Source organism: Botryllus schlosseri, chromosome 1, assembly GCF_051294905.1.
Source record: "Botryllus schlosseri isolate E-star chromosome 1, Bs_hap1, whole genome shotgun sequence".
Classification (NCBI taxonomy): Eukaryota; Metazoa; Chordata; class Ascidiacea; order Stolidobranchia; family Styelidae; genus Botryllus; species Botryllus schlosseri.
The window spans coordinates 41,768,609-41,837,452 of record NC_137236.1 but is presented as its reverse complement, the minus strand read 5'-3'; the positions used below and the strand labels follow the sequence as shown (position 1 = coordinate 41,837,452).

The 68,844-nt window shown below is 40.9% G+C and overlaps 1 protein-coding gene and 2 long non-coding RNA genes across 10 annotated transcripts; 1 reads left to right on the top strand and 2 right to left on the bottom strand.

Annotated features, from left to right (window-relative positions):
* Window positions 1–13,907: 13,907 nt before the first annotated feature.
* LOC145450163 (uncharacterized) lies at window positions 13,908–14,988 on the bottom strand. The gene is made up of 2 exons (XR_013918443.1): window positions 14,246–14,988; window positions 13,908–14,082 (listed from the first exon to the last, which is right to left on the bottom strand). It is a non-coding gene; the product is annotated as an uncharacterized LOC145450163 (long non-coding RNA).
* An 8,412-nt stretch (window positions 14,989–23,400) lies between these two features.
* LOC145450112 (myb/SANT-like DNA-binding domain-containing protein 3) lies at window positions 23,401–41,584 on the top strand. Of its 8 annotated transcripts, none has more exons than XM_080328641.1 (6): window positions 23,401–31,013; window positions 34,131–34,450; window positions 35,764–35,912; window positions 37,110–39,589; window positions 39,661–39,842; window positions 40,375–41,584. In XM_080328641.1, the coding sequence occupies exon 1, from the start codon at window positions 25,241–25,243 to the stop codon at window positions 25,652–25,654; it is 414 nt and encodes a 137-aa protein (XP_080184767.1). In that variant the 5' UTR covers window positions 23,401–25,240; the 3' UTR covers window positions 25,655–31,013; window positions 34,131–34,450; window positions 35,764–35,912; window positions 37,110–39,589; window positions 39,661–39,842; window positions 40,375–41,584. The 8 variants fall into 8 exon arrangements, with proteins under 8 accessions (XP_080184767.1, XP_080184745.1, XP_080184758.1 ...); XM_080328619.1 differs by having other exon boundaries at window positions 23,401–32,583; XM_080328632.1 differs by having other exon boundaries at window positions 23,401–34,267; window positions 34,345–34,450.
* LOC145450158 (uncharacterized) lies at window positions 41,534–42,493 on the bottom strand. Its single transcript, XR_013918436.1, has 2 exons — window positions 41,763–42,493; window positions 41,534–41,706 (listed from the first exon to the last, which is right to left on the bottom strand). It is a non-coding gene; the product is annotated as an uncharacterized LOC145450158 (long non-coding RNA).
* Between the last annotated feature and the right edge of the window lie 26,351 nt (window positions 42,494–68,844).

Sequence of the window (68,844 nt, the reverse complement as noted above, 5' to 3'; positions counted from 1 at the left end):
CTAATATCCCCCTCCCGCAACCCTAATATCCCACTTCCCTAACCCTAATATCCCCTCCCGCAACCCTAATATCCCCCTCCCCAACCCTAATATCCCCTAACTCAAACCCTAATATTCCCCTTCCCCAACCCTAATATCCCCCCTCTCACAACCCTAATATCCCCCTCCCGCAACCCTAATATCCCCCCTCTCACAACCCTAATATCCCCTAACCCCAACCCTAATATTCCCCACCCCCAACCCTAATATCCCCCCTCTCACAACCCTAATATCCCACTTCCCTAACCCTTATATCCTCCCTCCCGCAACCCTAATATCCCCTAACTCCAACCCTAATATTCCCCTTCTCCAACCCTAATATCCCCCCTCTCACAACCCTAATATCACCCTCCCCCACCCTAATACGCCAACCCAAATATTGGGATACCCACAACCCAACTTTGACCCTAACCCTCTCCAAACGCAAAAACAATATATTTTGACGTTTATAAATTTTTATTCGTGTTCATGGAAAACATTCATTGGTAATCATGGTTAACACTTTTCGATCTCTGACTGCCATCGAAGAAGTGCCCAATTTTTAGCATCAATTTCATCATAACACTCCGACACTAATTTGAGTTGCATAACCATTATGTATAGCCCAGGGGTTCTCAGCCCTTTCTTGGCCGTAGCCCATTTTCCGGTTTGAAAATATGCTGTGGCCCACCTCTTATCTTGGAGGATTAGTCCAATGCGTGGTAATCAACGTCCCCGATAGGCCTATTCCTCCCAAATTTTCGTATTTTTCTCTTAACCTACTCTCGGCCCATGAAATCGCGAAATGCGCGACGAAAATTTTCATGTCTAATAAATATCCGCTAACAAACAAACAACGAAATAATCTTTGGCCCTATAGAGCTCCCGCAATTGGGGGTTTGTGTGCAGCAGTTAGGGCCCTGGTAGATCATAGGCTAAAATTCTGTGTATATTATGATCGTCCGCTGCTCCATTCACGAAACAATTCAAATAATTCATTGATGAATGGGGTACTACAGAGAAGCGGAGAAAGATTCATTTAATATGCATGCTGTACCATGCACGTCGTATGTCTTGTAACAAACCAACTGAAGTTGCAATTTCAAAATATTCAATCCAATGATACAATCAATTCATGGGACTCTTGCATTACGTACAATGATTTCCAGGGCGGACATTTTAAACCGACTTAAAAGATGAATGCGCTCCGCTAAATCCTCATAATACATAATGATTCGTTGCAGTGGTGCAGCATATACCTCCACCAGAAGTTGCTAATAATTTGCAATTATGACTATATTTATCTTACAATAATGTGATGACTTGCTTAACTACAGTAAATCTATACTTCAATTAGGCCTACACTTCATTCCGAGTTTATTGCACGCCCCTCTCAACGACATACGACATATGACGCTGCCGGAATAATTGGTTACTTCAGCAATACCTTCAAATTATTATATACTCGAAATTATTTTAGTTGCTGTTAGCCGTAGGTTGTCATAGCCAGTGGAAAATGCTGCCGATTCTCCCTCCCTCCTGCCTACGTATAATTAGATAATTAATATATTTTTAGGGATTAACATAACAAATATAACTAAACTTACATAATCCGCCGAATCCAAACCACCATTATCAGATGTTGAAGGCGATGAAAGCTCCAATCGTGTTCAAAAGATTTCTTCGATTATTCAGTTCAGGAACCACTGGTTCTTTTCTACCATGGTTTCATCTTTTCCTATGCCGAATGACTTCGTAGTGTATGTCTTTGTCCTAATCATCAATTAAGCTATCAACAATATACCAATATACCTACGCTCATAATATCAACGGCTTTCAGCTCTTCCCAGGTTAGCGATCGCCGATCGGCAACTAGGCTGCTGGCCAGCTGAATGTTTTGAAACTCACGCCTCATCGATTAGACCAAGGGTCGGCAACCTACGGCCCGCGGGCCGGATCCGGCCCGCCAAGCGAAATCGTCCGGCCCGCGACATGATAATTAGTTATCACAAGAATACGGCCCGCTGCTTCATAATGAGTTTCAATCTGCAGTGCAGCGCTGCATGAAAAAAATGCGGCATTGCTACGATATAATAGTAGCCTACATCGTATTAGTCTATTGTTACGCCATAAAACGAAGGTGGTTGAAGTAGGAGACGGAGATAGACTAGACTGGATCAGTGCTTATCAATCGGGTGTATCTCGCAACCGAAGGTGTTCCATGCTTTTTGAAGGGCTGATCACTCTAACGGGGTGTGACAATAAAGGTGTTCTTCCTTAGCTTCAAAAGCGCTTGGAGCATCTCAGACGCAATGACGGAATCTCAAACTATTCAATTATAGATACCTAGCCTCCGTATCAAGGGCGTAGCCAGAAAAAATATTTGGGGGGGGCCAAAAATTCGATGACGTAAATGAACCTCCCCCCCCTTAAAGATAAGGGAAAAAATAGGTACAATCGATGGACTTGGGCGCTTATTGGATGATTAACACAACATGTGGGGCGATCGTTATATATATTCCACTCACAGACGGATGTGATCAAATGATGATTGTGGAAAACCAGGACGACAATACTTTCGCGCGAAGCGCGAAAATTTTTTATGGTTAATGAATGAAATTGGTTCATTATATTGGTCTTAGCATATTGTGAATACGTTTTTATTATCAGATTTGCCGGCAGGGCTGATAGAAGTGGTGTCATCAAACATTCAGGGGGTAATTAATTATACGTCTTGAGCTATATGTTCATACCACACGGCAAGACTATTTAGAGTTTCTAGAGCAGGGTGGCCAAAGGGCCACACGAGACTTACGAACCATTGCGCGGGCCACTTGAATGTTCATGACCTTTTTTAGTCTTCCGAGAAGCGCACCGGATAATAGGTAACGTTGAAAACAATACTTATATTAATACGCATCAAAATCAATGGCAATTAAGACATGAAGACTTGGTGTGGATCCCCAACCTCGCCGATTCTTAGACGCACACATACACGTACTCTACGGAAGCGTCCAGTTGCCAACTAAAGCTTATTAGGCGGTCGTTGTACGGATGAGCCCAAATCGCTGACATAAAGTGATGAACATTCAGTGTGAATTTCGGCCCTAGTCGCGCGGAGCGGAATTTTTCTTTAATAAATCAAAGGATTTGATCAATAATATTAGTACGTCTATATGAGCAAGTGATGTCCATTCTTATTACTTCGTTGAAGCACGGTTTGTTCGTAACCTCTGGTAGAGATTGACGCTACTTTAAAGATTGAAATCGCTGATACATACCAGACCAAATTAAAAAACTCCTTTGATATCAGACTCGTTCAATTTCAAATTAGCAATTTTTACCGAGAGGTGGTGATATTTTACTGTGCCAGTTGCGTTTATGTTGGAGGGGTCTGATTGCAGGGACAGGATCATTCGGCGCCAGCCATTTAAGCACCCGAAAATCTATATCGATGGCTTCGGAATACATGGGTCGGTTTTATGGTGGTCAATCATTTTGGGAGCGCACTTTGCAGAGTAGCATGTAGCATACTTTATATATCTTCGTGTGTCCCGGAACGGAAGTTGCCGGAGCTAATAGTCCCCAACCCCCATACTGAACTGACACTCCTGCAGACTCAATCAACCCAATTCGACCTCGGGCTACTCTAGTGTATCAACTGGTACTGTTGTATTCTTATAATTGAGAATGCAGCTAAATTCAATAATGGGTATTTGCGTAATAAATTTTTTTCGTGGTACCGATAACAAAATCAAGACATGAACGGACACTAAATCGCGCGAAGCGCGAAGAAAAATTTTAGGTTGCATACATTTGCCCCAAAATACTCTAATATTTATTGATTTTACGAAAATTTTCGAAAAATTTGGGGGGGGGGCGACCGCCCCTTTCGCCCCCCCTGGCTACGCCAGTGCTCCGTATGTTAGTTAGCCTGTCTATAGTATGATTTTCCAGAAGGCATTGTGTGCCAAGACGAAAAACCTGAATAGTGTTTTGGCCACAATGGTGAAAACTGTTAATATGATTTTTGTCTCATCAACTGTATCAGTTACGCCATATATCACCAGATGCAGAGAATCAATATGGCGATGTCATGTAGGCCTATATCTGTCATGTTTGCTCAATGAGCAATGCTCATTGAGTCGAGCACCTATGCTTACACGTGTGTATGATCTGCGAAATAAAATAGCAACTTTCCTTGAAAATACAAATATCGCCGACTCATAATCTTGTAATCGAAAATGGGTATCTCATCTTGCTTTCCTGGTACATTTAACGTCACATCTGAACAAATTGAACTTGCAACTTCAGGGGGAAAACAACTACATACATGAGATGTTGGGGCGCATTCAAAACAAATCTGTGACTCTGGAAATGTCAACCGTACAACGAAAATTATGCTCACTTTCCTATACTGGAGGAGAGAAAACCTAGTACTAACACTACATTTGTAAGTGTGATACGAAATTTAACTGCTGAATATTCACCCGCTTTTCCGACATTCCTTGTCTACAAAATGAATTCTGACTATTCAGTACTCTGTTTAATATGGACGCCAATACCATTGCCTGAAAATTTCAAATGGGCCTTTCTGAAATGCGATGCAGTTGAATTGAATGACAAATTTCATACAAAGAGCATATCGCTGCATGATTTTGACATAGAGTACGTTCTTGAAATTGGTCTTTATCCCAGCTTGACCAGCAATGCAAAAAAATTGCAGCGATTTTTGAAAGCACGTACGCATGTCAACAATAGTTTTGAACAATGAAATTCACGAAAAGCAAGCTGAGATCACGTATTTCGGACGTCCATTTTGAATAGGGTCTGATTCTTGTTTCATCTGACTTGTTACCAGAAGTTGAAAACCTTTCACAAAGCAAGCTGCGTCCATTGTCACAATTATTCTGTGTCGTTGAAGTGTAAATACATGTGTCTTCGGATTGGTATGATTGAGATTGCAGCAATGTAGGATAATATACCGAAGTGAGCGTAAAATATAGTACTAAGAAAAAATCCGGCCCGCCGAAAGGTTGTACACCCGAAATTTGGCCCGCGACTAGCAAAAGGTTGCCGACCCCTGGATTAGACATATGGCTCTTCTATTTATTGTGTAAAATCAGCATGGCAGAGTGCTTACTGCTTATAGACAATTTTGAGCGAGTTTGAATGAATGAAAGTGTATGGGGGTGACTTTCTCCGAAAATGGGATATCAACAGCAATTCATTTTTGAAAAGAACTAGTTTCATACTTTAAGATTCTGCAATAGAAAAAATTTGGAAAATTTTGTGATTTCAGCTGCACCTTAGGGCCTTAAAGGTCAACTGCATCTTCAAAATGACTTCACCTTATTTCGTACATTATGTGGTTAGGAATATGAATAAAATAATGAAAATTGAAATTACCTGATAGTTTTCAAGTAATTTGAATTACAAATCGAAATTCCGGAAAACGGAAACGAAATCACCCAGCCGTGAAATGACGTCAAGTAGTTGACACAACAAAAGACTGCTGTCATCTGGGCCGAATACTTGTATGAAATTTCCAAAGCGGAAAAAAGATATGACCTACCATTACCATTTTTAACGAATTACCTGCGGGAGGATGAGTTAATACCTTTTCTGGATTCAATAGTGGTATAAATTACATACCAATATGAGATAGCTTATTTCCAGCTGCATAAGTACCAGTAAATGTCCACCAAAATGTCTGTGATGTGATCGCATTCGCAACAATACACCATTGCTTCGATCAATTTGACCCTGTCAATATATCTTATCGGTAGGGTAACTTATACTTTGTTCCGGAAGATAAGTTATACCTTTTCGGAATCTAATAGTCATCTATTTTACACCCACACTAGAGACAACTCATTTCAAGGTACACAAGTTACTCTAAAATCCACCTAAATATGTCGTATTATCGCTACAAAGGCCAATTAACATTCGTTTCACGCAACTCGACCATGCCAATATATGTTATCGGTAGGGCAACTTAAACTTTGTTCCGGGAGATGAATTATAACTTTTCTGAATCTAATAGTCATCTATGTTACACCCAGACTAGAGACAACTCATTTCGAGGTACACAAGTTACTCTAAAATCCACCTAAATATGTCGTATTATCGCTAGAGAGGCCAATTCACATTCATTTCATGCAATTTGTCCATGCCAATATATGTTATCGGTAGGGTAACTTAAACTTTGTTCCGGGAGATGAATTATACCTTTTCTGAATCTAATAGTCATCTATTTTACACCCAGACCAGAGACAACTCATTTCGAGGTACACGAGTTACTCTAAAATCCACCTGAATATGTCGTATTATCGCTACAGAGGCCAATTCACATTCATTTCACGCAATTTGTCCATGCCAATATATGTTATCGGTAGGGTAACTTAAACTTTGTTCCGGGAGATGAATTATACCTTTTCTGAATCTAATAGTCATCTATTTTACACCCAGACTAGAGACAACTCATTTCGAGGTACACAAGTTAATCTAAAATCCACCTAAATATGTCGTATTATCGCTACAAAGGTCAATTAACATTCGTTTCACGCAACTCGATCATGCCAATATATGTTATCGGTAGGGTAACTTATACTTTGTTCCGGAAGATGAGTTATACCTTTTCTGAATCTCAAAGTCGTCTACTTTACACCCAAAATGGACAGAACGTATTTTGAGGTACACCAGTAACCCTAAAATCCAACTGAATACGTCGGATCTGATCGCTACAAAGGGCAATGCACAATCGCTTCACGCAATTTGACTATGTGAATATATCCTATCGGTAGGGTGACTTATACTTTATTCCGAAAGATAAGTTATACCTATTCTGAATTTAGTACCCATATATTTTACGCCCAGACTGCGGACAAGTCATTTCGAGGTACACAACCCTTTGCAAAATTCAACTAAATAAGTGTGATATGATCGCATTTTGCGACAAACCACAATTGCTTCACACGATTTGACCATGTCAATATATCCTACCGGTAGGGTAACTTAAACTTTGTTCCGGGAGATGACTTATACCTTTTCTGAATCTAATAGTCATATATGTTACACCCAAACTAGAGACAGCTTATTTCGAGGTACACAAGTTACTCCAAAATCCACCTGAATATGTCGTATTATCGCTACAAAGGCCAATTAACATTCGTTTCACGCAACTCGACCATGCCAATATATGTTATCGGTAGGGTAACTTATACTTTGTTCCGGAAGATGAGTTATACCTTTTCTGAATCTCAAAGTCGTCTACTTTACACCCAAAATGGACAGAACGTATTTTGAGGTACACAAGTAACCCTAAAATCCAACTGAATACGTCGGATCTGATCGCTACAAAGGGCAATGCACAATCGCTTCACGCAATTTGACTATGTGAATATATCCTATCGGTAGGGTGACTTATACTTTATTCCGAAAGATAAGTTATACCTATTCTGAATCTAGTACCCATATATCTTACGCCCAGACTGCGGACAAGTCATTTCGAGGTACACAACCCTTTGCAAAATTCAACTAAATAAGTGTGATATTATCGCATTTTGCGACAAACCACAATTGCTTCACACGATTTGACCATGTCAATATATGTTATCGGTAGGGTAACTTATACTTTACACCCAAACGGGAGAGAACTTATTTTAAGGTACACAAATAACCCTAAAATCTACCTAAATATGTCGGATCTGATCGCCACAGAGGGCAATTCACAGCGTTTCATGCAATTTGACCATATCTACATATCTTATCGGTAGGGTAAGTTTAACTTTGTTCCGGAATATGATTTATAGCTTTTCTGAATCTAATAGTCATCTATGTTACAACCAGACTCGAGATAACTTATATCGAGGTACACAAGTAACCCCAAAACCCACCTAAATATGTCGGATCTGATCGCCACAGAGGGCAATTCACAGCGTTTCATGCAATTTGACCATATCTACATATCTTATCGGTAGGGTAAGTTTAACTTTGTTCCGGAATATGATTCATGGCTTTTCTGAATCTAATAGTCATCTATGTTACAACCTGACTGGAGATAACTCATATCGAGGTGCACAAGTAACTGTAAAATCCACCTAAATACGTCAGATCTGATCGCTACAAAGGGCAATGCACAATAGGGCTCTTCAAAAATGACTTTTTTTCTCAAATCGTACTGGCTACTTGATAAAATTGTCAGGTTACCTAATTTAAGCCTACACACAAAATTTGGTTCAATTCCAGCCAGTAACCGCTTTGCTACAGGAGAAGAAAGTTTCTATTTATTGTATAAAAATAAATAATAAATAATTTGAAAATTTTCTGTTCACCCCATGAAAGTGTTAGGCTGTCTATAGAAACGATCCTCACAAAATTTGGTTCAATTCCAACCAATGGAAGCGGAGTTATTGCCGTCGAAAAATTTTGATTTGAGTAAAATAGTATTTACGGTGAGCACAAAGAATCGGTCACCGTAAATACTATTTTATTAAAATCCGACCGGCCAATCTGATATTTACAAAAGCGCCACCGATCGATATACAGAGACCTTGTGTGACGGGAAACGTACCATGTACACGGATAAAAATACACAAGGAGTGATTGAACAGCATTTTAAAACCCTAAAACATGACTTTTTGAAAGGAAGGATCAATCGCCTGGACAAATTTGTGGAAATTTATGAAAAAGAAATTTGTCGATCAGAAAAGATATTCGCCGACCACGTATATCACCTTGGATATTCATCAAAGAAAGCAAAACGATGCGACAATGGCAAAGTTGATGCTAAACATGCCAAGCGCCGTCCGCAAATTTTTATCACCGGAAAATTCAAAAAGAGGTTGCAAAATAAGAAATCGATTTACGGCAGCCCCGGAATGAAGCAAAAAATCAAATATCGCTGTGTAGCAATTACCAAGAAAGAACACAAACCCAATATTGACGAAGAACTCGATGGATTTCAAAATATTAAATTATTTTGTGAGTCATTGTGGTATTCAATACCACACACCGTTGCATCGTTGGGAACAATTGCATTTCGCGTGGGGGACGGGCATCGAGGCAATTGGCAAGACATAAACTCAGTGTGTGCTGACCCGTTACCCAACACCCTGCAGTGTATGGAAAAACTTTCATCGAGGCGAGTCCCGAAAGGCTGGCTTTCGAAAAGTATAGTCGATTCATATTTGAATGCCATGGTCAACAGCACAAATTTGTGTGCTGGACGAAAAAAAATTGCGCAGTACCGTGTGATGTCACCAGGAGTATTATTGACGGAAGAGATTTTAAAAAATTTCATCGTCGACTCGAAAATGATGACGGCGAAGTGTGCGACCTGTTGCTGTTTCCACTGATATGGGAAGATCACTTTGTACTCATTTCATTTTCAAAGGCAAATAGCCAAATTGCGATTATAAACTCTCTGGCTGATCACAAATTATCAAGTTGTTTGGTATCGAAGTTGAAAATCAATTTCAAGGGTTTTTTTCTCCGGAAATTCAAAATTGACGGACTCCAATTCGAAATGAAATGTTTGGTAAAGCAGACTGACGGAATGAGCTGCGGCGTTTGCGTTTGCTTGGCTGCCAACGCTCTGTGCAACGGGATATTGCCACCGAGATTACCAGATATGATGCGTAGTAGGATCGAAATCATCTTTTTCGTCTTTGCTAATTCAACACAGTCTCCACTACTTTTGATGAAGGCTGATAAGCATGGAGTCCTAACTAAAGCATATCCGGCATTGAAAAACACCCGAAATACATGCTGGTTTAATGCTGTGACACAGTCACTATGTCACATTTTGAAGGAGACGAATTCGTTGATGTCGTTCAAACCAGGCAATAAATATGCCGAATTATTGAAGCTGGTAATGACAAGACAGGAGATTGCTGATGATTTTTATGACTTATCGGTTAAAGAAGCATGCGATTTCTGCGATTTTGTGTATGGCGATCAGTTGGATTCTGAAGAGTTTATATCATCTCCTTACGTATCAACTGCCTTGGAATGTTTCAACTGCGTACCATTCGTGAGCGTCGAACGTGAATCTCAATGCTGCAGCTGTGGTAATTCAATTTATAAGCAGAATAATCGAAGAATAGATCTGATGCTCCCAGTACCTAGTTCTTGCACAAGCATACAAACTTGTTTGGACCATTTCAAAAACGAAATCGATTTCAGACATTGCAGCGTTTGCAACTCCGCCAATAACTTGGTCAGAATTAGTTTGACGTCGATCTCTAATGTTCTAATCATTTCGTTGGCAAGACAATCACCTGCTGGCACCTCAACAGCCGCTACGCCAATTCAAATTGACGAAAAGATCAAAGTATTGCTTCAAGATGGTAGTACCCGTACATATACTTTGAAATCCGCAATAACTCATAAAAGTTACAATGATGCTGGTGGTCACTGGATGTCGTACTCGTTCAATTGCCTTGGGGGGGGGGCTATATGTTTCAACGACTATCAGGTACATTTCGTGGACGTCAAAGAAGCCTTCGATTTCATCAGAGCAAATGGGCAAATATTGTTCTACGCAGCTTCATTGTAAAAAAATCAATCGCCCATTCTTTCATTTTCGTTGATAATAAAAATTATTGTTTTCACACCTGAACATCGGTCATCACTCATAACTATTGTTTTTATTGAAAGTAAATGACGATTGCAATCAGAAAAGGTATAACTCATCTTCCGGAACAAAGTTAAACTTACCCTACCGATAAGATATGTAGATATGGTCAAATTCCATGAAACGCTGTGAATTGCCTTCTGTGGCGATCACATCCGACATATTTAGGTAGATTTTAGGGTTACTTGTGTACCTCAAAATAAGTTCTCTCCCGTTTGGGTGTAAAGTAGACGACTATGAGATTCAGAAAAGGTATAACTCATCTTCCGGAACAAAGTATAAGTTACCCTACCGATAACATATATTGGCATGGTCGAGTTGCGTGAAACGAATGTTAATTGGCCTTTGCAGCGATAATACGACATTTTTAGGTGGATTTTAGAGTAGCTTGTGTACCTCGAAATGAGTTGTCTCTAGTCTGGGTGTAAAATAGATGACTATTAGATTCAGAAAAGGTATAATTCATCTCCCGGAACAAAGTTTAAGTTACCCTACCGATAACATATATTGGCATGGACAAATTGCGTGAAATGAATGTGAATTGGCCTCTGTAGCGATAATACGACACATTCAGGTGGATTTTAGAGTAACTTATGTACCTCGAAAGGAGTTGTCTCTAGTCTGGGTATAAAATAGATGACTATTAGATTCAGAAAAGGTATAATTCATCTCCCGGAACAAAGTTTAAGTTACCCTACCGGTAGGATATATTGACATGGTCAAATCGTGTGAAGCAATTGTGGTTTGTCGCAAAATGCGATCATATCACACTTATTTAGTTGAATTTTGCAAAGGGTTGTGTACCTCGAAATGACTTGTCCGCAGTCTGGGCGTAAAATATATGGGTACTAGATTCAGAATAGGTATAACTTATCTTTCGGAATAAAGTATAAGTCACCCTACTGATAGGATATATTCATATAGTCAAATTGCGTGAAGCGATTGTGCATTGCCCTTTGTAGCGATCAGATCCGACGTATTCAGTTGGATTTTAGGGTTACTTGTGTACCTCAAAATACGTTCTGTCCAGTTTGGGTGTAAAGTAGACGACTATGAGATTCAGAAAAGGTATAACTCATCTTCCGGAACAAAGTATAAGTTACCCTACCGATAACATATATTGGCATGGTCGAGTTGCGTGAAACGAATGTTAATTGGCCTTTGCAGCGATAATACGACATTTTTAGGTGGATTTTAGAGTAGCTTGTGTACCTCGAAATGAGTTGTCTCTAGTCTGGGTGTAAAATAGATGACTATTAGATTCAGAAAAGGTATAATTCATCTCCCGGAACAAAGTTTAAGTTACCCTACCGATAACATATATTGGCATGGACAAATTGCGTGAAATGAATGTGAATTGGCCTCTGTAGCGATAATACGACATATTTATGTGGATTTCAGAGTAACTTGTGTACCTCGAAATGAGTTGTCTCTAGTCTGGGTGTAACATAGATGACTATTAGATTCAGAAAAGTTATAATTCATCTCCCGGAACAAAGTTTAAGTTGCCCTACCGATAACATATATTGGCATGGTCGAGTTGCGTGAAACGAATGGTAATTGGCCTTTGTAGCGATAATACGACATATTTAGGTGGATTTTAGAGTAACTTGTGTACCTTGAAATGAGTTGTCTCTAGTGTGGGTGTAAAATAGATGACTATTAGATTCAGAAAAGGTATAACTTATCTTCCGGAACAAAGTATAAGTTACCCTACCGATAAGATATATTGACAGGGTCAAATTGATCGAAGCAATGGTGTATTGTTGCGAATGCGATCACATCACAGAAATTTTGGTGGACATTTACTGGTACTTATGCAGCTGGAAATAAGCTATCTCATATTGGTATGTAATTTATACCACTATTGAATCCAGAAGAGGTATTAACTCATCCTCCCGGAGGTAATTCGTTAAAAATGATAATGGTAGGTCATATCTTTTTTCCGCTTTGGAAATTTCATACAAGTATTCGGCCCAGATGACAGCAGTAACAAAAGTCCTTGTTATTTCTGTTGGCTGTTAGATGGGATTATTGCTTAGATTTGCTGTGGATTTGGGTCTTTGAGTGGGATCATGAAAGCTGTGAAGGAGATAATTCATAGAGTCAGATGTTATGTCGCGTATGGTTGGTCCAATACGCAATATGCCGTACCTACAATGCATTGACATCGCTGCCAAAACCCATCCATATACCGACAGGCGACCGGACGCCATTAAGACCAAAAGTGCGGACTTATAGACAACCAAAGGCAGAGTCATTTTCAAATGCGAATCACTAACAAGTATCTTGCTTCAATGAAGTATCCGAGATACGCAACGCGCAAGAAAACTGACTACTGAACACGGGCAACTCTTGCCGACGTACTGCAGTAGTGCCGTTCATACTTTATTTCCACGCACCAGTGAAATTGTGGTAATGTCAGAGGAACGCACTTCTATATAAAGCTATACAAAGTGTCCGAAATCGGTAAGTGAAAATGTACTGTGTCAGCTATAGTTTTGTAAGAGTGTAACTAACCGCTTATAGTAGTATTGACTGAGGTATGGTAGTCATCGAAGTATTATTATTGTTTACACTCACGTGCATGTGCAAATAACTGAAATATGTATGCCTTGAAAAACTTGTAAGTAGAAGTGTACGTAGTCTGAAATAAAAACACTTGAAAATCAATTAAGAAAAAAAGATCTATAAATGCATTAGTTACTATAAAGGGAGTTCATAACCTGCTGACTTCATGACGTATAATGGTTATATATCGCTGACCTCCTAATGGGAGAGTTGCTATTACTTTTGAAAATACACTTCTTTTTGTGTACTGTACATGTGCGGTCATGTAATCATATTAGTTACTTCAGTTATTGAATGAGGAGTGTCAGATATCTGTGACTGAACCTATCAATATTGACCGCTCAGTAAAAGGTGAAAACTTATCACTATCATCATAATAGTCGTAAAGTTAGGTAGGATGCAGTTGGCAATCCTTCATTTTTATGATACTTCCGAACAGCATTTGGTATAGGCCTACTGCCTTCGATTCGACTTTGTTATAAAACTCAGTGATATTTTTACTCCTGCAATGATGAAGTTGACGCATGCATTAAAGCAAGACCAGAAACGGCCAAGTCGACCAAGTCTATTGTGATGATTCATCCTCATTCGACTAACGGCATCGTCAAAATTAGTTGAATGAAGCTATTGCTGGACACAAAACTCTATATTTCTCTCCCTGACACAGTAGTACTGTTGATGGATTGGTTATGTTGCATTTATTATTTTCAATACAACTATTCCTTCACGAAGCAATGTAAAATTGAAATCCTTTGGATTTGATTGAATGCGCAGACCGGATTTTTCGTTGGCTTTTGTTGCAGAATCCCAGTGGCCAGCAAACAAAATTTCCGTGTACAATTTTTCTCAGCTTCCTGAAAAGCGTAATTGTTGTGTTACTGACGGGTAATTATTTGGCACCCGACTCAACATTTCATGTGAATGAGACTCATTCGCTCATGCATCAAACTGGATGTTATAATTATATGACAATATTCCTGTTGATATCTATATAGCGAGACAATCTCCAATACATACTCTTGATTGAAATCCTGATAATGCTGTGATGCACTAATAATTCATTCGTTGCTCGAGGGACCTGTTTGCAGCACTTCAACTCTCCCCTGATAGTTTGCATAAGTTGGCAACCTCCATCCTCTCAACTGTAATTGATAATACCATAAAATTAATAACTGGAAGGAGGTACTCCACCAAATTACACATATCGGTGTATTTCATTTGGTCTAGACAAGCGGCTTAAGCTGAACAAGCTAGGCTGATCATACTATATGTCACTAACATCCTTAGGTTAGTCATCAATAATCATACTCAAACGACCCCTCGTTTTCGGAGCAGCAATAAGTTCCACTGATATGGGATCGAGCACATCAACACTTGAAACGTGTCCTCGTTTCAACATCACTTTCGTAAGTGAAAGGAAAAAGCATACTTACATTCGACATCTGAGTACTCGAACTCGCCTGGTGAATCCATTACAAGCGAAACCTCCGCCATAACTAACTAAAATAAGCGCCCTGCTACTGCAAGACCGCCAACCCTATAGCATACATCTGCAGCGGCCAGAAGAGATGTCAACTACATGACGTCACAATGAACATTCCGCTTTTTCTGTAAACATACCAATATTGTGACTTTCGGTCCAAATTACGGCAATTTCCGATTAGTTTGAAATACGGAAAGTCGGCCATTTCGGTATGAAAAAAAATTCTGAACATGATTCCGCAAAGTTGTCTATGAAGATGCAGTTGACCTTTAACCCTTTAAATGAGGGGGGGGTCAATGGTTTCCTAAGTTCAAGTTCATCTCTTAATTTCTCTATAGATATATGTCGTAGCGGACTGCTTTTGGTTTCTATGGAAAGCCTGCTATCTTCTGATTTATATGATACCTAATTTGAAGGTATAGGGCATGAAAATTTTCGAATACCGCCGATCTTACATGAAGAGTTCGGCTGAAAATACCCATGCCTGAAATTTCCAGATATATTCCGAGTGGGAAATATACTCGGAAATTCTGCCAGAACATAACAAGTCGACTTGTACGGTATTCTGTGTGATTTATCACCGTTTGGAACATCAAAGATTTTCAGGATTTCCTTCCAATTCTCTTTGAGCCATTCACTTTGCCCCTCTACCATTCAACTTCCCAAAATACCCACACCCACCCGACATTTTCTCCCTTAAATATTCGGCATTTTTTTTTTTCAGTGATTTTATTTCAACATGTAATACACACATAAATATAAAAGAAATGCATAGTAGAATAGGGCAATACAGGTAGGGCTGGGCACAATGATTCGAGTACTCGAATCTGAATCGAGTATTAATTTTAATGATTCGAGTCGAGTAGTAAAAGACGATTTTTTCGAGTACTGAAATTATACGCTCCTCGCAACTGAAAGTTAATTAACTAACGAGAATTCTATTTTTGATAATATTTTCCACTGAGGAAGCCTTGAAACCTTGATTGGCCGCGTCGTAGCATAATAGACATAGTACAAAGCTACGATTGTGACTGGAAATAACACATTTCCGAAGTCATGATCGTTCCACGACATTGTCAAGAAGGCAAGAAGGGCAATGAAGTCGGTATGGTCGAAAAATTACCAAAGTATATTTAATGTGACGGGTCGCAGGCATTATGTTCTGCGTGGTGGCATAAAAGGTAGATATTTGAACTTTGGCATAGTACATTCTGTTGTGACATCATAATGACTATAATGAGTGATACTCGAATACTCGACTCGACTCGAAGCATTTTACGTGATTCAGAATCGAATCACTCAGGTACTCGATTTTGCCCAGCCCTAAATACAGGTAAGCATGGGGTGTTGATGTTGCATAAGATGTCATTCATCTTTCGTTTAGGGTGGCCAGGTCAGTAAGTATATTTTCTGAAAAGTTCATTTTTTTACGGTTGATTTCAGGATAAATGTCAAAATAAAAATGCCTTGAGTATTATAGGTTCTACGGGAACTGGTCAAGTGCAAAATCGCTTAAATATTGCGTCAGTCAGTCAGTCAGTCAGGTTTATTAATATTTTCATCGTTTCAAAACATCACAAGACTGCGATACAATGAAAAGATAGGAGGGTGTCGAAACAACTTGGAGTAGCCATTAACCCTATCTCCGCGGTCGGCCTCGAGTCCAAATTTTACCGCTCTCACGAAAAAGATCATAAAATCCGAACAGTGGGACTTGAACCAATACCCAAAATATCGTAGTAAGCAGGAAACAGCTGCCTAACCAACTGAGCTACTCGGATTGATCAGCTGGGAGAGCTGAAAGCGCTATCAGAAGAAGTGTTTCAGGTTTTGAAAAATTAGAAGAGAATTTTGTTACTGAATTTGCCACTACGTCATACATAGACGCTCTCGGGGTGAAATCATCGCCTGACTGATTTCACAGCAATATCACCTTTCTAAAATGTCCTGAGTGAGCTTCATACCGTAACACAGTCGAGTGTGAAGGCCGTTTATGTAACACGTGCTCAACGTCGCGCATCTTGCAAACGAGGCTCACACACGCGGCGCGCGTTGTTTTGATAGTCTGGCCGTCACAATATCATTGTATATAATCGGTAATTGACTATCAATCAGTTGTACGATTTATTGCTATGCGTTGAAATAAACCTTGCTCTTTGAACAACAACAGATAAATCCATGGTGGTTGAATTGACAGGTAGTGATAACCTGCAACTCCTCCATGCTTCCTCAGGCACAGCTATGCCGTCAATATGGTTTATTGTGTATCGCATGCGCATCGCGGCATATATATTCAAGTAAAACGATATATTTACGTTTGGCACAATACAATATATTTCAATCATAAGTGGAATACTGACAAACTACACTGCTCAAGGATAACATATATAAAACGGATGATTCAACTGTCTGTATGATGTTGGTATTACAGGCGCGAATACCGTACACTCGCGCCAACTTCCACACCCATGTCTGCAGTGGTTAGCACTGGCTTCGCGTAACTTATATACGATCAACCTTCGTGATACTGATCTTGTTGAAGTGTTATGGACTGCATCTAACTATGTGTGTGACATTCAACTGTGTAAGACAATCGTAAGTGAATGTATATGGCCTTATGTGCCAATGCTCATACGTGCGCGGCATTTTTCACGTAACAGAACATTGCTATATTTCTCACCAATTTGAAGCGTGTTCTATCCAACTAATTGCCGATATTATGGTTGAAATGAACTCTTGCGATCAACAGCTACTCTAAAACGACAACTGTGTCTGCTTACGACGTGTAGAACGGAAGATGTAAGGAATTATAAGATTAGCGTTCATTCAGGCGAACTGAGCTACACATTGTATTTTGCGGGAAACGTTTTTCTGTATTCAATCTGCATTTTGAACAGGTTATGCCATAAGGCAATGGTTTATATATAGCTGGTCGTATGCGTATCGACAATCGCTATTTCTAGACGATCATTGTAACCGTTTACGACCCCTACAACGCCAGATGTCGTTAATTGATTGAAGCGTGTTTGTGAAAAACTGTGCATGGATCCTATAGGATCCACCCGCGGCGAAAGGGTTAAGATCAGACACCCACCTTAGCCTAGGCGAAGTAAATAAGAGGCATGCACACTGAATGAAAAGTAATGCAGAGAAATATAAGACGCAAGCGACAAAATGGGGTGGCATGTGGCGGAGGGCGAGGTCGATGTTAGGTCGTGGTCCGGTAATCCTGAAGACTAGCTAGTGTTGATTTAGAAGAAATTGCTTGTATTTCGACTTGAATGCGGACATGCTCGACGACTGACGGATAGCCGGCGAGATGCTGTTCCACAATTGGGGTCCGGCATACTTGATAGAGCAATGCGTTTTCTTGTATTCAGTCCTGATCATATGGTAGTTGTTCTTCGTTGACGTTATGCATATTATTTCAGGCTTAGCGTTTGTGCGAGCGTGGTCGATTTCAATTTTTCATCAGGTCTGCTTCGCGTTCGCTTCACGCCCTTTCACCCTCTATCCCATTGTCTTCTTACTGGTTTGTGTAATTTTCTTCTGATTTCGTCGGTTTTTGAGTTGATATCATCGGCATATTCATTTTTAATATCAAGCGTTTCTTTCCATTCCCATAATTCGCATTTCATTTTCATGAAGGTTGTAATCGCGATGAGTTTGTACGGCCCCTCGTAGGTGTTTTTGAGGATTTCTTCCGTAGAAGCGTTGATGTCGGTTTGCAGGGAGTCCTCGAGGTCGGATCTGACAAGGTAGAATAAATTTTTGTAAATTGGGCATGTCGTGAAGATATGATATAGGGTTTCATGGCTGCTTTTGCAGAATTTGCAGTTGTTTTTTAGTTCTGCATTTTTCCTCCTCGTCCATTTCGCTTCGTTCTTTCTTGCGCCTGTAAAATATGCTTCATTGTTAATACGATATGATATTACTCTTTGGTGATTGGTTATGTTGTGCTTGATGGTGTCGTTGTAGAGCCATATTTCTTTCCAGCATGTGTCTTCTTGATCACCGTGTTTCGTTTTTCTTCGTATTAGTGAAGCATATATCTCTTTTTGAGTCAGGTCGTAGGTTGGCGTCTCTTCGTTTTCGAGTGAGTCGTATATGCGTTTCTCCTCGGCCCATTTGCGTGTTGGCATTTGTCTGTGAGGAAAGAGGTTGTTGTAGAGTGATTTATTTATTGACCACACCTTGGTCCCCAGATTGTGAATGGCCTCGGCATGCCATATTTCCTCGGGTGTTTTGAGTTTTGCTATTTCCTGTAGGCGCTTTGCATTTCTGGCGTTGATCGTTGTCGTTATGTGAGGCATTCCTATTCCTCCATATTCTTTTGGCCTTATCAGTGTGTTCCTTGATTTTTGTTCCAGGTTTTCAGGACTCCATAGGATGTTGTATAGGATCCTTTCCATCTGCTTTGATTGTTTTTCAGTTATCTGTAGATTGTAATAGACGTAAGTTATCTTGGATAGCACGTATGCTTTTATTGCCTGAATTTTTCCAACCCATGTCAGTTTTTTTGCTTTGATGTTCCTTGCACTTGATTCCAGCTTTTTTATCAATTCATCATGGTTCTTTTCAACGTCATAGTCGCCATGGTAGATTCCCAGAATCTTGATTGTTGGTTTCATTAGTACAGCGTGTCGGGAATTTTGGAGGATTACTCTCGACTTGTTGTTGAGAGGGAGAATTTCTGTTTTTTCAAGGTTGATATCTTGACCAGTTGTTCCTCGATCTGGTTAGCTATGTCATTAGGATTATTAATTATCTTGCCATCGTTTGTGCGCAGTTCTTTTGTGTCAGTTCTTCGTTTTCTTCCTTTGAATTGTGCCCAGAACTGCCTTGTGGAGCATTTTTCCCCTTCAAATGTGTCAATTCTGGTTAGCATTTTTAGCTTCCCCTTTGCACGCTCATATCGTATGGATGGGTCTGGTTGTTTGTCCCTTAGGATTTGGTATCTTTTACTAACGTTACCAATTTTAGTTTTTAGAGCATCCCACCAGGTGGTAATTGATTCATATGATTCAGTCTTGGAGTTTTCTGTTTCAATCAGGTTTTTCATAATGTCACGGTAAGTTTCATCTTTCAGGAGGTCGTTGTTACATTTCCAATTCTGCCTAAGCCACCTGGTTTGTTTTTCAAAGACTAGGGTTGCAGTAGGGCTTAGATGGTCGGCAACTTAATTGTTCTCATGTCCCACATGTACGACCTGATCAATGAGTTCATATGTCATATAAATTCTATCGATTCTGCTTCCGCCATGTTTCGTTATATGGGTATATTCTTATGCTCCGGGGCGTTTATGTCTGAAGATGTCCACCATACCAGCATCTTCTATCGACTTTTCAAACTGTTTAGCTTCGCTTGTACTAGTAAACTTTCGTTTGGCTTTAACATCTTTATGATCAGTCACAAAATTGAAGTCGCCTCCAATTACAATAGGGGTGTCGATTCTATCGAGCTCTATGTCCAGTGCGTTTAACAATTTGATTCTATTTTTTATGGCGGCTGGCGTATTCCCGGAAGGGGCGTAGACATTGATTACTTCAACAGGGCACTGGTCCATTTCTATTATTATTTGATCGTTGAATGTAGTTTTCTATGTCCTCAAGTCTATTTTGTATTCCGTTTGCGTTTAGGGTTGAAATCTTCATTTATGACGGTGTGCTGGAGCAGTTTGACAAGTGATCTGACAGCTCTGTTTCTTCACACTCTTTTTTACTTATCTTGTATGGTATTGTTTCTTCACTACTGTTTGGGTCTCTCTGTCGTTTGTTGGGTTCCGACATGAGAGAGTCCTGTTCAATTGCAGTTTCATTCAACGGGTCCAGTGGCTTGTATTCATCCGAGTCATATTCTATATCTGAACCTATTATTTCAACGATATGAGGTGAAATAGGCGTGTCCCTTATTACTTCGTTTTCTTCAGGACTTTTGTCAGTTGAGGCTGGTATGTTTGTGGTAAAGAGGGTCTTGTTTCGGCATTTCCTGTTTCCAATAGTTTATTGCTGCTATCGTCTAAATTGGCTTGAAGGTATAGCGACTCCGTCCCAACACTGATATTACCATGCAGGAATGGGAGACATTCACAAACCACTTGGGGCGCCAACACCACGCCCTATCGTCCGTAGTAAACAAACAAAACTTACAGCTATATTCGCTAGAAACCAGGTCAGCCACTGCCTGTTGGATTCGGGTAACAGAATTAATGTCTTGTATGTACGGAGTTTGAACATATTTACGACTGATGATTGAGTTCAGTGCAATTTATGAATTGTCAGGTTGCTTCGTGTACCGATATTTCATTTCCAGAGAGTGACGTTTGAATATTAGCTGAGTGACATATATATTTCATTTTAATAGACTGTATTATAATCTATCTACATTATAAAAGGACACGATATTGCTGTGTACCTGGTTGCACGAGTCGGATTGGTGATCATTTGATTCCTACGTCACCAGGGAAGCTGATGAAATGGAGAGAAGCAATTAATAGATCAAACTCCAAAACGAAACAGCTTTGGACAGAGACATTGGGCAGAGACATTGCTTGCTATGGTCATTTTCTTCCAAGTGATTATATGAGCCGAACATGAAACTTAAAAGACAGGAGGCAGTCCCATCAGTCTTTCAGCATGATAAAAGAACGCCACTAAAAACTGTCAGGAAGACAAACAATTCGAACCCATTTACACCAGAACCTACTGAAATAATTCATTCTGGAACACATAGTGACCAGAAATTTCAAACAGACTCGAAAATACGGGCATTCAGTGCCAACTAGGTGCTTCAATGCCAGCTTTCAGCTTAGAAAATATCAAGGATGATAAGAAAGCAGTGCATGGTACTGGTACTGGATTTGATGACATCAAACAGTTTCTGCTTTTAAAGGACATTGCAATGTACGATGTTCATCTATTGGAGTACACCTGTACGTTGTGTTCAAATGAAGAGCAAGTTTTTTCTGACACTAATCAAGCTCTTGATCATTAACTGCTTGGTATTGTTTCAGAATCAACAGCTTCCCGCATCATTAATGCTTGCTTGGATCAAGCATATGTACTGTTTATTATCAAAATTACTAATTTCGCCTTCAAAACAAGTAATATTGGATCTCATGCCAGATGATTTAAAAAACTATATCCATCAACGAGATAATTATTGACTCTACAGAAATCCCAATTGAGAAGCCATCTGATATCCATGCACACTGCACAGTCTGTTACATTCTCCACTTGAAAGAATGGAAATACCATGGAAGTAATAATTGGTAATGCACCCACGGGTGCTGTCTCCTTCATAAGTGACTGCTATGGTGGATCCGATAGTGACCGCAGCATTATTGAGCAATCTGATTTGCTGGCCGAAACCAGAGCAATGTTTGAAAAGGGCGACAGTATCATGGCTGATAAAGGATACCTACTGCAAGGTTTGTTTGCACCATTCGATGTGAAAATCAACACCCCTACTTTGATGAAAGGCATGACTCAGCTCTCTCAGGAACAGCGGGTAGAGGATTACTCCATCCCTTCAAAACATGTACACCTTGAAAGGGTTATTGGTTATGCAAGGACATTCAAAATGTCTTGCCTTACAATCTCTTGCATTTGAAAAATGAAATAGTCTTTATCTGCTTTATGATTTTTAAATTTAGGAAAGACATACTTTGATATAGTCCTACATAACAGCATTTGATGCTTTTATTATTTTGTGTTTGCTGAAGCAGACTTGGTTAGTGATAATGATTGATTACTATTAGTGTTGCATGAATTTTCTTGCTCCCACTTCAATATTGATGCCGCCATAATAAACCGGAATATCACTGTACTGGATTTGATGACTGAACAGAAAACATATCACTACCTAGAGCAGTGGTTCTCAACCTTTTTGTCTTCACGGACCCCTTTTGGGCCGTCACGGACCCCCGACGTTTTAGATCAAATTTAGCTAAATATTCGCACAATCATCATTTGTCTTGTGCAAATGATAGGGCTAGTGATAAACAGCTTATCTTCAAAATGACATCATATTCATGTAGAAATTGGGTTGAATTTTATTATTTCTAAGCGAATTCTGCAACTGCGTTTCTTGAAATACATGGTCGTGCCTTGAAAATCCGCACCTTCGATTTGATATGAACGAATGCTGAAAATCCATTTAGACCAATGGTTCTCAAATTTTTTTATACACGCCCCCCCCCCCTTTACGATAGTGAAAAATTTTGCGCCCCCTTATTGTTAAAACACAAAATGAAACCAGAATGCTACAAACCCAATGGATAGTTTGATTGCATGGATGGTTAATGGTTATGCCGGTTGATGAGAGAATTCTTCAATTTGAAATTCGGGCTAAACACATAGCAACAACAACGAACTGCAGGTAAATCGCGCAAAGCGCGAAATTATTTTTCAGTTGACTACATCTTTGTTCCCTCCTTCAGATTCTTTCACGCCCGCCAAAGGGTATACCCGCCCGCCAAAGGGTATATAGGTAGACTACGTAATCAACAGAAAGAATCATGGGATTTGGAAATAACAATAATCACCACGACAGCATGAACGGTTTTGCTCAAAAAAATCGTATTCAAAGCTACATTGCATTCAGCAGTTTTCAGTTTTTCGTCTTGCGGTGACACATTCTTGACCACCAAGAAAGGACGCCAATACATATCTGAGAACTTTTGCAACTTCATAATCCTAAATTTAGGAACAAATTATGGGTCAAACTCTATATTTTCCATGTGCACATTACGAAATGTATGCATAAAACAACATATAGTTTCATACAAGCGCATGTAATTTGGCCTTGTACTTGGGCATACCATCTGTGATTTTTCTTCAGATAATAGCCATCTGCAGCAATCATCAAATATGGAAAATACTTTCAAGGTGTTATTAGGTCATCCTTTACCGTGTAGGGGCACTTGACTTCCAACCAGCTACGCTAGGGATGTCAAAAGACAACAAATCAAGACGACGTTTCTTTCGGTGTCCAATGTAAGCAATGGATCACTAGGACGAGGTTTTGGCGCCACCAAGTGTATGAATGTCTCCCATTCTACCAGCTGATCGAGGTTCATGCTAGGGGTCCGTTCAAGATGCTTCGTCTATTTAATTGCGGGAAGAGCATGCGTAATATTAATATTATTCGTTAAGTTATATTTTTCATCTGAACAAATCACACACAATATAGAATGCGATAAGACACAATGCGATGTAATGAACAGATATTATGAGGATATCGAACGACACGCAGTTGTGGCAGCCCTCGTGCGCCCCCTATCTGGGTTGGCGCCCTTGCGATGCTCTAGTGATTTCAAGCTTGGCGTTCTTCATATGTTTGGTCTCGTCGCTGCTGGATTGTTGAGTATACGACTGAGTGAATAAACTTCCTATCCTATCTGAGCAAAGGCCTCTACGTTGGCGAGCACCCCAGGACCACCTCAGTCGTTGATTTCCGAGGCCAAACAGATCGAAGAAGAGATCGAGTCGCATCAACTAGACGTGCTACGAACGAAAATTGAATACCTCTGAGTGAGAATGACCAACAACGAAATGAAAGCAGAGTTTCGGGGCAGATCGAGCGCATCTCAGAAAAAATTCTACTTGCTTTAGAAGAGATGATCGACCGAAAAAGGCAGGCGTGGGGGACCAGAATTCTTTCGTTAATTAGAGAAATGCAACGGACGGTACCGGAACAGACTATAGTTCTGACGACAAGGGCAGTGTTGATCGTCCATGTGTTTCTGCTCTGAATGGGATTAATTCCGACGATCCAATAGTTTCGAGCAGCAAGAAATCAACCGAAATACCAGTGCCTGGTAAGCCTATTCATCTGGACTCGAAAACGCCAACTGTTCTACCTAATAAGTTCAGCGCCGAACAACGGACGTTACGGACATTCAGTTCAGCTCTTTAATTACAATCGCTAACCTGCAAACACCTAACGGCATTGTCGCAAGATCAGAGCCAACGCATGCTCGGCTCTAGATGCAATAGTTACCCAGCGATGATATCTTTCGTACCAGGCCTGTTGCGATTGTGTAGGCAAGCGATAATATCGTGTGCGCCACTGCAGATGCAATAGTGCAGGCAGCGATGGTACATTTTGCACCGGGCCTACTGCTGATGTAATTGTTCATTGTTCATAATGCTCAAGCGAGTGAAACTATGGGCTTGTTGGAGACGCGATAAATCAGGCAAGCGTCCCAAGCGATGATTGCCGAGCGCATGGCAATCAATGACATAATTTCGCGGTCATCTCAGCGGGAGATCGCGTCGCGTTACATTGTGCACAGACAAATATCGCTAATTGGCAACGCGCTTGTCGCTAATTGGCCGCGCGCAATGGGTTACCTCGCTCACATGAGCGGCAGCAGCCAGCAGGTAATGTCTTAAACGGAAATACATTGCGATTCGTTATAAATCACACAATCGGCCTTCGTTACCGCATCAGAATGCTCTGTGTCAGTTCTGGTTGTGAATGATTAAGATCGTGTGGTTGAGATACCCTCTGGCACTTTTGTTGGCATGATATGCCCTGCCGAAAACTTTCAAGATGTACATGGAAAAGTTTCCGGCATTGTCAGTATAAGGACGAGTGAAGATGAAGAGGTGCCCCCGGGTGAAGCGAAGTCCTATTTAGGTGAAGAATCGAAATCACAAACAGGCGAATTTCCGGGTCATCTGAGTTCCATGTTAGATGGGGTTCAGGACCTAACTGAGAAGCAGGAGTCGGCAGTGCGGGATCTCTTGACTAAATTCCAGGATGTTTTCATTGGGCCGGATGGGAAACTCGGACAGACACAAGTTTTGCAGCATAGAATCACTCTCACCACAGAGCAGCCTGTCAAAGTACGTCCTCGGCGCATGGGTTGGGAGAAACGCAAGTTGGCTATTAAAGAAGTGGAAAAGCTGAGAGCACAACATGATAGAGGAGTCTGATTCACCTTTCAATGCACCAATTATGCTGGTTCCTAAAAAAGATAGTTCGTGGAGAAATGTTCTGGATTACAGAAAACTGAATAACGTGACGGTCAAAGAGCGACACGTTACCTCGAGTAGAAGATATTCTTGATTCGTTGGGAGGCGCCTCGTGGTTTTCATGTTTGGACTTGGCAAGCGGTTCTTTCCAAGTCACGATAGATCCTAAGGATCGCCCCAAAACAGCTTTCAGTGTTCCAGGTCATAACCATTACCAGTTTACTGTACTTCCCATGGGTTTGGCAAATTCGCCAGCTCTGTTTCAGAGATTGATGGGGAAAGTTCTTGCTGATGTATTATGGTCGCCAGCCCTGGTTTTCCTGGATGATGTGATGGTCACAGTTCTTTTCGGTGTTGATCTTTTTGAAGCCACGGCCCTTTCTAGTTATTTCCATTCCTTGTGAGTGCTTTCTTAGTTATTTCCATTCCTTGTGAGTGCTTTCTTTCGTCGGGTCTTTCAATAGGCTTTTTTGTCGCCGTACGGACGGCGACGGCGGGGATGCTAGCTCATTGATCCACATAAGAATAAGAGCTCATGGCATGGACCCTGATGTTGCCACGTTCATTTGAGCGCTAGACGATTAGTTTTAAGTAGTCGTTCACAACTTCACCGGACAGCTACTCATTCGGTAACAGCGTTGAAATCTTGCCCGTATACACGGCCACGTCCAGAGCTGGCTCGTCTAACCATTGTTCTGTTCCACGTTTTCTTTGTGTTATCCTTTTTCGGATTTCACCATACATCTTGATCCGATCGAACTTAGTGATGGCGTTCTTATCCATGCTAAATATTGCTAAAGAGAGGGCAATCTGAATTTTTCCATTTTTGCATCACGCAATGGAGTCACACCTTTCTTGATGTTTGTTTAAATCGCGCATCACCTCTAGCCCTTGGGGCCCCGTAACTCGTATTACAGAGTGTAGCGCGCTGCCCAATAGAGAGGCGTGTTGCCAATTAACGAAAAGCGTGTTCCCAATATCTCTGAAACCTGTTCCGTGCCTATTAGTCCTAATTTTCCTGACAGAGTAGCATAGAGTGCTGAAGAGCAAATGATACAGCCACAAGCTTAGGACTTTGTGAAATATACATTGGACTGGCAAAGAATATATATATTAACTATTACTTGAGAAATATATTCACCATTGTTTTACCTGCTTGTCAGTTCATTTCGTTTTCGTGGTCGTTACTTTTTTCAGTTTGAAATGTAGCCTACTTGATTTGGAAATTATATTTCAATGAAGTCGACTAATTTCCAGCTAATCCGTGTCACACCTTTTTTCGTTAACTGGCGATGTCTATATCCAAACCCTACCATATACCCTTGTCAAGATGTAAACGGGTGGAAAAAGTATCCCTGCACCTGCAGATATGCCTTGAACACGATTTTTGGACATGTCGAAGTTATGAATTTGGCCATCCTAGATACTGTTATATTAAAATAATGGCAGATATTTCTATTTGGAAGAAATCGGCCCCTACTGGTTGAAATTGAGTTAAATTTGTTGCGAATCGTTTTTTAGGCAACTTGACGATTTAATCAAGTAGGGAGAAAGATTCGGAAAAAAAGTTTTTTCGAACAACCCCAATTTACACTGTACAGCGAGCAACCTGATTCTGGCAAAAACAAACTGCATTATACGTCACATGTAACGGTTGATGATTCCAGCGCCGTTTTTCAGTAGCTGACATCACAATGATATTATAAATCATCTCAGCAATTTATTATGGTTTAGTTCATAAGCTATTGACCTTCTGAAGTAGGGCATATCATTTTTAGTGAAGTCTAATTTTTTATCAAGTGAAATATATTCTGCGAATTTACAGACAAATACTCCACAATCATCGGAGTTAGATTGTCGTGGAACTGATGCCACGCACTCCAGTTCCCATTCTGAAAAATCCAATGCCGACCTTTTTTTCGAAAGATGTTCCTCGAGCAAGTATTTTTTAATAGTAACTAAGCATTCGAAATTTGTTTCCAACTTCGAATCATAGTAGTGTATTTTATTTAGGCGGAAATCCGCGACCGCAAGGGTCCAATGCACTTCAAGATGAATTGGAAATAGGATAATGTCCTTAGAAAAATTATCCACATCACTTGTCCATCGCTTAATGGATTCGTAGCCGTCCGTACGCAGAACTACATAAAAACAAGAGCTCATGGCGCGGACCCTGATGTTGCCACATTCATTTGAGCGCTGGACTATTAGTTTTAAGTAGTCGTTCAAAACGTCACCGGACAGCCACTCATTCGGCAACAGCTTGGAAATCTTGCCCGCATACAATTCCACGTCCAGAGCTGGTTCGTCCAACCATTGTTCTGTTCCACGTATTCTTTGTGTTATCCTTTTTCGGATTTCACCATACAGCTTGATCCGATCGAACTTAGTCATGGCGTTCTTATCCATGCTAAATATTACTAAAGAGAGAGCGATCTGAATTTTTCCATTTTTGCATCACGCAATAGAGTCTTTGAAAGAATCACTTGAAACGGGACCGGCATTTCCACTCAGCATAGCCTTTTGACAGCGCTGTAGCTGTCGTCTCGCAGAGTAGGGAAAACACACTACAAGCTGGAGGTCTTCATTCATAACGAACACACCTTCACGTCCGACATTTTCATTCTGCTTCAGTAGATAGAATCGAATATCGTTGTTGTCTACGTAAGGAGTGGTATTGGTGCACCACACATTGAGCGCATTTCACACCACGATTAGCTATAAATGCTCCCGTGCCGTTGCGCGTGCCGTTGCCACCGATTCCACTCTGGTTCACACAAACACAGTTGGCATGAGATGATATCATTCTACCATGGCCAACATTTTCAGGTAGTCCAGGCCTGGATTCCCTGTTGAGGGTACGGGTAGTTAGCCATATTCACTTAAACTATAGATTACTAACCTTCCAAATTGGCCTGAAACTCGTATGGCTGACTTCTCCGTTATTCTCTGCTGTTTCGAAATGTATTTCGCTACGCCCCGAACTCCGCTTTCAGGATATTATAACTGTCTGCTTCGTCATCCCTTGAACTCGAATGGCTGACTTTTCGGTTATTCTATTCGCTTACATAGATTCTGATCTCAGCTTGATATGTTGCCTTTTAATTGTTATTTAGCTCGAAAGTTTATATGTTCCGCCGTCTACACGTTTTAGAGTTGCGTATGCGCGTGTCTATAAAGGTCGATGACCGAAAGCTTTGCTCTCCGCTTCCTCCGCTATCTCTGTCTTTTAGGAATCAGGATTTTTGGTCCTCTCCGTCGTCTTCGTGTTTTAGGGTCCGTTCTCCGCTGTCTCCGTCTTTTAGGGCTGCCCCAGAAAACGCCAGCGGTATTGATGAGCCTGATCATTTATCGGGTATCTGAATGGTTTGATGCTATCACTCTCGTGACGATTGTCTCTATTGAGCTCTATAGTTAGAGTGTCCGCCAGTCACAGCCGTCACCGATAAAATATTTGGATCATCATACTGGACAAATCAACTTTGCAATTCTATACCCAATCCGTGATCGTCGCATTTGGCTTTTTACTGTTGCATTTGTTGCAATAATTTCCTGGTTCTCCCTCATCTGTGCAGAAAATAGTTCAAAATAATCCTTTTTTTGCTTGATTCACATCAATGTGACATGGAGAAACTTGCCAGTCTCATCAAGTAGAAGTTGACCATAGCCGATAGCCTTCACAAGCTCGTGCAGGATGATCGAATTGTAACTCTACATCAGAGGTCTCAAACACGCGGCCCGCGAGAGCATTTTGTGCGGCCCGCGACGGCATTTTGGAATTTCCAGTATTCGACAATATATTCAAGTGTCATATATTTTTTTAGATATAAGAGCTTAAAGTTCAATTTAAAACTACTACAAAAATCACTGGAATCTGAACAAACTTCACTATCACTTCACCATCACATCACTTTTAGAAGCTACCATGCGATAGAAGATCAGCTATTACGTCACATTTCTAGTTCATGCTGATAGAATATTACCCGTTGATGATTCGTGACTTGAAATTGTGATTTGGTTTGGTGCGACCTCCTCATCAAATTACTGGGTTTCGGATTGACTGGGTGATTATATAAAAATGACTCGAGTTGAGTCTGATCAAACGTTAAAATCAGACAAGGACATGCGAATCGTAATGGTGACCTGTTAATCCTACGGGCGCAACAATCTATGAAACTGTCATGGAGAATAGTAATATATCAAAAGGTCGTAGCTTGCGCTGCTCAGGGTATATAACTATACAATCAGGTCAGTATGGCAACCATTGGCATTCTAAGACCCCTGTGACGTATAGTTGATTACATGCTGGGTGTTGTTTGTTATCTTTGTCCATGTTATTATCGTAGGCGAGTAGGGTAGCACTGCGCTCTACATCTGTAACACCAATGAATTATTCGCCGATTAGACATTTCTATTACAAGGGTTCTTAACCCGGGTCCGTAGACCCCATCGGGGTACGAAGCACCACACCAGGGTGTGTGAGATGCATTTTGGAATTAGGCCTATATGCTGTGGAATAATTTATTCAACTGGAAAATAGTCTGGTGTGAATGGGCTTTCTGATTTTATTATAGGTACCATCAGAAATTGTGTTGAAAATGGACAGGCTCTATGAGAAATCTCACTGGAAGCACAAGGGGTACGATCGCTAAAAAGGCTAAGAAGCAATGCTATTACTGTGGCTCATTAATTATTATATTCATGATGTTATTGATATGTTCCAATAATAATCAAAGGCAAAATCTAACGCTGATTTAATTTGACTTTGGCAATGACAATAGCCTATATTTATCACGACTTGAACAAAATCAGGGTTAGGCTACACCGCTGAAATGCTCTGATATCAGATCAATCTTCAGTATATTTTAAAATATACTACATAACATTGTGGCACGCCGAAGGTCTCATAGTTGCACTATTATAGGCTTAACATATTTTGAAAATGCAAAAAGAGGACACTTTTTCAGAAATTTGCAAGATACAAAACCGGAGTAGAATTCTCAAAAACCGGTGAATTTTTCCCACTTTGCGGTCGGTTGACTAAAAACGTTTTTTACTCTACATTGCCAGGTGGATGACTAAAAAAAAAAAAGGTCTTCATTTCGCTCAGAGCTGAAATCACCGCTTTTCCTCCGAAATACCCGCCGGAGCTTCACTTCTGCGCTAATTTGCGGCATATCACTCGCAATTTCCTCTATATCTGACCTCAATTTTCAAAAAAGAGGACAAAATCTCAAAAAAGAGGACAAAAGGGCGTCCTCCGAGGACACTTTCAAAAAAGTCAAAAAAGAGGACAAATCCTCTTAAAAGAGGACGTATGGTAAGCCTACACTATTATAACCTGACAGTTTTACGATGTCATGATGCATATCCGTGCTTCAACGAAGTAAAGTGATAAGAATGGACAGTGGACACCACTTGCTCATATATGTACTCGAAGATGTATGTATATATTCAAAGAAGTAATGAAACACGTCAACTGTGCCCCAGTGCAGTGTTGGGATGACTCGAGTCATGACTTGACTCGAGTCACCTTTTTCGTATGACTTGACTCGAGTCACTTTGCTAAAATGACTTGACTTGACTCGGCGCATCAGAAATGTGGATTGGCTCGTCACTCGGAGCAAAATTTTCGATAGAAATCACTGTATCTTGCACATGTTCGGATTGTTCGCAAAACGCTGATGTAACCCGTGAGAGCGACCAATCATTCAATGATCGTGCTTTCTACTGAGCCTCCATTGTTCTCTCACTAATAAATTGACCGCAAACGAAGTGATCGAAGCTTGCAGCTTACGTTGTCTTAAACTAGAGTAAAATAATTAAATGGCAACATGTCCATTCATGTTTTCTGTTCTCTGTTCTTACGTCAACCAAACCTCTTGTGTTATTGAAATTGAATTCGAATAGTTTATATAGTCCTGAACCATTGGCGCAAGCAGGAATTGTATCGTCATGTCATTTTGTAAATGGGTAGGCCCTAATGTATTGCATCTTATCAATTCGTTTCTCAATTCTCTATTTTGACTGGTAACAATAAACCGAGGCTATGCAATTACTTACATAGTTTAGCATAGTTCTACGTATATGTGACCGATACAGCGACTTCTTGCAATGACGTAATCATGCCTCATACTTCGACAAGACAACTTGACTTGAATTGTGACTTGACTCGTGACTTGACTTGAGTCGACTTGACTCGAGTCACCTCCAAAAATCGAGTGACTTGACTTGACTCGAGTCGCCTTCGAAAATCGATTGACTCGACTTGACTCGAGTCAAAATGTGCAATGACTCGTGACTCAAAGGTAGTGACTCCGAGTCCAAGTCAGCGAATAGAGGATCGAGTCCGAGTCATGGTATTATGACTCGAGTCCAAGTCATTGTGTCAACTGCTCAGTTTCCAGGTAAAGTCTTCCTAAACCCAGTCGAATCTGAATCTAGTAGTAAAAGAAGATTTTTTCAAGGTGCCTGTACTCAACAGAGTGCCCCCCAGGCCGACAACCAGATCAGTTTCACTTTGTAGTCAGCTGTCGGTCAACAAGCTTCTGCGCACTGTGCTGTGATGAAGCAAGCATACCAGTATTTGAATAGATTTTGCACCACTCTTCAATTTGTGACTTGATGCACTATTCAGTTATTTTAGATTTCACCTGGAGAACTTGACTAATTTCAGATTGGTATAATAAACATTTTGTTAATTATTGAGTCTTGAACGCATAGTATGGCAAACACCTGCACAATACCAGGATGTCACTGGCAGCGGAAATCTAAGGAAAAACGCTCCATCTTCACAATATATAGGCCAGAGTTGGCAAGGTCTGATGAAGAGCGGAGGCACAGACGTGCTTTAACCCAATTCATATTGCATTGGCGGGATCCGTCCAAAGGTGATAATATCCAACATCTACTGCATAAAGAAACCTAAGTTCGACTTGTTTCTTGGTAGTATCAGCAGTGTCTCATAATAATTACTATCTCTACCTTTATAATTGAAAGTAGCCGACATGTTATCCTCTATGTTACCATATTCTATATCGCTTCCACTGCTGCAAGTTGTGTTTATTTTCAGTTTCCAGTATGTCAATACTACAATATCTCGTTCAGTCCGATCATTTCGGGTTATTTATTGCTTGAATTATTGTGAAAATCGTACGAGAGTAATACTGTTACCGATTTTTTGCCCTAAAATATGGGTGGGGGGGTGCGTATTATACATGGGTACAGCAAGTATTATTAAAAATCTCTCGATCAAAAACTTGAAATCACACCTTTCTTCATGTTTGTTTAAATCGCGCATCACCTCTAGCCATTGAGTCCCCGTAATTCGTATTACAGAGTGTAGCGCGCTGCCAAATAGAGAGGCGTGTTGCCAATTAACGAAAAGCGTGTTCCCAATATCCCTGAAACCCGTTCTTGTCATAGAAAAGTAAAATGGGTCTTGTGTTCTACCACGATTTATAGACACTTCTAGATGGTATCCAGCGAATATGGAGAATGACATGAAGAGAAGACGATAACTTTTGATACGAAGAAGATCGGTCACGATTATTATCAGCGGGGTGGGGTGGGGGGTGGGGTTATAATTCACAAGCATCCCATCGGTATATGACCCGATTTCATCTACTTATAATTAACTCAACGAGATTGTGTATCCACTGAAAGTAAAAACATGCCTATTAGTCGTAATTTTCCTGAGAGAGTAGCATAGAGTGCTGAAGAGCAAATGCTACGATTTAATACCGAAATGTTTTCTGAAGAATACACAGCCACAAGCTTCGTTAGGACTTCGTGAAATATACATTGGACCGACAAAGGATGAGAAATATATTTACCTGTGTTTTACCTGCTTGACAGTTCATTTCGTTTTCGTGGTCGTTAATTTCAGTTTGAAATGTAGCCTACCTGATTTGGAGAATATATCTCCATCCTTTGAATGTGCCTATTTCAATGAAGTCGACTAATTTCCAGCTAATCCGTGTCACACCTTTTTTCGTTAACTGGCGATGTCTATATCCAAACCCAACCATAGGCCCTTGTCCAGATGTAAACGGGTGGAAAAAGTATCCCTGCACCTTCAGATATGCTTTGAACACGATTTTTGGTCATGTCGGAGTTATGAAATTGGCCATCCTAAATGTATATCGCAATAGAAGACATCAAGAGGAACGAAAAGTTACTGATGCAGATACTGCAGTCTGCCAACCTGCAGCCCCAAATATCCAATAAAAAGAACAGAACAGGAGTAAAGAAACGCTTAATTGAATATATCTTTCGAACGTTTGCTATTTATCGTTTCCTTGTTCGTCCTAGTAATGATTTCGCATAACTTGCTTTTCATAAAAAATATCCTTGGTATTCTGATGCAGTTAAAACTCGTCACATTGATTTTTATGGCACGGTCATGAAAATGTGTCAACTTATAATTATTTTTCAGGTATTAGCCATGAATCTCCTCAGGGAGTCCACTATGAATGACTATGTGAGAAGAATGCTCTATAGAGTTTCAACTGATAAAGTTTGGTGCGAATTCTTATTGGAGCGCTGAACAGGGAAGAGAGCTTTGTGCACTGAGTTAATACACATCGTATATCGTAGGTTGAACTAGTTGGTTTACTCTATAAATTGTTCAATACAATCTTCCTGTTTAGGTGCTTGTTGCAATATTCATACGACTGTTCCGAAAAAGGGCTACGACATTACAGTCGGATCTGTGTTGCGCCATGAACATCTAAAAACGAAAATCGGCAGACCAAGGTAGATGCAATATTGATTGTCTGTCTGCCTGAATACATTGCGCAGAAAAGATAATGTTTATATTGCGTAACCATACTCATATATTAACCCGTGTTTTACCTGCGTGACAGTTTACATCGTTTTCGTGGTCGTTAATTTTAGTTTGAAAAGTAGTTTATTCGTAAAGTATATCACCATCAATCAGACTTGTACAAACTACCCATTTAGTTTGTTGTAGGTCAGCCAAGTTGCTGATCCTGAAAAGTGAATAGTTGTAGTTCTAGTTGCGGATTTCCAAAATTGAGTGGTTCTAATTCTAGTCGCACGGAAAAAATACTGCTTTTAACAGTATATTCATATTTATTGACTCGAAGAACTTTTCGCGTGCCTCTTATCAAGAGCAACCGGCACGATAAAGGATACAGAACAGAGATGGATTCAAAACCAAATGGCGAATCGTGACGCAATAATGCAAATTTATAAATAACATGAATGGAAATTCAGCCATAGCAACAATGCAGCGTATATAGCAACAAGCAACTTGAAAAGTAGAGCGCGTGAGGTATAAAATACAAATACAATGAGACAATGCAGCAACACAGAGGAAAAAATTGAACAAAAACACGGACGAACAGCTAAGCAACGACAACTAGTGTGAAATTTTAAGATTATACAAAAATTCTTTCTGGCGACAAAGGACCGGGTTGTTTAGTTTGATGAAAGTGGATTCCAAAGCAGTTAAATGAAACATTGATCTACCCTTGGATAAAACTGAAAACATGTCGTCTGAATAGTTCAAGGCGCAGGACGCGTTGTCGATCAAATGCTGGCCAATTGAAGAACTGCTTGTCAACACTTGGCTGTACGATTGGGATTTTGAAAAAATACTAGTTGCCGAACGTCTAGAAAACACGTGTCGTCGTTTTGGGCGAATTGAGATGCCGGTGCTCTATTGAATCATGTATGTGCTATGCAGTCATAGGCGCCGAGTTACGGGGTGGTGGGGCGTCGCGTTACATTGTGCACAGACGAATCTCGCTAATTGGCCGCGCGCAGTAGTTTCGCGTTGAAGGAGGGGTTTTTGACCCCCGAAACTCCCCCGGGCTACTCGTATGGGTAAATGCATAGTATATATTAGAGAATTGTCTGATGTAATGCACTTGGAATATGGTATCTTGTGATCGTTCACTGTTCATCATCTCTCTGTTTACCTCTGTGATTATTTTGCAATTGCTTGCTGCGCTACAAATACGCTTGGTCTTCTGATACAGTTGAGCTTTTCCACATGGGTTTATGACACCGTCGTCATGTGTTAACTTGTCATAATTTTCCAGGCAAAATTAATGACTCCCGTTAGCGGCACATTCTGAAGGGAAATTGTACCGAGGAGCTGCAACTGATCAAGTTTGGAGCGAATACTGTTTGAAAGGTGGAAATGGAAAGAAAAGAGCTCCGTGTAAACTAGGGTCTATACCATATCATCGTAAGTTGAACATGTCACATGTCAAGTCGTCTCTAAATTGTTTGAACACAATCCCCAATTTAGGGGCTTGCTGGGGGGTGGACTGGGATCATGGTTAGTGTGGAACCGTGCTATGTTGCATGCATAGGGTTCTGGTTCTGGGTGTATCTATGTTGTCAATGCTGCCAATGCGGAATACTATTCCACTTGATTAGCATTAGAATTATAGCTACACAATGTTTTCAAAATTTTATTCTTCAAGAAATTGGATTAGAATTATAATAAGAGCATATAGAATTAATTAGCCCAAATTAGCTTAGAATTAGATTACCGGCATTGTGCTGAAATTTTGTTCTAATTAGGGGGCTAGAAACGAAACCCCTACACCACAGGACAAGATCTCATACTGATACTGTTATTCATTTGAATGCGAAATCGGGTCATTGATTAATGTGCGCACGACGTCACCACAGGCCTGAACATCCCGACCACAATAGGCCACACGCCAAGCCTCGAGTCTCTTTGCGTGCTTGCTGTACCTGCCGTTGTTCACAGCCGATTCTCACCATTGGCAACACTTGAAATAATAGGGGGGGGGTCGAACCTTCGAACCCCCTGGATACGCTCCTGCTACTCAGAGTTTCCCGGGGCAGACTTGCCCAACTAGATGATTCCAGTTGTCCAATTACAGATTAATTGGAGTGAAATGCTGGTAATCTAATTCTATTTTAACTTTTGAAATGTTTCCATGCCCTTATTGTAATTCTAATCCAATTCCGTTTACGAATCAAATTTGGACAACATTGTGTAGCTATAATTGTAGTTCTTATTTTTATGCTACTCGGGTAAAATAGTTGGCAGCTATTCCCTGGCATGCAGCCGCGAATAGCAAAAAGGTTGGCCACCCAGTCCCTAGGGTTCTCGCGCTGCATTGGAAAGACAGGCAAGTAGTTAATTACAACTCATGGTCTTCTAGTTGTAACACTTTTCATGTCTTGAATGCTCTCTATTGAGTGATTTCTATACACAGTTCTAAACAAAGTCACAAATTCTGTTATATTTATGGTCTTTACCTTGTGCACGCCATGTCTCATTAAGTAATCTGTAATGTGTGTATCAAGTAATCTGTATTGTTTGCAGCAAGGTATTCCGAATATGCTAACATTTTGAACGAGTAATCCATGTTTGCTGGAATTGATTTCTCGATTAATATTTCAGAAAGAGAATGCAAAGAAAGTAAATATCTTGTCTCAAACTTGCACTCGAGATGGCGAAGATGCTTGGTAAAGTCGTTCATCATCATTAATCCGACCCGTCTACCCGTATGAAGTTGAAGAGGTTACCAGCCACAGGAATGTTGTGTGCAAGTGTGCAGCCGGTTACGAAATATTTTTATAAAGCTCTTAAAAGTCTGCTTTATTCGATGAGTTTTATTACGTCATCGTTGCTACATGAGTATCATCACAAATATTTGTTACAAAAGTGACGATTTCGAAGTGATGTCAAACTAAGTACTGTAAGTTGAAATAAGTAGCGTTAGTTTTGCTTTTAAAACTACAGTAGTAGAAGTGTAAATAGTAAATAACAGTAAGTAGTGCGAGTAGGCAAAATCTATGAAGTGATTTACTACTTACCACCGCTGTGTCCAATTTAGAGACAAAATGTCGCAATGATCAAGTGACCAGAACATCACATTGCATTTGCACTATATTTTCATTGTATCGTTGCTGGGCACACATAAATTGACCGCAAACGGGGTGATCGAAACTTACAGATTACGTTGTCGAAAACTAATACAGTAAAGTCATTTAATAGCGAAATGTCAATTTCTGTTCTCAGTTCTTTCCTTAACCAATGATATATATACCTCTTGTTTTATTGAAATTGAATTCAAATATAGTTGATATAGTCCTCAACCATTAGCGTAGGCTTGAATTGTATCATTTCAATTTGTAAATGAATAATGTATTGCATCTTGTCAATTCGTTTCTCTCTATTTTGGCTGGTAACTATAAATTAAGGCCGTTCAATTGCTTACGCAGTATTGCAGCTCTACGTATAGCCTATGTGAGCGATACAGCGCCTTATTCCCCTTATATTTGACTTATATTCGCTCATCTTCTCTCTTTTCCACTCTCATCTGCAATATGGAATCGTAGTATGGGGAAATGCATGCACAACATTTTTGTGCAGAATTCGAACCCTGCAAAACCGTGCGATACGGCTGATCTCATCTGTACCTTTACGTACCAATTTATCGCCTTACTACCGTAAGCATCGAATTTTGCGAGTTGATGAACTATATCGATTCGAAGTATCAAAAGTTGTTCACAAATATTTTTCCAATAGTCTGCCTACTGTGTTTGATGACTTTTTCATACCTGCTAAACATGTCCATTCCCATTACACGAGATCCTCGTCTAAAGGAAACATCTACTTACCCCCACCCAATAGCAACCTAACTAAGAGATCTATCGACTACTCGGGACCTATCATCTGGAATGCATTACCACCACATATCCGTGAATTGCCTTATAATAAATTCAAAAAAGCCCTACTTGATCACCTCTTGTCGTTACACTAACACTGTTGCCCTACCTCGCCCAGACATTGCTTCATTGATCATTTGCCACCATTGTTTAATTTTTTTTCTATTTTCTTTAACTAAACATTTCTTTACAGCCAGACTGTTCAGAGTCAAGTGTACCTGTTTGATGCTGGTGTGATCAGACTAGATGACCTTCACGGTCTTATCGATCATTCCTATCTAATACCGAATACTGTGCACGCATATTTTCTGTACCACCATCACTGCCGTTTGTTATGTAATTTGGTTCGATGAAAATAAAGACTCTGGCCCGTATTCAAGAATCCTTACTCAGTGCTCAAACTCACTTTGCGTCAAAATTGCGTAACAATCGGTATTCAGAGAGCGCAACTCGAGAATGAGTTTGAGCACGGCTGGAGACGGACTTCGCGGTCTGTCGAGCTCGACTTCGAGCTGTTTGGTATTCAGAGACGATGCGCGGTAGCTGGCGAGCTGAGAATTTGGCTGTCGAGTGTGCGTTTTTCGAGTCGAGCCGGGGGCAGTCTCAAGGCTTTACTCGAACGCTTTGCACTGACTTTTCTGGTAGTATGCTGCGGGATGATGGGCTGTACACATATATTAATCGTATTTATGATCTTAATGGTAAACTATACCGGTATAGAACATTGTAAAGTCCACAGAGTTCGATCATTTTCATGTAACATCTGTCTTTAGTAAGCTGTATAATAGTGTACTGTGTATCAATGAAATGGTAGTTGTGAAGTATGGCAGTGATGTGGTAGTATTCATACAAGCCTTGCTTTTTCGCAGTTTTCTCGATGTGTCTGCCACATGATAATGTTTAGGTAAAGCAAACTATAATGTTGGATTTCAACAGAAACATTTTTCCAGTTACAGTTACAGTATGTCAAAATTAAGGTTTAGTTTGGCTGACAAGAGCCGTCTTATGACTCTTGGCTGACAAGAGCCGTCTTATGACTCTTGTAAGCGCAAAGCTGGATGTACTCGAGGATAAAAGAAATGATGGAAATTCTATCCAAAGGAAAAATGCTGCATGGGAAGATCTTGCCGTTCAATACAATTCCTTCTCGGATGCTCAAAAGGTATCATCCAAGCAGCTTAAAAAATGTTGGAATAACATGAAGGCGAGGTAAGATTTTTGATGAAATTCTAGGAATATGCCGAGGCCAGTTCTAATGCATAGCGTATGCATTTCAACAGATCGAAAGAAGATATAACAGAGGAACGTGCCCAACTGCCGGAGGTCCTTTAACCAAGGCAGTACCAGAGATGTCACAGATGATCCATAGCATGATACCGGAAACAACTCGAGCCACTCCAAAATGAACTTGATTCTGACCAAGTGGTGTTTGTGGACGTTTCCGTAGCAACGACATCTTCAGGTACGGTATTCCATAATAATGGACACTTCATTGATAAAAGCACCATATCAACTCAGTGATCCCCACTATTAGTAGTCAACGGTATTCGCTGTTGATATTTGAGCATCGCTGACTCTGGTAATGTAGGTTTTGCTGCGTGTTGGGTTACCGCTTAGCTGCGACTGCTGTACATACCAAATTTGTGCCTTACCTCCAAAATCGCTCCGAATAATAACTGTAAAACCTTATATTCGCAAACCCGAAAGCTAACACTGACCAGAATTAGCACTGCGCATTGATTGATAGTCATGAGGTTGAGGACTATAGCCAGTCAATGGTGATCAGGGTCTGGGGCATATCCACGATGTGATGTTGACATCGATATTGTTTATTATTAATGAGCGTTAACTAAAATCTGTGTAAATATATACAGATACATATATGTCATGACTAACATTCTGAGCAAAGCTTTATAAGCATATATAAGTTATTTAGAATTTATACGCATTTGCTATGCAATGAGTGCTTTCTATATCATATATCCCAATTTCAGATGTAAGTTTCACGACTTCAAGGCCGGTGGTGAAAGAAACGGAAAAGACAGAGATGCCAAGAAAGAAACCAAAAAGAGCTGAAGTTAACAACTTCATATCGGATGCCATGTTCTTGGAGCATGAGTTGAAAAAAGAAAAGATTAAATTAGAAATTGACTGCTTGCAACAGCAAAGGCTCTTAGTAGAGAAGCAGCAGTCCGTTGCTGATCTGCAGTCGGTACTTGTGACCAAGCAGCTGTTGATAGCAGATGCAAGGCAAAAGCTTGAAGGCTTGCCTTCACCAGTCCCACTAGAAACTGGTCTACCTACTTTATAAAAGCTTTCAATTCAAGATTCATTGCTTCTGCTTGCAGCACCGTGATGCAAATATTTTTTTGTGCCGTTTACCTGCGCATTATTGATGTTACTATGCTTGTACTTGCAGCAATGTGACATGAATGCTTTCCTTGTGCCATACCCATTTAACTGTTAATTATTGATAGTTACTATGCTTGTACTTGCAGCAATGTGACATGAATGCTTTCCTTGTGCCATACCCATTTAACTGTGGATTATTGATAGTTACTATGCTTGTACTTGCAGCAATGTGACATGAATGCTTTCCTTGTGCCATACCCATTTAACTGTTAATTATTGATAGTTACTATGCTTGTACTTGCAGCAATGTGACATGAATGCTTTCCTTGTGCCATACCCATTTAACTGTGGATTATTGATAGTTACTATGCTTGTACTTGCAGCAATGTGACATGAATGCTTTCCTTGTGCCATACCCATTTAACTGTTAATTATTGATAGTTACTATGCTTGTACTTGCAGCAATGTGACATGAATGCTTTCCTTGTGCCATACCCATTTAACTGTGGATTATTGATAGTTACTATGCTTGTACTTGCAGCAATGTGACATGAATGCTTTTCTTGTGCCATACCCTTTTAACCGTGCATTATTGATAGTTACTATGCCTCTAATTGCAGCACCGTGACATCAATACGTTTCTTTTGCTATGCCCGTTTAACTGCATAAGCCTTGACTTGCAACACCGCACCGTGATATTTATGCTTTTTTCGCTATGCTCATATAACCGTGGATTATTGATAGTTACTGTTCCACTTCTTTTCTTTCTACACTGTACCATTTCGTTCGGTTCCATACAAGTGATACCGCAGTTTATTTATTTGTGATAACAAATTAAATTTCTTTCGTAAAGTGGGTTTCTACGATCCGTCGTCTCCGAGCTAGGCCTCTCAGGGAGCCTCGTACATCTCTCGGTGCCTCTACAACTTCTTATGTGGATGACAGAGAGATTTGTTTTATTGTTGATGATGCACCTAAATTTGAAGGGAGTTAAGCGCTTGATATTAAAAAAAATCAAGAAATATATTACCTGTTCTTTCTGGCATAGTTTGTATAACACTGCTGTGAACATCAACCACAGTCATTGATGTGTCGCCCGTAGACCCAGTGATAAGCAGGGGAACACGCTCTTCACACTCCAAAAGTCCTCTCTATAGTTATTCTGGAGGATATTAGAAGCTTGTTCGGCAGCTGTTTGTCGTAAAATCGTGTGGCCTCATTGGCTGCGACTTCACCTTGTGGGAATTTGATGTATGCTGAAGCTGAGCTTTTATGAGATGGCAATACTGTCCAGCTGCACCAATCCACCAACCAACGGTGAGCTGGGACACATGTTCCAGTTCCCCAGCAACAACTTGAAAGCTTCCTGTGGCGTAAAAGCGCAAAACAACAAGGAACTTCAATAACGGGGGCAGGGGCAGGCCTTTGTTGGATGGGCTGGTAAGGTCATGTAGGATCTCCATCATCCACTAACACCGGCTTTCGTAAGCCTATAGCGATCAGAACACAGTTCCTCAGTGATGTATTCCACGGGATTATCAAAATCTGTAAGGTACTTCCGTGCTTGCTGCAGCCTGTTTCCATTCACTTGCATGTAATATTCTAACATATCTATGTCAATAGCTATTTCATCTGAAAGGAATGAAACACGTACCGTATACCTATCTGCCAATATGGATCGGTATCTCGTGCACACTAAACATTCTACTAACTGTCCTCGCGGTGTGATACTGCACACCAAATACATTACTCTAAACGTACCGGGATTCCAACCACCTGGAGGAAGTTGGCCATCAAATTCTAGCCATCAAAAAAAAAATTCGGAACTACTATGTACAACAACGCAGGTATCGGATGTATCACCAGGACCACTCTTCCGGCCATGGCGCGTGGCAGCAATCGGCCACATATGATATTTCGACGTTGGCCGGCCGCGTTGAAATACGAATTAAAGTAATTTCAAATCAATCAGCATACAAATTACCGACTGATTTCGTCGCATCACGTTATTTGTGAAACAACTAACAAAGAATATAAACTCAACTGGCACCTGAACAGAGCTATCTCGCGAAACACTATCGCCGTCGCGAAATCTTCACAGCTGCTAGTTGTCGCTCTGCTGCAAACAAAATATCGCCAAATGCATTTCTAGCCAACAAAACCTGGATTTGACAAAACAAATAGTGTTCCGACACGTGAAACGCCGTACCTCAAAATCTTAATGTCTATTTTTCGATCAAACAGTTGTTTTAGAAAGTAATAGGACAGTCCACTTGGATATCGCTGAAAATCAGTGTGATGCTAGGCTTAACTATAGGCTATACGTATTTGAAATCCATTCCTTGACACAGTGAATAGATTGAAAAATTTTGAATATTTTTCGTGAATAAATTTGAATTTCAATGATTGTTCAGTCGAGCTTATTGGGCCCGTTGGACACCTTGCGCCACTTGGATATCTCTGAAAATTGGGGTGCTGCTAGGCTTAACTATAGGCTATACGTATTTGAAAGCCATTCTTTGACACTGGTTATAGTTTGAAAATTTTCGAATACTTTTCGTGAATAAATTTGAATTTCAATGACTGTGCAGCCGAGCGTATCGGGCCCGTTGGACACCTTGCGCCACTTGGATATCTCAGAAAATTAGTGTGATGCTTGGCCTAACTATAGGCTATATGTATTCTTAAGCCATTCCTTGACACAGGTTATAGTTTGAAAATTTTCGAATATTTTCGTGAATAAATTTGTATTTTTATCACTGAGCAGTCAGGTGTGTCGGGCCCGTTGGACACCTTGCGCCACTTGGATATCTCAGAAAATTAGTGTGATGGTAGGCCTAACTATAGGCTATATGTATTTTTAAGCCATTCCTTGACACAGGTTATAGTTTGAAAATTTTCGAATATTTTCGTGAATAAATTTGTATTTTTATCACTGAGCAGTCAGGTGTGTCGGGCCCGTTGGATACCTTGCGCCACTTGGATATCGCTGAAAATTGGGGTGCTTCTAGGCCTAATTGTAGGCTATACGTATTTGAAAGCCATTCTTTGACACAGGTTATAGTTTTAAAATTTTCGAATATTTTTCGTTAATAAATTTGAATTTCAATGATTGTTCAGTCGAGCTTATTGGGCCCGTTGGACACCTTGAGCCACTTGGATATCTCTGAAAATTGGGGTGCTGCTAGGCCTAACTATAGGCTCTACGTATTTGAAATCCATTCCTTGACACAGTGAATAGATTGAAAAATTTTGAATATTTTTCGTGAATAAATTTTAATATTCTTGACTGTATAGTTGAGCGTATCGTATAGTTTTGAGATTTATTCAAGGTGAGTTGCACACACTTCTTTATTGTTTAGCAACATGTAGGACTGTCCTATTACTTTCTAAAACAACTGTTTGATCGAAAAATAGACATTAAGATTTTGAGGTACGGCGTTTCACGTGTCGGAACACTATTTGTTTTGTCAAATCCAGATTTTGTTGGCTAGAAATGCATTTGGCGATATTTTGTTTGCAGCAGAGCGACAACTAGCAGCTGTGAAGATTTCGCGACGGCGATAGTGTTTCGCGAGATAGCTCTGTTCAGGTGCCAGTCGAGTTTATATTCTTTGTTAGTTGTTTCACAAATGACGTGATGCGATGAAATCAGTCGGTAATTTGTATGCTGATTGATTTGAAATTACTTTAATTCGTATTCCAACGCGGCCGGCCAACGTCGAAATATCATATGTGGCCGATTGCTGCCACGCGCCATGTCCGGAAGAGTGGTCCTGGTGATACATCCGATACCTGCGTTGTTGTACATAGTAGTTCCGAATTTTTTTTTGATGGCTAGAATTTGATGGCCAACTTCCTCCCGGTCTGAAAAACTAGCTTGATCAGAATCAATTATCCTACTCTCCCTAATTCAACGTGTTCAAGCGGGCGGTCGTTATTGAAAATGGTCCTGGAGCTTCAACCGATCGTATCAAACTCTCAGAGACGTGAAAGCTAGACCAGATTTGACCCCCTGAAAAACTAGCTTGATCAGAATCAATTATCCTACTCTCCCTAATTCAACGTGTTCAAGCGGGCGGTCGTTATTGAAAATGGTCCTGGAGCTTCAGCCGATCGTTATAAACTCTCAAAGACGGGGGATTTCGTCGACGCGACGCTTAAAGAGGCGCAAAAGTTTAATTGAAATCAAGTTCATTTATCTTTGAAGCGCGAGCTGCGAAACAAAAAAAAAGCTTCAAATACCTCTGGACTGCAAATGGAAATATCTACATGAAAAAGAATGATGGTGCACCCAGAATCCACATTGAGTCAAAGGATGACCTCGATAAACTCCAATAGAAACTGCTATACTGCTCTCTCACTGCAAACCCAACCCACACTAAAAAATGGCTCAAAACTTTTTCAACGTGAGCAACTGCAGATCTATCAATTCAACGAATAGTAGTGGTATCCCATCATCTCAAGGAATTTTACTTGCACACTTAAACACAAGATCCCTCCAAGCTCATCTAGATGAAATTCCCCCCCTGTTTGAAATGTTCAATTGCTCACCAACCATCATCGGAATCTCTGAGACGAAGTTGAAAGAACATCCAACGACTAATGTTAACCTGACAGGTTTCAACTTTTTACACTCGCCATCTAAAACGAACGCTGGAGGTGTTGGACTATACATCAACGAAGGTCTGAGATATGACATGATGCCGGACGTAAAATTTGAAACCGAAGGCGTAGAATATATATTTGTCAGAGTACATGTACAAAAAGCTCTCACAGTGGCAGTCATCTACAAACACCCAGGAACAAAGCAAGAGACTTTTCTTGACGAATTCTCAAATATTCTGGAAACGCTAACGGCAGCTAACGAACAAATATTTATTATGGGAGACATAAATATTGATTTGCTGAAGACCACCAACTTTAACACAAGGTACCGTGAAATGCTTGATTCTTATGGAATAGCTCAGATAATTACTGAACCCACAAGAATAGCTGATCAATCCAAAACTCTACTAGATCACTTCTACTGCAACACTCATCAATATCACCTGTCCCCTTTTGTGCTCCAACACAGTATGACTGATCACTATCCCATCATCTGCCACATGAAATTGGCCCTGCCACATTGTGCTAAAGAATTTGAATCTCGAACGCCCTTAAACCCACGCGGTATAGAGGAGTATATTGAAATTGTCAGCAATACCTTCAACAACTACAAAATTCCTCCACTCACAACTGACAACTACAACTGCCATTTTGAAAAATTTATTGAGGAACTGCGGGCAGCCCTCGACACATCTTTCCCAATTAGGAAAGTCAACCGCAATGCAAGGCGCTTGAAATCGAAACCCTGGATTGGTCATGACATACTTGTTGCGATCAAAACGAGGGATTGGATGCATAAGCACTACTATCTGCAAGGCACCATCGAAGGCAAAAAAGTGTACAAAAAATATGCAAACCAAGTGACGCATATGAAAGAAAATGCCAAAAAAGCATACTTCCAAAAAAGATTCGAAGAGTGCTCCAAAGATCCCAAGAACACATGGAAAACCATTGGAGAAATTATCAACCTAACTAAAGGTAATGCTCCCAAGAGTACTGATGACATCGAGCTACTCGAGAATGGCAGCATCATCAAAGACCAGCTTGCAGTAGCAGAAAAGTTCAATCAGTATTTTTGCAACATTGGTCCGGATCTTGCAGCTTCAATACCAAACTCCTCTGATGACTTTCTCTCGTACTTGAGTCCTGGCCCTCAGAAATCCATTTTTCTTGAGCCGACAAGTGAAGGAGAAGTTGCGATCGTATTATCTGAAATGAAAAGTAACAAAGCAGTAGGACCCGATCTCATCCCAACTCACTTCCTGAAGCTAATCTTTAATATTATTGGTGATGTTATATGCATTTTCTTTAATGAGTCGATACGTCTAGGCATTTTCCCAGATGCACTGAAAACTGCCAGAGTAATGCCAGTGTTTAAGAAAGGCTGTAAAAAGCTAATTTCTAACTACCGACCAATATCTGTTTTGCCAAATCTTGCCACGGTTTTTGAGAAACTGATTGACTGCCGACTTAAGAACTTTTTTGAATTGAATGCAGTACTGTCTCCGACCCAGCATGGATTCAGATCCAACCACAACACCAACCATGCAATACTATCAATTGTAACGGACTATTACAAAACCATCAAGCAAAAAGAAAGTGGCTGCAGCATTTTTATCGATCTCCGCAAAGCTTTCGACACAGTTAACCACAGAATCTTAAGATACAAGCTAGAACACTATGGAATCAGGGGTATTGCAGCAACTCTACTTGAAAGCTACCTGGCAAACCGCAAACAATATGTTAAACTGGGGACATTAAGAACGACTACCAGAGATATAACTTGTGGAGTGCCACAAGGCTCAGTCCTTGGACCGACTTTTTTCCTCATTTATATTAACGACATTGTTAATGCATCTTTATTCCGCACAACGCTATTTGCTGATGATACTCACCTCTTCATAACCTCCAACACTGTCGATGATTTGCATGCATCTGTGAATAGGGAACTCCCGAAAGTGTCGAGATGGCTGCAAGCAAACAAACTGAGTTTGAATGCAGATAAGACCGAGATGCTCGTTTTAAATAATGCCAGTCATAATTTCACTGTGAACATCAATCATAAACAAATCTCAATATGTGACTCAGCAAAATATCTCGGCGTCACCATTGATTCCAAATTGTCTTGGAAGCAGCATATTGAATGCACAATATCAAAACTAGCTCGGTGTGTGGGAATAATGACCCGTCTCCAATCTTTGGTTTCCAGATCAGTACTACGAACCATCTACTTCTCTCTTTTCCACTCGCATCTGCAATATGGAATCGTAGTATGGGGAAATGCATGTACAACATTTTTGTGCAGAATTCGAACCCTGCAAAACCGTGCGATACGGCTGATCTCATCTGTACCTTTACGTACCAATTTATCGCCTTACTACCGTAAGCATCGAATTTTGCGAGTTGATGAACTGTATCGCTTCGAAGTATCAAAAGTTGTTCACAAATATTTTTCCAATAGTCTCCCTCCTGTGTTTGATGACTTTTTCATACCTGCTAAACATGTCCATTCCCATTACACGAGATCTTCGTCTAAAGGAAACGTCTACTTACCCCAACCCAATAGCAACCTAACTAAGAGATCTATCGACTACTCAGGACCTATCATCTGGAATGCATTACCATCACATATCCGTGAATTGCCTTATAATAGATTCAAAAAAGCCCTACTTGATCACCTCTTGTCGTTACACTAACACTGTTGCCCTACCTCGCCCAGACATTGCTTCATTGATAATTTGCTACCATTGTTTAATTTTTTTCTACTTTCCTAACTAAACATTTTTTTACAGCCAGACTGTTCTGAGTCAAGTGTACCTGTTTGATGCTGGTGTGATCAGACTAGATGACCTACACGGTCTTATCGATCATTCCTATCTAATACCGAATACTGTGCACGCATATTTTCTGTACCACATTCACTGCCGTTTGTTATGTATTTTGGTTCGATGAAAATAAAGACTCTCTCTCTCTCTCTCTATTATACCCCCTAAAAAAGTAGCATATTCAGAATGAATAATCCGATACCCTATTTCAACGTGTTCAAGCGGGCGGTCGTTATTGAAAATGGTCCTGGAGCTAAAGCCGATCGTATTAAACTCTCAAAGACGGGGGATTTCGTCGACGCGACGCTTAAAGAGGCGCAAAAGTTTAATTGAAATCAAGTTCATTTATTATACCACCTAAAAAAGTAGCATATTCAGAATGAATAATCCGATACCCTATTTCAACGTGTTCAAGCGGGCGGTCGTTATTGAAAATGGTCCTGGAGCTTCAGCCGATCGTATTAAACTCTCAAAGACGGGGGATTTCGTCGACGCGACGCTTAAAGAGGCGCAAAAGTTTAATTGAAATCAAGTTCATTTATTATACCCCCTAAAAAAGTAGCATATTCAGAATGAATAATCCGATACCCTATTTCAACGTGTTCAAGCGGGCGGTCGTTATTGAAAATGGTCCTGGAGCTAAAGCCGATCGTATTAAACTCTCAAAGACGGGGGATTTCGTCGACGCGACGCTTAAAGAGGCGCAAAAGTTTAATTGAAATCAAGTTCATTTATTATACCACCTAAAAAAGTAGCATATTCAGAATGAATAATCCGATACCCTATTTCAACGTGTTCAAGCGGGCGGTCGTTATTGAAAATGGTCCTGGAGCTTCAACCGATCGTATCAAACTCTCAGAGACGTGAAAGCTAGACCAGATTTGACCCCCTGAAAAACTAGCTTGATCAGAATCAATTATCCTACTCTCCCTAATTCAACGTGTTCAAGCGGGCGGTCGTTATTGAAAATGGTCCTGGAGCTTCAGCCGATCGTATCAAACTCTCAGAGACGTGAAATTTCTTCGACGCGACGCTTAAAGAGGCGCAAAAGTCCAATTGAAAGCTAGACCAGATTTGACCCCCTGAAAAACTAGCTTGATCAGAATCAATTATCCTACTCTCCCTAATTCAACGTGTTCAAGCGGGCGGTCGTTATTGAAAATGGTCCTGGAGCTTCAGCCGATCGTATCAAACTCTCAGAGACGTGAAATTTCTTCGACGCGACGCTTAAAGAGGCGCAAAAGTCCAATTGAAAGCTAGACCAGATTTGACCCCCTGAAAAACTAGCTTGATCAGAATCAATTATCCTACTCTCCCTAATTCAACGTGTTCAAGCGGGCGGTCGTTATTGAAAATGGTCCTGGAGCTTCAGCCGATCGTTATAAACTCTCAAAGACGGGGGATTTCGTCGACGCGACGCTTAAAGAGGCGCAAAAGTTTAATTGAAATCAAGTTCATTTATTATACCCCCTAAAAAAGTAGCATATTCAGAATGAATAATCCGATACCCTATTTCAACGTGTTCAAGCGGGCGGTCGTTATTGAAAATGGTCCTGGAGCTAAAGCCGATCGTATTAAACTCTCAAAGACGGGGGATTTCGTCGACGCGACGCTTAAAGAGGCGCAAAAGTTTAATTGAAATCAAGTTCATTTATTATACCACCTAAAAAAGTAGCATATTCAGAATGAATAATCCGATACCCTATTTCAACGTGTTCAAGCGGGCGGTCGTTATTGAAAATGGTCCTGGAGCTTCAGCCGATCGTATTAAACTCTCAAAGACGGGGGATTTCGTCGACGCGACGCTTAAAGAGGCGCAAAAGTTTAATTGAAATCAAGTTCATTTATTATACCCCCTAAAAAAGTAGCATATTCAGAATGAATAATCCGATACCCTATTTCAACGTGTTCAAGCGGGCGGTCGTTATTGAAAATGGTCCTGGAGCTAAAGCCGATCGTATTAAACTCTCAAAGACGGGGGATTTCGTCGACGCGACGCTTAAAGAGGCGCAAAAGTTTAATTGAAATCAAGTTCATTTATTATACCCCCTAAAAAAGTAGCATATTCAGAATGAATAATCCGATACCCTATTTCAACGTGTTCAAGCGGGCGGTCGTTATTGAAAATGGTCCTGGAGCTTCAACCGATCGTATCAAACTCTCAGAGACGTGAAAGCTAGACCAGATTTGACCCCCTGAAAAACTAGCTTGATCAGAATCAATTATCCTACTCTCCCTAATTCAACGTGTTCAAGCGGGCGGTCGTTATTGAAAATGGTCCTGGAGCTTCAACCGATCGTATCAAACTCTCAGAGACGTGAAAGCTAGACCAGATTTGACCCCCTGAAAAACTAGCTTGATCAGAATCAATTATCCTACTCTCCCTATTTCAACGTGTTCAAGCGGGTGGTCGTTATTGAAAATGGTCCTGGAGCTTCAGCCGATCGTATTAAACTCTCAAAGACGGGGGATTTCGTCGACGCGACGCTTAAAGAGGCGCAAAAGTTTAATTGAAATCAAGTTCATTTATTATACCCCCTAAAAAAGTAGCATATTCAGAATGAATAATCCGATACCCTATTTCAACGTGTTCAAGCGGGCGGTCGTTATTGAAAATGGTCCTGGAGCTAAAGCCGATCGTATTAAACTCTCAAAGACGGGGGATTTCGTCGACGCGACGCTTAAAGAGGCGCAAAAGTTTAATTGAAATCAAGTTCATTTATTATACCACCTAAAAAAGTAGCATATTCAGAATGAATAATCCGATACCCTATTTCAACGTGTTCAAGCGGGCGGTCGTTATTGAAAATGGTCCTGGAGCTTCAGCCGATCGTATTAAACTCTCAAAGACGGGGGATTTCGTCGACGCGACGCTTAAAGAGGCGCAAAAGTTTAATTGAAATCAAGTTCATTTATTATACCCCCTAAAAAAGTAGCATATTCAGAATGAATAATCCGATACCCTATTTCAACGTGTTCAAGCGGGCGGTCGTTATTGAAAATGGTCCTGGAGCTAAAGCCGATCGTATTAAACTCTCAAAGACGGGGGATTTCGTCGACGCGACGCTTAAAGAGGCGCAAAAGTTTAATTGAAATCAAGTTCATTTATTATACCACCTGAAAAAGTAGCATATTCAGAATGAATAATCCGATACCCTATTTCAACGTGTTCAAGCGGGCGGTCGTTATTGAAAATGGTCCTGGAGCTTCAACCGATCGTATCAAACTCTCAGAGACGTGAAAGCTAGACCAGATTTGACCCCCTGAAAAACTAGCTTGATCAGAATCAATTATCCTACTCTCCCTAATTCAACGTGTTCAAGCGGGCGGTCGTTATTGAAAATGGTCCTGGAGCTTCAACCGATCGTATCAAACTCTCAGAGACGTGAAAGCTAGACCAGATTTGACCCCCTGAAAAACTAGCTTGATCAGAATCAATTATCCTACTCTCCCTAATTCAACGTGTTCAAGCGGGCGGTCGTTATTGAAAATGGTCCTGGAGCTTCAGCCGATCGTTATAAACTCTCAAAGACGGGGGATTTCGTCGACGCGACGCTTAAAGAGGCGCAAAAGTTTAATTGAAATCAAGTTCATTTATTATACCCCCTAAAAAAGTAGCATATTCAGAATGAATAATCCGATACCCTATTTCAACGTGTTCAAGCGGGCGGTCGTTATTGAAAATGGTCCTGGAGCTAAAGCCGATCGTATTAAACTCTCAAAGACGGGGGATTTCGTCGACGCGACGCTTAAAGAGGCGCAAAAGTTTAATTGAAATCAAGTTCATTTATTATACCACCTGAAAAAGTAGCATATTCAGAATGAATAATCCGATACCCTATTTCAACGTGTTCAAGCGGGCGGTCGTTATTGAAAATGGTCCTGGAGCTTCAACCGATCGTATCAAACTCTCAGAGACGTGAAAGCTAGACCAGATTTGACCCCCTGAAAAACTAGCTTGATCAGAATCAATTATCCTACTCTCCCTAATTCAACGTGTTCAAGCGGGCGGTCGTTATTGAAAATGGTCCTGGAGCTTCAGCCGATCGTTATAAACTCTCAAAGACGGGGGATTTCGTCGACGCGACGCTTAAAGAGGCGCAAAAGTTTAATTGAAATCAAGTTCATTTATTATACCCCCTAAAAAAGTAGCATATTCAGAATGAATAATCCGATACCCTATTTCAACGTGTTCAAGCGGGCGGTCGTTATTGAAAATGGTCCTGGAGCTAAAGCCGATCGTATTAAACTCTCAAAGACGGGGGATTTCGTCGACGCGACGCTTAAAGAGGCGCAAAAGTTTAATTGAAATCAAGTTCATTTATTATACCACCTAAAAAAGTAGCATATTCAGAATGAATAATCCGATACCCTATTTCAACGTGTTCAAGCGGGCGGTCGTTATTGAAAATGGTCCTGGAGCTTCAGCCGATCGTATTAAACTCTCAAAGACGGGGGATTTCGTCGACGCGACGCTTAAAGAGGCGCAAAAGTTTAATTGAAATCAAGTTCATTTATTATACCCCCTAAAAAAGTAGCATATTCAGAATGAATAATCCGATACCCTATTTCAACGTGTTCAAGCGGGCGGTCGTTATTGAAAATGGTCCTGGAGCTAAAGCCGATCGTATTAAACTCTCAAAGACGGGGGATTTCGTCGACGCGACGCTTAAAGAGGCGCAAAAGTTTAATTGAAATCAAGTTCATTTATTATACCACCTAAAAAAGTAGCATATTCAGAATGAATAATCCGATACCCTATTTCAACGTGTTCAAGCGGGCGGTCGTTATTGAAAATGGTCCTGGAGCTTCAACCGATCGTATCAAACTCTCAGAGACGTGAAAGCTAGACCAGATTTGACCCCCTGAAAAACTAGCTTGATCAGAATCAATTATCCTACTCTCCCTAATTCAACGTGTTCAAGCGGGCGGTCGTTATTGAAAATGGTCCTGGAGCTTCAACCGATCGTATCAAACTCTCAGAGACGTGAAAGCTAGACCAGATTTGACCCCCTGAAAAACTAGCTTGATCAGAATCAATTATCCTACTCTCCCTATTTCAACGTGTTCAAGCGGGTGGTCGTTATTGAAAATGGTCCTGGAGCTTCAGCCGATCGTATTAAACTCTCAAAGACGGGGGATTTCGTCGACGCGACGCTTAAAGAGGCGCAAAAGTTTAATTGAAATCAAGTTCATTTATTATACCCCCTAAAAAAGTAGCATATTCAGAATGAATAATCCGATACCCTATTTCAACGTGTTCAAGCGGGCGGTCGTTATTGAAAATGGTCCTGGAGCTTCAGCCGATCGTATTAAACTCTCAAAGACGGGGGATTTCGTCGACGCGACGCTTAAAGAGGCGCAAAAGTTTAATTGAAATCAAGTTCATTTATTATACCCCCTAAAAAAGTAGCATATTCAGAATGAATAATCCGATACCCTATTTCAACGTGTTCAAGCGGGCGGTCGTTATTGAAAATGGTCCTGGAGCTAAAGCCGATCGTATTAAACTCTCAAAGACGGGGGATTTCGTCGACGCGACGCTTAAAGAGGCGCAAAAGTTTAATTGAAATCAAGTTCATTTATTATACCACCTAAAAAAGTAGCATATTCAGAATGAATAATCCGATACCCTATTTCAACGTGTTCAAGCGGGCGGTCGTTATTGAAAATGGTCCTGGAGCTTCAGCCGATCGTATTAAACTCTCAAAGACGGGGGATTTCGTCGACGCGACGCTTAAAGAGGCGCAAAAGTTTAATTGAAATCAAGTTCATTTATTATACCCCCTAAAAAAGTAGCATATTCAGAATGAATAATCCGATACCCTATTTCAACGTGTTCAAGCGGGCGGTCGTTATTGAAAATGGTCCTGGAGCTAAAGCCGATCGTATTAAACTCTCAAAGACGGGGGATTTCGTCGACGCGACGCTTAAAGAGGCGCAAAAGTTTAATTGAAATCAAGTTCATTTATTATACCACCTGAAAAAGTAGCATATTCAGAATGAATAATCCGATACCCTATTTCAACGTGTTCAAGCGGGCGGTCGTTATTGAAAATGGTCCTGGAGCTTCAACCGATCGTATCAAACTCTCAGAGACGTGAAAGCTAGACCAGATTTGACCCCCTGAAAAACTAGCTTGATCAGAATCAATTATCCTACTCTCCCTAATTCAACGTGTTCAAGCGGGCGGTCGTTATTGAAAATGGTCCTGGAGCTTCAACCGATCGTATCAAACTCTCAGAGACGTGAAAGCTAGACCAGATTTGACCCCCTGAAAAACTAGCTTGATCAGAATCAATTATCCTACTCTCCCTAATTCAACGTGTTCAAGCGGGCGGTCGTTATTGAAAATGGTCCTGGAGCTTCAGCCGATCGTATCAAACTCTCAGAGACGTGAAATTTCTTCGACGCGACGCTTAAAGAGGCGCAAAAGTCCAATTGAAAGCTAGACCAGATTTGACCCCCTGAAAAACTAGCTTGATCAGAATCAATTATCCTACTCTCCCTAATTCAACGTGTTCAAGCGGGCGGTCGTTATTGAAAATGGTCCTGGAGCTTCAACCGATCGTATCAAACTCTCAGAGACGTGAAAGCTAGACCAGATTTGACCCCCTGAAAAACTAGCTTGATCAGAATCAATTATCCTACTCTCCCTATTTCAACGTGTTCAAGCGGGTGGTCGTTATTGAAAATGGTCCTGGAGCTTCAGCCGATCGTATTAAACTCTCAAAGACGGGGGATTTCGTCGACGCGACGCTTAAAGAGGCGCAAAAGTTTAATTGAAATCAAGTTCATTTATTATACCACCTGAAAAAGTAGCATATTCAGAATGAATAATCCGATACCCTATTTCAACGTGTTCAAGCGGGCGGTCGTTATTGAAAATGGTCCTGGAGCTTCAACCGATCGTATCAAACTCTCAGAGACGTGAAAGCTAGACCAGATTTGACCCCCTGAAAAACTAGCTTGATCAGAATCAATTATCCTACTCTCCCTAATTCAACGTGTTCAAGCGGGCGGTCGTTATTGAAAATGGTCCTGGAGCTTCAGCCGATCGTTATAAACTCTCAAAGACGGGGGATTTCGTCGACGCGACGCTTAAAGAGGCGCAAAAGTTTAATTGAAATCAAGTTCATTTATTATACCCCCTAAAAAAGTAGCATATTCAGAATGAATAATCCGATACCCTATTTCAACGTGTTCAAGCGGGCGGTCGTTATTGAAAATGGTCCTGGAGCTAAAGCCGATCGTATTAAACTCTCAAAGACGGGGGATTTCGTCGACGCGACGCTTAAAGAGGCGCAAAAGTTTAATTGAAATCAAGTTCATTTATTATACCACCTAAAAAAGTAGCATATTCAGAATGAATAATCCGATACCCTATTTCAACGTGTTCAAGCGGGCGGTCGTTATTGAAAATGGTCCTGGAGCTTCAGCCGATCGTATTAAACTCTCAAAGACGGGGGATTTCGTCGACGCGACGCTTAAAGAGGCGCAAAAGTTTAATTGAAATCAAGTTCATTTATTATACCCCCTAAAAAAGTAGCATATTCAGAATGAATAATCCGATACCCTATTTCAACGTGTTCAAGCGGGCGGTCGTTATTGAAAATGGTCCTGGAGCTAAAGCCGATCGTATTAAACTCTCAAAGACGGGGGATTTCGTCGACGCGACGCTTAAAGAGGCGCAAAAGTTTAATTGAAATCAAGTTCATTTATTATACCACCTAAAAAAGTAGCATATTCAGAATGAATAATCCGATACCCTATTTCAACGTGTTCAAGCGGGCGGTCGTTATTGAAAATGGTCCTGGAGCTTCAACCGATCGTATCAAACTCTCAGAGACGTGAAAGCTAGACCAGATTTGACCCCCTGAAAAACTAGCTTGATCAGAATCAATTATCCTACTCTCCCTAATTCAACGTGTTCAAGCGGGCGGTCGTTATTGAAAATGGTCCTGGAGCTTCAACCGATCGTATCAAACTCTCAGAGACGTGAAAGCTAGACCAGATTTGACCCCCTGAAAAACTAGCTTGATCAGAATCAATTATCCTACTCTCCCTATTTCAACGTGTTCAAGCGGGTGGTCGTTATTGAAAATGGTCCTGGAGCTTCAGCCGATCGTATTAAACTCTCAAAGACGGGGGATTTCGTCGACGCGACGCTTAAAGAGGCGCAAAAGTTTAATTGAAATCAAGTTCATTTATTATACCCCCTAAAAAAGTAGCATATTCAGAATGAATAATCCGATACCCTATTTCAACGTGTTCAAGCGGGCGGTCGTTATTGAAAATGGTCCTGGAGCTTCAGCCGATCGTATTAAACTCTCAAAGACGGGGGATTTCGTCGACGCGACGCTTAAAGAGGCGCAAAAGTTTAATTGAAATCAAGTTCATTTATTATACCCCCTAAAAAAGTAGCATATTCAGAATGAATAATCCGATACCCTATTTCAACGTGTTCAAGCGGGCGGTCGTTATTGAAAATGGTCCTGGAGCTAAAGCCGATCGTATTAAACTCTCAAAGACGGGGGATTTCGTCGACGCGACGCTTAAAGAGGCGCAAAAGTTTAATTGAAATCAAGTTCATTTATTATACCACCTAAAAAAGTAGCATATTCAGAATGAATAATCCGATACCCTATTTCAACGTGTTCAAGCGGGCGGTCGTTATTGAAAATGGTCCTGGAGCTTCAGCCGATCGTATTAAACTCTCAAAGACGGGGGATTTCGTCGACGCGACGCTTAAAGAGGCGCAAAAGTTTAATTGAAATCAAGTTCATTTATTATACCCCCTAAAAAAGTAGCATATTCAGAATGAATAATCCGATACCCTATTTCAACGTGTTCAAGCGGGCGGTCGTTATTGAAAATGGTCCTGGAGCTAAAGCCGATCGTATTAAACTCTCAAAGACGGGGGATTTCGTCGACGCGACGCTTAAAGAGGCGCAAAAGTTTAATTGAAATCAAGTTCATTTATTATACCACCTGAAAAAGTAGCATATTCAGAATGAATAATCCGATACCCTATTTCAACGTGTTCAAGCGGGCGGTCGTTATTGAAAATGGTCCTGGAGCTTCAACCGATCGTATCAAACTCTCAGAGACGTGAAAGCTAGACCAGATTTGACCCCCTGAAAAACTAGCTTGATCAGAATCAATTATCCTACTCTCCCTAATTCAACGTGTTCAAGCGGGCGGTCGTTATTGAAAATGGTCCTGGAGCTTCAACCGATCGTATCAAACTCTCAGAGACGTGAAAGCTAGACCAGATTTGACCCCCTGAAAAACTAGCTTGATCAGAATCAATTATCCTACTCTCCCTAATTCAACGTGTTCAAGCGGGCGGTCGTTATTGAAAATGGTCCTGGAGCTTCAGCCGATCGTATCAAACTCTCAGAGACGTGAAATTTCTTCGACGCGACGCTTAAAGAGGCGCAAAAGTCCAATTGAAAGCTAGACCAGATTTGACCCCCTGAAAAACTAGCTTGATCAGAATCAATTATCCTACTCTCCCTAATTCAACGTGTTCAAGCGGGCGGTCGTTATTGAAAATGGTCCTGGAGCTTCAACCGATCGTATCAAACTCTCAGAGACGTGAAAGCTAGACCAGATTTGACCCCCTGAAAAACTAGCTTGATCAGAATCAATTATCCTACTCTCCCTATTTCAACGTGTTCAAGCGGGTGGTCGTTATTGAAAATGGTCCTGGAGCTTCAGCCGATCGTATTAAACTCTCAAAGACGGGGGATTTCGTCGACGCGACGCTTAAAGAGGCGCAAAAGTTTAATTGAAATCAAGTTCATTTATTATACCCCCTAAAAAAGTAGCATATTCAGAATGAATAATCCGATACCCTATTTCAACGTGTTCAAGCGGGCGGTCGTTATTGAAAATGGTCCTGGAGCTAAAGCCGATCGTATTAAACTCTCAAAGACGGGGGATTTCGTCGACGCGACGCTTAAAGAGGCGCAAAAGTTTAATTGAAATCAAGTTCATTTATTATACCACCTAAAAAAGTAGCATATTCAGAATGAATAATCCGATACCCTATTTCAACGTGTTCAAGCGGGCGGTCGTTATTGAAAATGGTCCTGGAGCTTCAGCCGATCGTATTAAACTCTCAAAGACGGGGGATTTCGTCGACGCGACGCTTAAAGAGGCGCAAAAGTTTAATTGAAATCAAGTTCATTTATTATACCCCCTAAAAAAGTAGCATATTCAGAATGAATAATCCGATACCCTATTTCAACGTGTTCAAGCGGGCGGTCGTTATTGAAAATGGTCCTGGAGCTAAAGCCGATCGTATTAAACTCTCAAAGACGGGGGATTTCGTCGACGCGACGCTTAAAGAGGCGCAAAAGTTTAATTGAAATCAAGTTCATTTATTATACCACCTGAAAAAGTAGCATATTCAGAATGAATAATCCGATACCCTATTTCAACGTGTTCAAGCGGGCGGTCGTTATTGAAAATGGTCCTGGAGCTTCAACCGATCGTATCAAACTCTCAGAGACGTGAAAGCTAGACCAGATTTGACCCCCTGAAAAACTAGCTTGATCAGAATCAATTATCCTACTCTCCCTAATTCAACGTGTTCAAGCGGGCGGTCGTTATTGAAAATGGTCCTGGAGCTTCAACCGATCGTATCAAACTCTCAGAGACGTGAAAGCTAGACCAGATTTGACCCCCTGAAAAACTAGCTTGATCAGAATCAATTATCCTACTCTCCCTAATTCAACGTGTTCAAGCGGGCGGTCGTTATTGAAAATGGTCCTGGAGCTTCAGCCGATCGTTATAAACTCTCAAAGACGGGGGATTTCGTCGACGCGACGCTTAAAGAGGCGCAAAAGTTTAATTGAAATCAAGTTCATTTATTATACCCCCTAAAAAAGTAGCATATTCAGAATGAATAATCCGATACCCTATTTCAACGTGTTCAAGCGGGCGGTCGTTATTGAAAATGGTCCTGGAGCTAAAGCCGATCGTATTAAACTCTCAAAGACGGGGGATTTCGTCGACGCGACGCTTAAAGAGGCGCAAAAGTTTAATTGAAATCAAGTTCATTTATTATACCACCTGAAAAAGTAGCATATTCAGAATGAATAATCCGATACCCTATTTCAACGTGTTCAAGCGGGCGGTCGTTATTGAAAATGGTCCTGGAGCTTCAACCGATCGTATCAAACTCTCAGAGACGTGAAAGCTAGACCAGATTTGACCCCCTGAAAAACTAGCTTGATCAGAATCAATTATCCTACTCTCCCTAATTCAACGTGTTCAAGCGGGCGGTCGTTATTGAAAATGGTCCTGGAGCTTCAGCCGATCGTTATAAACTCTCAAAGACGGGGGATTTCGTCGATGCGACGCTTAAAGAGGCGCAAAAGTTTAATTGAAATCAAGTTCATTTATTATACCCCCTAAAAAAGTAGCATATTCAGAATGAATAATCCGATACCCTATTTCAACGTGTTCAAGCGGGCGGTCGTTATTGAAAATGGTCCTGGAGCTAAAGCCGATCGTATTAAACTCTCAAAGACGGGGGATTTCGTCGACGCGACGCTTAAAGAGGCGCAAAAGTTTAATTGAAATCAAGTTCATTTATTATACCACCTAAAAAAGTAGCATATTCAGAATGAATAATCCGATACCCTATTTCAACGTGTTCAAGCGGGCGGTCGTTATTGAAAATGGTCCTGGAGCTTCAGCCGATCGTATTAAACTCTCAAAGACGGGGGATTTCGTCGACGCGACGCTTAAAGAGGCGCAAAAGTTTAATTGAAATCAAGTTCATTTATTATACCCCCTAAAAAAGTAGCATATTCAGAATGAATAATCCGATACCCTATTTCAACGTGTTCAAGCGGGCGGTCGTTATTGAAAATGGTCCTGGAGCTAAAGCCGATCGTATTAAACTCTCAAAGACGGGGGATTTCGTCGACGCGACGCTTAAAGAGGCGCAAAAGTTTAATTGAAATCAAGTTCATTTATTATACCACCTAAAAAAGTAGCATATTCAGAATGAATAATCCGATACCCTATTTCAACGTGTTCAAGCGGGCGGTCGTTATTGAAAATGGTCCTGGAGCTTCAACCGATCGTATCAAACTCTCAGAGACGTGAAAGCTAGACCAGATTTGACCCCCTGAAAAACTAGCTTGATCAGAATCAATTATCCTACTCTCCCTAATTCAACGTGTTCAAGCGGGCGGTCGTTATTGAAAATGGTCCTGGAGCTTAAACCGATCGTATCAAACTCTCAGAGACGTGAAAGCTAGACCAGATTTGACCCCCTGAAAAACTAGCTTGATCAGAATCAATTATCCTACTCTCCCTATTTCAACGTGTTCAAGCGGGTGGTCGTTATTGAAAATGGTCCTGGAGCTTCAGCCGATCGTATTAAACTCTCAAAGACGGGGGATTTCGTCGACGCGACGCTTAAAGAGGCGCAAAAGTTTAATTGAAATCAAGTTCATTTATTATACCCCCTAAAAAAGTAGCATATTCAGAATGAATAATCCGATACCCTATTTCAACGTGTTCAAGCGGGCGGTCGTTATTGAAAATGGTCCTGGAGCTTCAGCCGATCGTATTAAACTCTCAAAGACGGGGGATTTCGTCGACGCGACGCTTAAAGAGGCGCAAAAGTTTAATTGAAATCAAGTTCATTTATTATACCCCCTAAAAAAGTAGCATATTCAGAATGAATAATCCGATACCCTATTTCAACGTGTTCAAGCGGGCGGTCGTTATTGAAAATGGTCCTGGAGCTAAAGCCGATCGTATTAAACTCTCAAAGACGGGGGATTTCGTCGACGCGACGCTTAAAGAGGCGCAAAAGTTTAATTGAAATCAAGTTCATTTATTATACCACCTAAAAAAGTAGCATATTCAGAATGAATAATCCGATACCCTATTTCAACGTGTTCAAGCGGGCGGTCGTTATTGAAAATGGTCCTGGAGCTTCAGCCGATCGTATTAAACTCTCAAAGACGGGGGATTTCGTCGACGCGACGCTTAAAGAGGCGCAAAAGTTTAATTGAAATCAAGTTCATTTATTATACCCCCTAAAAAAGTAGCATATTCAGAATGAATAATCCGATACCCTATTTCAACGTGTTCAAGCGGGCGGTCGTTATTGAAAATGGTCCTGGAGCTAAAGCCGATCGTATTAAACTCTCAAAGACGGGGGATTTCGTCGACGCGACGCTTAAAGAGGCGCAAAAGTTTAATTGAAATCAAGTTCATTTATTATACCACCTGAAAAAGTAGCATATTCAGAATGAATAATCCGATACCCTATTTCAACGTGTTCAAGCGGGCGGTCGTTATTGAAAATGGTCCTGGAGCTTCAACCGATCGTATCAAACTCTCAGAGACGTGAAAGCTAGACCAGATTTGACCCCCTGAAAAACTAGCTTGATCAGAATCAATTATCCTACTCTCCCTAATTCAACGTGTTCAAGCGGGCGGTCGTTATTGAAAATGGTCCTGGAGCTTCAACCGATCGTATCAAACTCTCAGAGACGTGAAAGCTAGACCAGATTTGACCCCCTGAAAAACTAGCTTGATCAGAATCAATTATCCTACTCTCCCTAATTCAACGTGTTCAAGCGGGCGGTCGTTATTGAAAATGGTCCTGGAGCTTCAGCCGATCGTATCAAACTCTCAGAGACGTGAAATTTCTTCGACGCGACGCTTAAAGAGGCGCAAAAGTCCAATTGAAAGCTAGACCAGATTTGACCCCCTGAAAAACTAGCTTGATCAGAATCAATTATCCTACTCTCCCTAATTCAACGTGTTCAAGCGGGCGGTCGTTATTGAAAATGGTCCTGGAGCTTCAGCCGATCGTATCAAACTCTCAGAGACGTGAAATTTCTTCGACGCGACGCTTAAAGAGGCGCAAAAGTCCAATTGAAAGCTAGACCAGATTTGACCCCCTGAAAAACTAGCTTGATCAGAATCAATTATCCTACTCTCCCTAATTCAACGTGTTCAAGCGGGCGGTCGTTATTGAAAATGGTCCTGGAGCTTCAGCCGATCGTTATAAACTCTCAAAGACGGGGGATTTCGTCGACGCGACGCTTAAAGAGGCGCAAAAGTTTAATTGAAATCAAGTTCATTTATTATACCCCCTAAAAAAGTAGCATATTCAGAATGAATAATCCGATACCCTATTTCAACGTGTTCAAGCGGGCGGTCGTTATTGAAAATGGTCCTGGAGCTAAAGCCGATCGTATTAAACTCTCAAAGACGGGGGATTTCGTCGACGCGACGCTTAAAGAGGCGCAAAAGTTTAATTGAAATCAAGTTCATTTATTATACCACCTAAAAAAGTAGCATATTCAGAATGAATAATCCGATACCCTATTTCAACGTGTTCAAGCGGGCGGTCGTTATTGAAAATGGTCCTGGAGCTTCAGCCGATCGTATTAAACTCTCAAAGACGGGGGATTTCGTCGACGCGACGCTTAAAGAGGCGCAAAAGTTTAATTGAAATCAAGTTCATTTATTATACCCCCTAAAAAAGTAGCATATTCAGAATGAATAATCCGATACCCTATTTCAACGTGTTCAAGCGGGCGGTCGTTATTGAAAATGGTCCTGGAGCTTCAGCCGATCGTATTAAACTCTCAAAGACGGGGGATTTCGTCGACGCGACGCTTAAAGAGGCGCAAAAGTTTAATTGAAATCAAGTTCATTTATTATACCACCTGAAAAAGTAGCATATTCAGAATGAATAATCCGATACCCTATTTCAACGTGTTCAAGCGGGCGGTCGTTATTGAAAATGGTCCTGGAGCTTCAACCGATCGTATCAAACTCTCAGAGACGTGAAAGCTAGACCAGATTTGACCCCCTGAAAAACTAGCTTGATCAGAATCAATTATCCTACTCTCCCTAATTCAACGTGTTCAAGCGGGCGGTCGTTATTGAAAATGGTCCTGGAGCTTCAGCCGATCGTTATAAACTCTCAAAGACGGGGGATTTCGTCGACGCGACGCTTAAAGAGGCGCAAAAGTTTAATTGAAATCAAGTTCATTTATTATACCCCCTAAAAAAGTAGCATATTCAGAATGAATAATCCGATACCCTATTTCAACGTGTTCAAGCGGGCGGTCGTTATTGAAAATGGTCCTGGAGCTAAAGCCGATCGTATTAAACTCTCAAAGACGGGGGATTTCGTCGACGCGACGCTTAAAGAGGCGCAAAAGTTTAATTGAAATCAAGTTCATTTATTATACCCCCTAAAAAAGTAGCATATTCAGAATGAATAATCCGATACCCTATTTCAACGTGTTCAAGCGGGCGGTCGTTATTGAAAATGGTCCTGGAGCTAAAGCCGATCGTATTAAACTCTCAAAGACGGGGGATTTCGTCGACGCGACGCTTAAAGAGGCGCAAAAGTTTAATTGAAATCAAGTTCATTTATTATACCACCTAAAAAAGTAGCATATTCAGAATGAATAATCCGATACCCTATTTCAACGTGTTCAAGCGGGCGGTCGTTATTGAAAATGGTCCTGGAGCTTCAGCCGATCGTATTAAACTCTCAAAGACGGGGGATTTCGTCGACGCGACGCTTAAAGAGGCGCAAAAGTTTAATTGAAATCAAGTTCATTTATTATACCCCCTAAAAAAGTAGCATATTCAGAATGAATAATCCGATACCCTATTTCAACGTGTTCAAGCGGGCGGTCGTTATTGAAAATGGTCCTGGAGCTAAAGCCGATCGTATTAAACTCTCAAAGACGGGGGATTTCGTCGACGCGACGCTTAAAGAGGCGCAAAAGTTTAATTGAAATCAAGTTCATTTATTATACCACCTAAAAAAGTAGCATATTCAGAATGAATAATCCGATACCCTATTTCAACGTGTTCAAGCGGGCGGTCGTTATTGAAAATGGTCCTGGAGCTTCAACCGATCGTATCAAACTCTCAGAGACGTGAAAGCTAGACCAGATTTGACCCCCTGAAAAACTAGCTTGATCAGAATCAATTATCCTACTCTCCCTAATTCAACGTGTTCAAGCGGGCGGTCGTTATTGAAAATGGTCCTGGAGCTTCAACCGATCGTATCAAACTCTCAGAGACGTGAAAGCTAGACCAGATTTGACCCCCTGAAAAACTAGCTTGATCAGAATCAATTATCCTACTCTCCCTATTTCAACGTGTTCAAGCGGGTGGTCGTTATTGAAAATGGTCCTGGAGCTTCAGCCGATCGTATTAAACTCTCAAAGACGGGGGATTTCGTCGACGCGACGCTTAAAGAGGCGCAAAAGTTTAATTGAAATCAAGTTCATTTATTATACCCCCTAAAAAAGTAGCATATTCAGAATGAATAATCCGATACCCTATTTCAACGTGTTCAAGCGGGCGGTCGTTATTGAAAATGGTCCTGGAGCTAAAGCCGATCGTATTAAACTCTCAAAGACGGGGGATTTCGTCGACGCGACGCTTAAAGAGGCGCAAAAGTTTAATTGAAATCAAGTTCATTTATTATACCACCTAAAAAAGTAGCATATTCAGAATGAATAATCCGATACCCTATTTCAACGTGTTCAAGCGGGCGGTCGTTATTGAAAATGGTCCTGGAGCTTCAGCCGATCGTATTAAACTCTCAAAGACGGGGGATTTCGTCGACGCGACGCTTAAAGAGGCGCAAAAGTTTAATTGAAATCAAGTTCATTTATTATACCCCCTAAAAAAGTAGCATATTCAGAATGAATAATCCGATACCCTATTTCAACGTGTTCAAGCGGGCGGTCGTTATTGAAAATGGTCCTGGAGCTAAAGCCGATCGTATTAAACTCTCAAAGACGGGGGATTTCGTCGACGCGACGCTTAAAGAGGCGCAAAAGTTTAATTGAAATCAAGTTCATTTATTATACCACCTGAAAAAGTAGCATATTCAGAATGAATAATCCGATACCCTATTTCAACGTGTTCAAGCGGGCGGTCGTTATTGAAAATGGTCCTGGAGCTTCAACCGATCGTATCAAACTCTCAGAGACGTGAAAGCTAGACCAGATTTGACCCCCTGAAAAACTAGCTTGATCAGAATCAATTATCCTACTCTCCCTAATTCAACGTGTTCAAGCGGGCGGTCGTTATTGAAAATGGTCCTGGAGCTTCAGCCGATCGTTATAAACTCTCAAAGACGGGGGATTTCGTCGACGCGACGCTTAAAGAGGCGCAAAAGTTTAATTGAAATCAAGTTCATTTATTATACCCCCTAAAAAAGTAGCATATTCAGAATGAATAATCCGATACCCTATTTCAACGTGTTCAAGCGGGCGGTCGTTATTGAAAATGGTCCTGGAGCTAAAGCCGATCGTATTAAACTCTCAAAGACGGGGGATTTCGTCGACGCGACGCTTAAAGAGGCGCAAAAGTTTAATTGAAATCAAGTTCATTTATTATACCACCTGAAAAAGTAGCATATTCAGAATGAATAATCCGATACCCTATTTCAACGTGTTCAAGCGGGCGGTCGTTATTGAAAATGGTCCTGGAGCTTCAACCGATCGTATCAAACTCTCAGAGACGTGAAAGCTAGACCAGATTTGACCCCCTGAAAAACTAGCTTGATCAGAATCAATTATCCTACTCTCCCTAATTCAACGTGTTCAAGCGGGCGGTCGTTATTGAAAATGGTCCTGGAGCTTCAGCCGATCGTTATAAACTCTCAAAGACGGGGGATTTCGTCGATGCGACGCTTAAAGAGGCGCAAAAGTTTAATTGAAATCAAGTTCATTTATTATACCCCCTAAAAAAGTAGCATATTCAGAATGAATAATCCGATACCCTATTTCAACGTGTTCAAGCGGGCGGTCGTTATTGAAAATGGTCCTGGAGCTAAAGCCGATCGTATTAAACTCTCAAAGACGGGGGATTTCGTCGACGCGACGCTTAAAGAGGCGCAAAAGTTTAATTGAAATCAAGTTCATTTATTATACCACCTAAAAAAGTAGCATATTCAGAATGAATAATCCGATACCCTATTTCAACGTGTTCAAGCGGGCGGTCGTTATTGAAAATGGTCCTGGAGCTTCAGCCGATCGTATTAAACTCTCAAAGACGGGGGATTTCGTCGACGCGACGCTTAAAGAGGCGCAAAAGTTTAATTGAAATCAAGTTCATTTATTATACCCCCTAAAAAAGTAGCATATTCAGAATGAATAATCCGATACCCTATTTCAACGTGTTCAAGCGGGCGGTCGTTATTGAAAATGGTCCTGGAGCTAAAGCCGATCGTATTAAACTCTCAAAGACGGGGGATTTCGTCGACGCGACGCTTAAAGAGGCGCAAAAGTTTAATTGAAATCAAGTTCATTTATTATACCACCTAAAAAAGTAGCATATTCAGAATGAATAATCCGATACCCTATTTCAACGTGTTCAAGCGGGCGGTCGTTATTGAAAATGGTCCTGGAGCTTCAACCGATCGTATCAAACTCTCAGAGACGTGAAAGCTAGACCAGATTTGACCCCCTGAAAAACTAGCTTGATCAGAATCAATTATCCTACTCTCCCTAATTCAACGTGTTCAAGCGGGCGGTCGTTATTGAAAATGGTCCTGGAGCTTAAACCGATCGTATCAAACTCTCAGAGACGTGAAAGCTAGACCAGATTTGACCCCCTGAAAAACTAGCTTGATCAGAATCAATTATCCTACTCTCCCTATTTCAACGTGTTCAAGCGGGTGGTCGTTATTGAAAATGGTCCTGGAGCTTCAGCCGATCGTATTAAACTCTCAAAGACGGGGGATTTCGTCGACGCGACGCTTAAAGAGGCGCAAAAGTTTAATTGAAATCAAGTTCATTTATTATACCCCCTAAAAAAGTAGCATATTCAGAATGAATAATCCGATACCCTATTTCAACGTGTTCAAGCGGGCGGTCGTTATTGAAAATGGTCCTGGAGCTTCAGCCGATCGTATTAAACTCTCAAAGACGGGGGATTTCGTCGACGCGACGCTTAAAGAGGCGCAAAAGTTTAATTGAAATCAAGTTCATTTATTATACCCCCTAAAAAAGTAGCATATTCAGAATGAATAATCCGATACCCTATTTCAACGTGTTCAAGCGGGCGGTCGTTATTGAAAATGGTCCTGGAGCTAAAGCCGATCGTATTAAACTCTCAAAGACGGGGGATTTCGTCGACGCGACGCTTAAAGAGGCGCAAAAGTTTAATTGAAATCAAGTTCATTTATTATACCACCTAAAAAAGTAGCATATTCAGAATGAATAATCCGATACCCTATTTCAACGTGTTCAAGCGGGCGGTCGTTATTGAAAATGGTCCTGGAGCTTCAGCCGATCGTATTAAACTCTCAAAGACGGGGGATTTCGTCGACGCGACGCTTAAAGAGGCGCAAAAGTTTAATTGAAATCAAGTTCATTTATTATACCCCCTAAAAAAGTAGCATATTCAGAATGAATAATCCGATACCCTATTTCAACGTGTTCAAGCGGGCGGTCGTTATTGAAAATGGTCCTGGAGCTAAAGCCGATCGTATTAAACTCTCAAAGACGGGGGATTTCGTCGACGCGACGCTTAAAGAGGCGCAAAAGTTTAATTGAAATCAAGTTCATTTATTATACCACCTGAAAAAGTAGCATATTCAGAATGAATAATCCGATACCCTATTTCAACGTGTTCAAGCGGGCGGTCGTTATTGAAAATGGTCCTGGAGCTTCAACCGATCGTATCAAACTCTCAGAGACGTGAAAGCTAGACCAGATTTGACCCCCTGAAAAACTAGCTTGATCAGAATCAATTATCCTACTCTCCCTAATTCAACGTGTTCAAGCGGGCGGTCGTTATTGAAAATGGTCCTGGAGCTTCAGCCGATCGTATCAAACTCTCAGAGACGTGAAATTTCTTCGACGCGACGCTTAAAGAGGCGCAAAAGTCCAATTGAAAGCTAGACCAGATTTGACCCCCTGAAAAACTAGCTTGATCAGAATCAATTATCCTACTCTCCCTAATTCAACGTGTTCAAGCGGGCGGTCGTTATTGAAAATGGTCCTGGAGCTTCAGCCGATCGTATCAAACTCTCAGAGACGTGAAATTTCTTCGACGCGACGCTTAAAGAGGCGCAAAAGTCCAATTGAAAGCTAGACCAGATTTGACCCCCTGAAAAACTAGCTTGATCAGAATCAATTATCCTACTCTCCCTAATTCAACGTGTTCAAGCGGGCGGTCGTTATTGAAAATGGTCCTGGAGCTTCAGCCGATCGTTATAAACTCTCAAAGACGGGGGATTTCGTCGACGCGACGCTTAAAGAGGCGCAAAAGTTTAATTGAAATCAAGTTCATTTATTATACCCCCTAAAAAAGTAGCATATTCAGAATGAATAATCCGATACCCTATTTCAACGTGTTCAAGCGGGCGGTCGTTATTGAAAATGGTCCTGGAGCTAAAGCCGATCGTATTAAACTCTCAAAGACGGGGGATTTCGTCGACGCGACGCTTAAAGAGGCGCAAAAGTTTAATTGAAATCAAGTTCATTTATTATACCACCTAAAAAAGTAGCATATTCAGAATGAATAATCCGATACCCTATTTCAACGTGTTCAAGCGGGCGGTCGTTATTGAAAATGGTCCTGGAGCTTCAGCCGATCGTATTAAACTCTCAAAGACGGGGGATTTCGTCGACGCGACGCTTA

What these genes read in the sequence shown, in the direction of transcription:
- LOC145450112 (XM_080328641.1), top strand. Translation starts at nt 25,241, where the DNA reads ATGATATGCCCTGCCGAAAACTTTCAAGATGTACATGGAAAAGTTTCC.